Source organism: Salmo trutta, chromosome 25 (genome assembly GCF_901001165.1).
Source record: "Salmo trutta chromosome 25, fSalTru1.1, whole genome shotgun sequence".
Taxonomy (NCBI): domain Eukaryota; kingdom Metazoa; phylum Chordata; class Actinopteri; order Salmoniformes; family Salmonidae; genus Salmo; species Salmo trutta.
Window position 1 is genome coordinate 33,267,152 of NC_042981.1, and position 60,948 is coordinate 33,328,099.

Consider the following 60,948-nt stretch of genomic DNA (forward strand, 5'->3'; position numbering starts at 1 on the left):
GGAGGGGAGAGAAAGGGGACCTTGGTTCGAGCCCTTGCTAGGTAACTGAGGGTCGGTTGTTTGGAATGCGTCTCCCACCATGTCTCTGATATCCCACCCTGCAAGTCCCCTGCCTGGAGGTCACAGCATCTTGGTTCTATGTATTTCCTTTCCTCTGAAAAAAAAAACTCATGCCCTTGCTAGAAAACAACATCCTGACATTTTGAGTGTGCCTGTCAAATTGCTATCTAATTGTAGCAGGTCTGCAGGGGGAGCTGATATCTGCTGTTCTCCCGCTGCCTGCCACTGGATCTGCCATTCACAAAGCCAGGGGATGCCACACACATTCTGTTTGTTCTACATGAGCAAACAGATTGTAAACTGGCTGATCATTTTTGTACTGACAATGTCATTTACGTCTGTCAGCCTTTTGTCTTCTCTGTTTGCTTTATTCAAATATGAACCGAGTGGACCTCCCCTCCACCGCTCACTTCTGCATTAAAATCACATCAATTCACTTCCATTTCGTCTTATCTGAAATTCATTGGAGGCAATCACTTGGTTGAATGCTCCGGCGTTGCCATGGAGACCAAAGGTCCCATGTGGACTTCAGAAGGATTAGGAACTTGTAAACAGTTTCTTTGTTATATTTCCCTTTGATTTGGAGGGGAAGAATTTGCCTTTTTTAACTTTGGTTAGGCAAAATAAATCAGTATCTGCATTTACGTTCTTCAGCGAGATCGGTAAATATTCATTCGTCCCCATGCATTGATCTAGCTATACATTTACTAATCTATTTAACAGACGCTCCTATAGTTATCTGTCTGACCCTGATCTGCATTCATATGGCACGGTGATCCCAGTTCACTGCTCTAAAATATATGTTTTATTCCAGCACGGCTCTGCTTCATTTGTCAAGCAGCAATCTTTGTGCTGAAACTATGACAGTCCAAGTGGCATGCAGTGCCTGGTGCCCTGGTGGCACCTCTTCGCCTGGGCTGGGGACAATAAATCCAGCTTCCCGAAACGAGTAGGGCCCTCCTCGGTCTCTCGCCTTGCCTCCCGGATTGTCCCGCTCCGCTCCTGAGGCATCTCTCCTTTGTTCGTTGAGGTCAGGGCACGCAGTGCTGAGTTATTCACATCAAACTGTCTGGCTGGAAGCGACTGCAGATGTTACTGTTTTTGTGTTTGGTTTTGTCTCCTCGCTCCCTCTTTTCTCTTCCCCCGCTTATTGTCGGCGCTGGCTGCCAGGGCGTTTGGCGTGTGAGTTTTTAAAAAACGTGGCAAGTGAAAGGGAAGCTGAGGCCTTGGCTTCTGCTCATGAATTGAAGGTTTTTCTTTCCTTTACAGCCAAAAGTACAAAGTAAACAATTTGAAGTAAATGGATTCATTTTTAGTGGTGCCAGGCAGTTTGTGTGCAACGGAGAGCTGTTTCTTTTTGTCCTCTTTACCATCAATGCTAACATCTATTACCCTTCATTGTCAGCCATGACAGACATTTTTCAGAACTTAATGCATTCCAAATATAAGAACAAAATAAATCTCTTGAATAGTTTGGACATTTTAACGAACAAAAGGATTGTCCACATCAAACCCCTGAATAAAGTTCCTCAAATATCTTGTAAATATATTGACTAATTTGCATGTAATCAACACGCTTTGTACTGTGTTCTGCTATATAGGAGAGCCATCTAATTGAATTCCATCTGTTAAATGTGACAACCAACAAAACACAAATCAAGGGATATATTTAAAACTGTCTTCCCCCTCAATTCTACAAGTTATATCCAGCTGTAGGCAGAGATCAGTTAGAGAGGTGATATTGGTCACTTATCTATATCGTTTTACAGTAATAATTGTAAAGAATATACAGTATATGATGTATTTTGAAAAACAATCACCATTAAGTTTCAGCTTTTTATTATTTTAATGTTAATTAAATGCTCATCTTCAAAAAATGGCATCCTTTTTTATAGCCAAAACAGTTTTGTAATGCATCAATAGTATTTAATGCACCCACAACATTCTCTGAAATTTGAGGTGTAAACAGAAGTTCCTTCCACTGACAAGCTGTCACCTGGAGTATCTAAACAATCAATGGCTATTTGCAACTTGCTATTTACCCCTCTGTTGACACCCATGCCAGCTCGGCAAATTAAGGTCATATTGGCACATATTATGCATGACATTATACATGGCATTTTTGGAAGGACAACTAGAAACTTTCAATATACAGTAAAGGAAACTATTCACAGATTGGGCAGCTGGTAGCCAAGCGGTTAGAGCGTTGGGCCAGTAACCGAAAGGTCGCTGGTTTGAATACCCGAGACAAAAAGGTGAGCAAGCTAATTTGCTCCAGGGGCGCCATACTACTATGGCTGACCCTGTAAAACAACACATTTCCCTGCACCTATCCAGTGTGTGTGACAATAAAGCATCTTATCAGGATTTAATTTTAAAAATCTGAAAATCAGAGCAGATCATTACATAGTGGATTAGTCCAAAATATCAGGCTAAATTCGTATCGTTAAAGTTTAACAAAAATATTTTTGGTGATTGATTAATCATTGATGCTACTATAGTTTTATTGTAAGGATAATTGAGTTAGGCTTTGGAAGTAAGCTTCCAATTTGGATAAAATACATAAAAGAGATCCTACAACGGAGGTCCCATTCTCCATCTTGTCTGTTTCCCAGAACTCTGAACGCATATAGTGGATTTGCATGTGCTAAAACAACTAGCTTGAGTCGCCAAATCTCATATTGGCCATGAAGAAGAAATTATTCAACCTTGAACATGACATGTTCAGGATCGTCTCTGGGAAGGTTTTGACAGAGTCCTGTCGCTGCCTGTTGAGACAATATTCTATCTATGGAAGAGGATTATTTCCAAATACCAGTCCCAGGTCTGACAAAGGAACCTGATGATAGCAAATTAGGTCTGGGCTTTTCTCTTAAAAGGAGCCAGAGCAACTTCTGAAGACTAGCAAACTTGGTGGTCTCAGGTTTTTAATAATGATATATTCACCTGTGGTTACCATACATTAGATAACAATGTAACATCAAAGTGATAAAGAAGGAAATTATCATTTTACTCAATACTGTACGTATATGGCTATAGAGGTATATAACCTTCTGGTTACGACAACATACTACTAGGCCTTTTGTGATATCTGTGAGCAGTGGTGTAAAGTTCTTAAGTAAAACTACTTTAAAGTACTACTTAAGTCATTTTTTGGGGTATCTGTACTTCACTATTTATATTTTTGACAACTTTTACTTTTACTTCACTGCATTCCTACAGAAAATACTGTACTTTTTACTCCATACATTTTCCCTGACACCCAATAGTACTCGTTACATTTTTAATGCTTAGCAGGACTGGAAAATGGACCAATGCACGCACTTATCAAGAGAACATCCCTGGTCATCCCTACTGCCTCTGATCTGGTGGACTCACTAAGCGCAAATGCTTCATTTGTAAATGATGTCTGAGTGCTGGAGTGTGCTCCTGGCTATCCATAAATTTAAATAAAATAAAAAACAAGAAAATGGTGCCGGTTTGCTTAATATAAGAAATTTGAAATTATTTATACTATTACTTTTGATACTTAAGTAATATTTTACTGGGTGACTTTCACTTTTACTTGAGTCATTTTCTATTAAAGTACCTTTACTTTTACTCAACTACGACAATTGGGTACTTTTCCCACCACTGTCTGTGAGTGACAGTGTTATTTCATATTGACCAAAATAGAATAGAGGGTGGAAAAAAAGTGTGGGTTATTCTGTGGTCAAGGACTCAGTTTTGAGTTGACAGTCTCCACCGAGCCAAGAATGAATAGGAAATCAATAGAGCTGACCTGTCCAGCACCGTGTACCTAGAAGACTGAGGTCACAGCCAGGAGAGGTCGGGATCAGCAGAGTACACAGGAAACTGAGACATTCTTACAAATCCTATAACATGATACTGTACATCAATATCCAATATTAAGAAAATGAAATATACTCAACTGATTATGGACAATTAACCAATGAATTTGCTGTACGTAAATATTAGCAGTTTTTGAGTGAAGATAGGGGTTGGAAAAGACTATTACAAGGTATACCGAGTTACTAATGTACTGTATATTCAGTATGGACATTTATGGAACCAGAGAAAAATAAATAGCCTATGTTTTGTTTTTGCACCATTTTAATATATACTGTATATTGTATATATATTGTTATATATATATTTAACTTTTTATATCTATTTTTGTATATATATTACTATAGATTCATTATAGAGATCTCACAACATGGTGAGTCTCACCAGCTCTATCTCAGTCCCGTCTGCATTGCCCTGCGTGTCCCTGTGTGTCAGTGTCTCCTACACAATCAACCCCGCTATTGATCTCATTGATGCTGAAGCCACTCCATGTACTCTGAAAGACTTGCTCACAAAGCGGTGACATTGATACGGCCACACTGATGTGGGTCTTTTTTTTGGCTGCCTGTGTGTGAGACTGGGGGTGGGGGTCATGCACTGAGCTGACCTTAACAGAACCATCACAAACTACAAGGAAGTTAGGGAGGGGGGTGCACTAGCTAGTGCTTAGGGGTCATACTGCTATTTTGGAGGTAAAAAGTGCATCTCCTATTGGACCCAAAATGTCTGTAGTCTGTCTGACGCCTGTGATGGCTCCTTTGCCTGTTTAACCCCAGGTTTGTCTTGTAATGCCAGCTGCCAGATGTAAAGCTGGGCTGATAAAATGTCTTGGGTCTGCTCTTCTACATACTGAGATGACCTAATAACATTGAACGAGAAAGAAGCGTTAATGTTGCGACGTTTTCTCGTGGGGTGATAACGAATAGAGTGATGTGCTTGTACATGCTGTCAAAACTAAAGGGTTAACGCATCTTTGTGTGCCCTGTCTGAAAGGGAAAGTCTTCTATCAGAGCGGCGTCTGTCGAGTCTTTCGTCGTGGACATGTTGCCACACGACGATCCGCCTGCGCATCTGGCCTTTATTTTGGTAGCTAAGGAGTATCTAAACATTGGTGAATCTAAAAAACGCGTTGTTGTTTTAGGCCCAGGTGGAAGGATGTCTGGTTCCACGCTTAGCATTTCCATCACACACTGATTCCTGCCTTCCCTACATTCCACGCGTAACATATCACTGTCATTAGCCAGCACTTGCTTTTATTGTTTTTGTAAAGGAGTCAATTTTGATAGGATTAGCTGTAGCTGGAAGCCTTGTTATAGTAGACTTAGTATACTAAATGCAGGGCTGTATTGTGCAGCCGGAGAGAGAGTTTGAAAGAGCTGCGGCCACCCAGGTTCTGGAGATCTAGAGGGATAACTCTACAGGCACGACGTGACCCCCCCCCCTCCCAAAGGCAAGTGGGTAATTGATCTGGTGCTTTCTTAATGAGAGGTAGCAATATCTCAATGAATTATCTCTTTTCTCATTTCAAATGTGTTGGAGATTTGTTTTTGTATTTCTAAGGTAGTTGGTGATAGAGAGCCAGTCAGAGACAGCAAAGAACATGAGGTGGGATGCTATTCTACCATGTTTGACCTGGGGCTTGTTCATCAGGCATCCCTTAACCAACAATGCAGTTCAAGAAATGGAGTTACTAAAGTTAAAAAATTGAATCAATCAAGCCATAAGTAACACACAGAACGTACATAACAATAACGAGGCTATATACTGGGGGTACCGGTACCGAGTCAATGTGCGGGGGTAAAGGTTAGTTGAGATCATTTGTAAAGTGACTAAGCATAGATAATAAACAGCAAGTAGCAGCAGTGTAAAAAAAAAGTCAATGACTTGGGTGACTGGACATCGACGATTTTTTTGGTCCTTCCTCTGACACCTCCTAGTCCTAGGTGTCAGGAAGCTTGGCCCCAGTGATGTACTGGGCACGAATAGAGCATACAGAAGCTCAACCTCAGAACAGGTCCATGAAGTTAAGCCAGGTTCTTCAACAGCACAAACTCTCCAGAGAGGTTGATCAGGAAGTTAAAACGTGGATCAGGAGGTTGAAACATGCAGACGTGTTTATTCTGGACTGTAGAAACCACAGACCATTATATCAGCTTCAAAATGCTGAAGCAGCCTTATTGCTAATTCACAGTCATCCATTGTTTACTGTAGAATTAATGCTTTTTTACTCCATTGACAATGCTTTGGTATTTCACTAGAATAGGACATAGGCTGTCTCTAATTAGACCATAATGCTGATCTGTTGTCCTGATTAGCATTGAATAGACTTTGATCACCATGTATTGTCAGATTACTGTGATACCTTTGGATTAAGACAAGGTCCCTGCTCATTGTGTTTTCATGCTGTGAGGAAAGGGGGCAGTGGGTTGGGCCGGGAGTTAAGCCTGATGGCTCCTTTGTATGCTGAAAATACCACTTTATCAGGCCAGGCTGTGAGGAGCCGTGAGATCCAGCACTGAGCAAGGGGAGAAGGCCCCTCTTTCAGGGGAAGCAGCCTGCCGTGCTTGGGTCTCTTCTCCAAGTCCCGGCCTCTTTGTGTAGCCAGCAGTGGGGCGCGCCAGGGATGACACCTCAGTCCAGCGTGTTTGCGCAAGGAAATAATCGGTAATTTCTGAATAATAATGCCAGCCCCTGACCAAAACTAATTGAATGGCGGCATGCCACGGAGGCGATGGGGAAGCTTTGCAGAGCGTCGGCCCATCAATGGCGTGTTTGGCCAGGCAGCTCTGGGCGATTGATCCACAGGCAGGGCCTGGCCTACACACATGATGGGCCTCTGGACCAAGGGGAGCTGGAAGGAGCAGCCTGATATAAAAACATAATTAGTCGTGAATATGCAGCGATGATTCAATAAGGCTTTTCAATTGAGGAATGTTGGATTATCCTGCCCATGCAATTTTGACAAGATGTCTGAAATGTTGCATACACTCGTATGGTCCAACAATATATGTGACCCCCTATCGTGGTCTAAAGAATTCCACATATCAGATGGAGAGATGGGCTATTCAAAACTCATCTGTGCATTTATTTTATGATGACGTGATGCTTCAATATTACTGCCAGCTTTGCAAAGAAATTACCTTCCCTTGCCAGTAAAAGGGTCAGAAATCTTTTAAAAATTTCACAGCATGATATTAGTTGTCACACTCAAAAGACGTTGAATACGTGAAACTATCTAGACCCCTCTATAAGAGGACTTAAGGACTGGAATCTCTGTCCTGGCAAAAGACAAGCCATAATTCCATATCCACATTATTCCATCTCTCTTCACCAAGGTATTTCACAACTAAGTGAATTTAGTCCGACTCTGAAAGGGGATCGGAGCTTTGAATGAAGTCATGGAAAAATTCTATCCATTTTTCCTCTCTGAATGACATCTTGCATTTAAGCACAGCTTAACCTGACAAAGGAAGTTGATGCATGTGTTTCGCCGTTGTGTTATATAATGGAAAGAAACATCTGGCTATAGAATGGGATTACGGAAGGAAGAGCAAAAGTTCAGTTAGAGAAATTAAAACTGTTCTTGTGTTCTTGGAAAATAATGATTTTGTAGCCTGCATAAGTGCATCAATGTGTGCCTTGTAAGCATTTTTAAAAGGTGCGTTCATTTTGCAGTAGCTTCAATCATTTTTTCATTCCTACAAACATATAGGCCCTAATAATAATAATGAAATATACCAACAAAAAAAATGTATATATTGAATTCAATACTGAAAGGAAATTCCACACCGCTCAGCACTGCATTGCTAGATTTGAGATCATTCAGACATCTTCACTTACCATTTCTATTTTGGAAGAAAAACATCTTGCTAAATGAGTTTCCAAACACAAATGTCAATAAAATAAAGATGCAGTCCGGGATCTTAAGCACTTACAAATTCGTAACATAGTGTACGAATTGCAAAAAAAAGCAGTTTTAACTCGTGAGCACTACTTTCATATGTACTGGCTGAAATTATACAAAACCTTTGGAGCATCACTAACAACACAACATAACACGATGTAATAACACTACAACACATGCAGACAACAAGACCACACAGACATAGAAAAACTGAATGGCTGATATCAAGGCTCCCATCTGCTGTTGGATCAATATTTTGTGCAAGCCTCACAGGCCTGTCTGTTTACCCTAGGCATCTGTGCCTGGCATACCAACCCTGCACAATGTTTGAGCATGTGACTGTGTAATAATGGCAGATAGAGGAACTAATAGCCACTGCAATATCTGTAGCTTGACCCAATGTGCCTCTCCCTAAATGATCTATAGATTAACATCAGACACATCAGTCAGAGGTTAACCTTTTCTGTTAGCACCACAGACTTTGCTGTGGATTATCAGGCAATTTCAAGGGTGATGGGAGCGTATGCCGGAAAGAGCTATCAGCTATCTTGGTTAAGATTTTAATGCAATTTGTGGTAGCCTGAGAGAAGAAAACATTACATTGGTGGCCACATAGAGGCATTTTATTTGTCTGTATCATTCCTTTATCATACACATATTATTATATATTCTCTGTCAGTGGTAAAATGTGAAAACAGGGGAAACGCCTGGGCTATCCCCGCTGTTTCCAGTGCTTGCCAACCAGCCCAGCTCCAGCCACTGCCCTCCACTGATCTCTCCCCTCCATGGTTGTATCTCACATGGTCTGTCAGTCTCTCCCCAGCCTGGACCCACCCAGGTCCAGCCACTGCAGCCAGGTCCCCTGACTCCCTGGTCTGGCCTATATGTACACTTGGTCGGGCTATGTAAACTTTGACATGTGGATGTCAATCTCTCCCATATTTACCATGGGCTTTATCAGGCCATGATTAGTTTTCAGAGCAAATTTGGAGCAAAAAGACCACACAGCCTGCAGTATGTAAGCCAACAGAGTGTGCCACTGTTGGGCCCTGGATATTTACATGGATCCTGGTTGTTTTATTAAGGCTCTCTCTCTTTGTAGGTGATGTCAGAGGAGGGCTGCTTGGCTGGTGTCAGCCAGGGGTTTATCAACAACCAACCAGGGAGCAGTGTGCCGCTCACACACAGTATCTGGACCCAGCCAATATTTGTTAGCTAGTTGTACCGCTCCTATAATTGTACTGTAGATACTTAAAGCGTGGTGGATGTCAACATTGTAACTTTACTGTTTGTGAAACCCTGCCATGATATCATCAGTAAGTTTGTCCAGACCCACTCACACAAAGTCAAGGGGAGAGACTTGAGTTACTTCATACGAATGTCAGAAAAATATCTGCTTATTTTCATTCACTGCATAGAGGACACAGTGAATCATCTGAAATGCTCCCAGTGAACTTGATGGGATTATATCTGTGGATATTGGTCAATGACAAACCAAACCAGCGCCCTAAGTGTTTGCCTTAAACACATGGCCCCAGTAAACGTGTACTCAAGCCAGAGTAAATTTGATTGTGGTGAATGGAGGGGGTACTCAGTTGCTCCTGTCAACACTGGGTAAAGAAGAGAAACATTTGCTATGACACGGAGAAACCAAAGACGGAGATGGCATGCAAATGCTGCCAGACGCAACTGAGCGGTTGTCCTTTACAGAGCCATTCTGGACACTAGGGACCTGCAGTGTCTCAGGTATGACGGCTACATTGACCTCCGATAAAGGTGAGAACATTATTATCATATTATTATAAATGCATTTAGTTGTCAAGGGGTGTACTAGAGGCGAAGTCAGGTGCAGGAGAGCAGAGTAATGATAACTGGCAGACTTTTATTTTCGTTCCAAAACGAAAGCACTTCATAAATCAAATGCGCTCAAAAAACGGAACATAACAAAAGTAAGGCGCATAACAAAACACCACAATAACATGAAACAATTACACACAAATACATGATGGGAAACAGAGGGTTAAATACAAGTAGATTGATTGGGGAAATTAAAACCAGGTGTGTATGAAACAAGACAAGACCAATGGACATATGAAAAATGGAGCGGCGATGGCTAGAAAGCCGGTGACGTCGATCGCCGAACGAACAAGGAGAGGAGCCGACTTCGGTGGAAGTCGTGACATTAGTACTGTTTGGTGATACAGCGGTATAAGGCTCTGACTCACTGCAAGTTCATTCTGAAGGATATATGTTGAATTACAGGGACGGAAATTGTTGTGTTTTTGTAAAAGGTGTTCTGCATCCTCTTAGTTACCTGAGAGAGGTTGATCTTCACTTCCTGTATTTCGTTTATATTACCGACCATCCCTATGGACAAAAAGAATCCACAGCAAACTGCCTAATCCATACACAACTTGTCTACAATGGTCAGAGATTTTATGAAAAGTTATTCATGTTGAATTTTTACTCCCTCACTCCCCATGTTATGATCCAGCCTGGTCCAATCCTTCTCTGTGCTGCCTGATGTCATGGTTACTGGGTAACGGAGAGAACACTGCAGGGGTCTCGGTTTAATAAACGTGGTCGGATCGGGGATCGTGGAGAGAATCCTGTATTGACCACTCAGGGAAAGATTAAATGCTGCTGACATTTCAGAGGAGGAATTTGCAATTTCCACAAATATGAGGCTGTCGGCAGCCCAGCATGACAGCACATAAAATCAATCCAAATAACCTGAATCCCTAATACCTTGATCCCTGTTAGTGGAGGGATGCATTACAACTAAGACACTGGGAGTGGGAGACACAACCCCCAGGCTGATCCCTGATTCTTATCGACTGTCTCCAGGCCAAACACAGACGCAATAACAATTAGGTGGGCCAGTGTGCCAATTCTCTCCTTCACACACACACACACACAAACACACACACTCTCTCACATACACCATCTTATATTCTTCCGGCGGAGACTGATGTGAGACACCAATATCATGTTGCTGGGTTTTAGGTGTTACAGAATGCTCATTTCTTTACTTCAACATGTAAGAGACCTTGATAGATGAATGTATACGTTATCTGATTGAAAACATTGTAAGTCTGGCGTACATTTGACACATCTCAGCAAACTCACAGTCATCAACTGCAACGGAAAAATACTTTGCAAGTTCTCACACATATGCATTTCTATACTGCCCTACAAGCTATAAGACTTGCAAATACACATATTATTATTCATGAATCATCTCAAACTGGAGTGGATATTATTGCGGACACGTGGAGCACACCTGTTGTGAGTGACTCATCAGGCTTACTCCAGCCTTAGCCGAAAGGAGACGCTGAAAATAAAATTATACTTGTCTGTTACAAAAGCCCAATTTGAATTTACACATTGGCTAGTAAGAAGGGAGTTCGTGACGTTCAACTTTAGGGTGTTTTTATCCTCCATAACCAACCCACAGCAGTAGAGCAGGTGAAGCAGGACAGGTGGGTCCTTTTACTACTTAGAGAGCAATTGGCTCCTCTTCAAAGCAGCAGCCTGTAAATGTCACAATGCTTTGAGTCTATATAGAGCATGCTCCGAAACAAGGGGATACTTCTTCTATAAGGGAGAGCATCTGGAAAGGTAGTTTCCAAAACATATTCAACTGAAACCCTGTCCTACTCATGACATCACGCGCAAACAAAGTACAGCATACTGTATTGTACCTTTCCCTTTATCAAAACGTTTATAAATTAATATATTGTTTGCATATTTTTTCCATATGCACCTTGTCTCTCAGCAGACGTTTTGGAGGTCTAGTCCAATAGGTAATTTAACAAAGTAATTTATGCTTGGGGCTACAGTAGTAGTACTGGTATTACAAATATATGTATATATTATATAATTCATGGATTATGTTTTAAATGCTCATAAAAGTGTGGTAGCTGTGTACATTTTCTGGTTTGAAAAATATATTGTTCAAAACAAGCTGTTCAGTTCTTTACTGGACCCCAGGAAGAGTAGGTGATTAATGGAGATCCATAATAAATACAAATACTACTCTGTCCCTCCGCAGCGCATAGGCCATGCGAACATTGCTTGAAATAGCTGGCAAAATAATTTGTTTTGCTAGCTATTTGCTACGAGGGGGAACTGCCGCAATGAAATCCCAGGACTCCACAGCATAGATTATAACAGCACAAAGTAACTGCACTGTCCTGGGGTGCTCAAATGTGCACTAAATCAGAACTTTTGGGTCTGCTCTAGTCTCCCTCCCAATGAGTCTCTCGCGCCAGACGGCTTACTTCCGCATGTGAGACTAAATCTGCTCTATCAGGTACAGATGGCACTAAAGCAAAACACAAATGATAATTATCTTGTAAATAAATATTCATACAGTACATGTCTTTGGAGCCTGAGACCTGATAAACCGACATCTACATCCAACAACAGTCGAAGGACAGGGATACATTAGCTACAACCTTCTCATCGGAGATCTGGTAGGGGAAAAAAGCATGACGGTGGTCAATTGTATTGTTTCCCCCTCCGCGGTGTACATCTGGTTCTACTGTAGGTGACAGGGCGACATGTTGTGTGGATTTAAACAGCATACAACTGGGTGTATTACAAAGCACAGTCAGATTAATTAGCCCGCTACAGTTATTTTGAGAAACATTGGGAAATAGTTTGGTCGATTTTTGGGTAAAATTAACCAGTTAACCAATTAACCTTTGATAAGCAGCTAGCTAGCTATAACTAGCTGGTAGATTGCTAGCTAGTTAGCTAGCTCCCATGCCAATTTCAAGTCTTTCTAAACTGAAGATCACTGATGTCATGATTCGACCTTGTTTTCTTCCAGTTTCCAGTTAGTTGTCTTGAAAGCACCCTAAATCCAGAGAATGCCAGCCTTTAATGACAGAGTTTCATGACAAAATTTGCCCACAATACGGATCGCCGTGCCACCTTCCTATTCAAGTGGACTCCCGAGTGGCGCAGCGGTCTAAGGCACTGTATCTCAGTGCTAAAGGCATCACTACAGACCCTGGTTCATTTCCAGGCTGTATCACAACTGGCCGCGATTGGGGGTCCCATAGGGCGGCGCACAATTGGCCCAGTGTTGTTAGGGTTTGGCTGTCATTGAATTTGTTCTTAACTGACTTGCCTAGTAAAATAAAGGTTAAATAAAATAAAAAAGTGAGCACAGCATAACAGTGAGTCCAAAAATGTATTGTATGCTGCTGCATATATTATTTAATATGCCAGGGAGATATGTATACCGTAGATAAGAAAGTAATACTAAGTGTATGTTGTGTAGTTATCTGTTAGTAGCCCATGTACCTCACCCTAGTAATTTGGTGCCTTTCCCCCTCATAACTTAGCCTACTGTTCTGACTTGGTGGTGCAAATATAGCCTATAGCATGTTTTAGAGAAATGTCATCATCAAGTATTGTCAGAGTTTTCATTGTCTGCTTACAGTGCTATCAGAAAGTATACAGACCCCTTCACTTTTTCCACATTTTGTTACGTTAGAGCCTTATTCTAAATTATATTTTTTCCTCATCAGTCTACACACAAAATACCCCATAATGAAAAAGCAAAAACAGATTTTTAGAAATGTTTGCAAATTTTTACAGTATATAAAAAACACAGAAATACCTTATTTACATAAACATTCAGACCCTTTGCTATTTAACATGAAATTGAGCTCAGGTGCATTCTGTTTCCATTGATCATCCTTGAGATGTTTCTACAACTTGACTGGAGTTCCCCTGTGGTAAATTCAATTGATTGAACATGATTTGGAAATGCACACACATGGCTATATAAGGTCCCACAGGTAACAGTGCATGTCAAAGCAAAAACAAAGCTATGAGGTCGAAGAAATTGTCCGTAGAGATCCTAGACAGGATTATGTTGATGCCCAGATCTGGGGAAGGGTACCAAAACATTTCTACAACATTGTAGGTACCCAAGAACACAGTGGCCTCCATCATTCTTAAATGGAACAAGTTTGAAACCATCAAGACTCTTTCTAGAGCTGGCCACCCGACCAAACTGAGCAATCGGTGGAGAAGGGCCTTGATCAGGGAGGTGTTCAAGAACCCAGTGGTCAAACTGACAGAGCTCCAGAGCTCCTCTGTGGAGATGGGAGAAACTTCCAGAAAGACAACCATCTCTGCAGCAATCCACCAATCAGGCCTTTATAGTAGACTGGCCAGACGGAAGTAAAAAGGCACATGACAGCCTGCTTAGAGTTTGCCAAAAGGCACCTAAAGTACTCCCAGACCATGAGAAACAAGATTCTCTGGTCTGATGAAACCAAGATTGAACTCTTTGGACTGAATGCCAAGCGTCACGTCTGGAGGAAAGCAGACACCGCTCATCACCTGGCAAACACCAGTGAATACGGTGAAGCATGGTGGTGGCAGCATCATGCTGTGGGGATGTTTTTCAGTGGCAGGGATTGGAAGACTAGTCAGGATCAGCGGAAAGAGGAACGGAACAAAGTACAGAGAGATCCTTGATGAAAACTTTCTCCAGAGTGCTCAGGACCTCAGACTGGGGTGAAGGTTCACCTTCCAACAAGACAACGACCCTAAGCACACAGCCAAGACAACGCAGGAGTGCCTTCGGGACAAGTCTCCGAATGTCCTTGAGTGGCCCAGCCCAGACTTGAACCCAATTGAACATCTCTGGAGAGACCTGAAAATAGCTGTGCACCGACGCTCCCCATCCAACCTGACAGAGCTTGATAGAATCTGCAGAGAAGAATCGGAGAAACCCCCCAGATATAGGTGTGCCAAGCTTGTAGCGTGATACCCAAGAAGACTCGAGGCTGTAATCGCTGCCTCGAGTAAAGGGTTGGAGTAAAGGGTCGGAATACTTATGTAAATGTGATATTCATATTATTTTTGGGTACATTTGCAAACGTTTCTAAAAACCTGTTTTTGCTTTCTCATTATGGGGCGTTGTGTAGATCAGTGGTTCTTTTTATAGTCTTGTACCCCTTCAAACATTCAACCTCCAGCTCCAACCTGACAGTAAATCTCAGTAAGACAAAAATAATTGTGTTCCAAAAAAAGTCCAGTTGCCAGGACCACAAAGACAAATTCCATCTAGACACTGTTGCCCTAGAGCGGTAGTTCCCAAACTTTCAATAGTCCCGTACCCCTTCAAACATTCAACCTCCAGCTGCGTAACCCCTCTAGCACCAGGTTCAGAGCACTCTCAAATGTTGTTTTTTGCCTTCATTGTAAGCCTGCCACACACACACTATACGATATATTTATTAAACATAAGAATGAGTGTAAGTTTTTGTCACAACCTGGCTCGTGGGAAGTGACAAAGAGCTCTTATAGGACCAGGGCACAAATAATAATATAATCAATCATTTTGCTCTTTATTTAGCCATCTTAAATATAAAACCGTATTTGTTCATCAAAAAATTGTGAATAACTCACCACAGGTTAATGAGAAGCTGCCCACTGCACTGAGGCTAGGAAACATTGTCACCACCGATTAAATCCATGATAATCGAGAATTTCAATAAGCATTTCTCTACGGCTGGCCATGCTTTCCTCCTGGCTACCCCAACCCCGGCCAACAGCTCCGCACCCCCGCTCAGCTACTTGCCCAAGCCTCCCCAGCTTCTCCTTCACCCAAATCCAGATAGCTGATGTTCTGAAAGAGCTGCAAAACCTGGACCCGTACAAATCAGCTGGGCTAGACAATCTGGACACTCTCTTTCTAAAATTATCCGCCGCCATTGTTGCAACCCCTATTACTAGTCTGATCAACCTTGCTTTCGTATCGTCAGAGATTCCTAAAGATTGGAAAGCTGCCAGGTGCATCCCCCTCTTCAAAGGGGGTGACACTCTAGACCCAAACAGTTACAGACCTATATCCATCCTGCCCTGCCTTTCTAAAGTCTTCGAAAGCCAAGTTAACAAACAGATCACTGATCATTTCGAATCCCACCGTACCTTCGCCGCTGTGCAATCCGGTTTCCGAGCTGGTCACGGGTGCACCTCAGCCACGATAAAGGTACTAAACGATATCATAACCGCCATCGGTAAAAGACAGTACTGTGCAGCCGTCTTCATCGACCTGTCCAAGGCCTTCGACTCTGTCAATCACCGTATTCTTATCGGCAGACTCAACAGCCTTGGTTTCTCAAATGACTTCCTCGCCTGGTTCACCAACTACTTCTCAGACAGAGTTCAGTGTGTCAAATTGGAGGGCCTGTTGTCCAGACCTCTGGCAGTCTCTAAGGAGGTACCACAGGGTTCAATTCTTGGGCCGACTCTTTTCTCTGTATATATCAACGATGTCGCTTTTGCTGCTGGTGAGTCTCTGATCCACCTCTACGCAGACGACACCATTCTGTATACATCTGGCCCTTCTTTGGACACTGTGTTAACAAACCTCCAAACGAGCTTCAATGCCATATAACACGCCTTCCGTGGCCTCCAACTGCTCTTAAATGCTAGTAAGACTAAATGCATGCTCTTCAACCGATCGCTGCCCACACCCGCCCACCCGACTAGCATCACTACTCTGGACGGTTCTGATTTAGAATATGTGGACAACTACAAATACTTAGGTGTCTGGCTAGACTGTAAACTCTCCTTCCAGACTCTTCCAGCATCTCCAATCCAAAATTAAATCTAGAATCGGCTTCCTATTTCGCAACAAAGCCTCCTTCACTCACGCTACCAAACATACCCTCGTAAAACTGACTATCCTACTGATCCTCGACTTTGGCGATGTCATTTACAAAATAGCCTCCAACTCTCTACTCAGCAAACTGGATGCAGTCTATCATAGTGCCATCCGTTTTGTCACCAAAGCCCCATATACCACCCACCACTGCGACCTGTATGCTCTCATCGGCTGGCCCTCGCAACATATTCGTCACCAAACCCACTGGCTCCAGGTCATCTATAAGTCTTTGCTAGGTAAAGCTCCACCTTATCTCAGCTCACTGGTCACCATAGCAACATAGCATGCGCTCCAGCAGGTATATTTCACTGGTCATCCCCAAAGCCACCACCTCCTTTGGTCGCCTTTCCTTCCAGTTCTCTGCTGCCAATGACTGGAACGAATTACAAAAATCGCTAAAGTTGGAGACTTATTTCTCCCTCACTAACTTTAAGCATCAGCTATCTGAGCAGCTTACCGATCAGTGCAGCTGTACACAGCCCATCTGTAAATAGCCCATTCAACTACCTACCTCATCACCATGTTGTTTTTATTAACTTTTTTGGCTCTTTTGCACACCAGTATTTTGACTTGCACATCGTCATCTGCACATCTATCACTCCAGTGTTAATTTGCTAAATTGTAATTACTTCGCTACTATGGCCTTTTTATTGCCTTACCTCCTTACTCCATTTGCACACACTGTATCTAGATTTTTATTGTGTTATTGACTGTACTTTTGTTAATCCCACGTGTAACTCTGTGTTGTTTATTGTCGCACTGCAATGCTTTATCTTGGCCAGGCCGCAGTTGTAAATGAGAACTTGTTCTCAACTGGCCTACCTGGTAAAATAAAGGTGAAATAAAATAAATAAAAATAAATGGTCTGATGAAATAAAAATATAACTGTTTGGCCATACGTTTGGAGGAAAAAGGGGGAGGCTTGCAAGCCCAAGAACACCACCCCAACCGTGCAGGGGGGTGGCAGCATCATGTTGTGGGGGTGCTTTGCTGCAGGAGGGACTGGTGCACTTCACAAAATAGATGTCATCATGAGGGAGGAAAATTATGCGGATATATTGAAGCAACATCACAAGACTTCGGTCAGGAAGATAAAGCTTGGTCACAAATGGGTCGTCCAAATGAACAATGACCCCCAGCATACTTCCAAAGTTGCGGCAAAATGGCTTCACGACAACAAAGTCAAGGTATTGGAGTGGCCATCACAAAGCCCTGACCTCAATCCTATAAAAAATTTGTGGGCAGAACTGAAAAAGCGTGTACGAGCAAGGAGGCCTACAAACCTGACTCAGTTACACCAGCTCTGTCAGGAGGAATGGGCCAAAATTCACTCAACTTATTGTGGGGAGCTTGTGGAAGGCTACCCGAAACATTTGACCAAGTTAAACAATTTAAAGGCAATGCTACCAAATACTAATTGAGTGTATGTAAAATTCTGGCCCACTGGGAATGTGATGAAAGAAATAAAAGCTAAAATAAATTATTGTCTCTAATATTATTCTGACATTTCACATTCTTCAAATAAAGTGGTGATCCTAACTGACCTAAGACAGGGAATTGAGTTTAAATGTATTTGGCTAAGATTTATGTAAACTTCTGACTTAAACTGTATATATATGTATGTATATGTATGTGAATCACATTTGTATTTGGCGTACCCCCAACGGCATTGCGCCTACCCCTGTTTGGGACTACCTGGTGTAGATTGATGAGAGGGAAAAACGATTTAATCCATTTCAGAATAATGCTGTAACGTAACAAAATGTGGAAAAAGTCAAGGGGTCTGAATACTTTCCGAATGCACTGTATATGCCCCTTTTATTTATCCTACTGTTCTGACTTGGTGTGCAGGGAATACTGTAAGAACGGCCCATGTTATGAATTCTGTCGCTGTACATTTCAAAAGTGTTGAACAAATAATTAAATTTACTCGCTCATTAATGTCTTAATCAAAATTACAAATTGCCTCTTATCCACTCATCTTTCCCTTATGCCATAGTTTGTACATCTCAATTGTCAGTAGAAACCACATTTGTTTAAGCAAGTCAGCCATATCAGCTTTGTTTTTTTAAAAGGCAGTAAATGAGGCTGAATTAACTGTTTCGCTGATAGCCAGGTGTAGAGGTGTTATGGATTCCCTCCATGGTGCTGAAAAGAAAGCTCTGCTGTTGGTACAGCTTTATGTAGGCCCTAACAGTTTGTAGGCACCGTTTGTCACCGTTATAGTGTAATTCATGTATTGTTGAGTTTTGTGTTGTGTAGTGGCTTTGCTGTCATGCATCTAAAAAAAATATGTGAATTTGCCCTACATAGATTTACATGCTAAAATCGCCACTGCCCTGTTAGGTAATGTGTTTTCACTTATTGCATCTGTATGCTTGTCGCGTTCTCCCAGGTGCAGTCGTTCGTTCATGAGCTGGCTGCTCATTCTAAATAGTATAATCTAATCTGTTCAAAACAGTGGCAGCATATGCAACAGATCGCTTTATGCAGTATATCTTCTCAAAGAAACAACCGGTAGTTCGAAAACTTAGCATCATATTTCTGTCATGCTGCTTTGTTGACAACTCCAACCACCCCGCGCCACAGGTATTCAGCCAATCAGCGGCCGGGTTGTGTTTCCTCTGAGATGATAACACAGCACCTGCTGCCTCTGCTTCCTGTCTACGTCCCTGGCTATGGCCCCTTCCTCCTTGTCAGCCCAGCAGCAGGTGGTTAGACACTGACCCTGTTTAGCGTGACCGCTGGGTGAGGCAAAACTTTGAGGCGAAACTTTGACGTACACGCACACGCACGTGGAAACACACCATGCTCACACATTTACGCAAATACGCACACACATTTACGCAAACACTCTCACACACACTGACACACATGCATTCACTTTACTCTCTGTCCTTTACGAGCCCAGGCAGAAGACATCTATATGGGTCCGTTAATACAGGACTAGTAAAGGCCCAGTGTACTACTTTTGTGAAAATGTTTTAACTTAATGTATTGCTGTTTCGGTGTTTACCAGCATTTATAACTTGTCTGATAGTTATCTGTAAAAAAAACAGTTTATCTGATAATACTTGTGGAATATAAAAATGCTTGATAAATGTTTTCCAGTTTCTTGAAATACTTTGCAAATGCAACTTATTTCTATATGAAAACTGAAATGGTCTATTCATTCCTTTTACATTTTAGTAGATATTCTTATCCAGTGCATACATTTCCATAAATCGAACCCACAACTGAGCCACATCATCAAACCATCACAAACCACTTGATGTCTCAATGTACTCAATTACTGTATTGGTCATTGTTTTTCTTCATGGTGATGGAAAGTCTACAGGTACAAACCCCAGCCTATGTACAATACAGTAATGCACATTTACATTAAGTGGTTTTTAAGGATGGTAAATGAATACTTCACAAAAAGTGGTTGCTTTCATTGTTATTTGATCAAGAAAAATATTTAGTTTGATGGGGATGTTTTGTGTCTTTGCCCATAACTTTGCACCTTTTGATGTAAATGTTTGAGGACAGGGTTTTGTTCTTTCTGGATCCCATTAGAATGGTGATCGCAGAGAAAGGGACAGGGCAACGACTCTTACAATTCCAACTATTGAACCCAGCAAGATAATGTTCTTTATTTGCCAAAGCTGAGATGCTGAAAACGATTGTTTGCTCCTACTACAGACATCTATATGGGTCTGCTAATACAGGACTAGTAAAGGCCCAGTGCACTACTTTTGTGATTATTTTTGAGGGGGTGCTTCACACCCTCAGCACCCTACTCTATCACTTGGTCCTTGTCCCTTGGTCCTTGGACCTTGCTCTAAGTGTGGTGGGTCCACATATTTCTGTGAGTTGTTTCTTTTGCCCCATTCCCTAAGAAGAGAGCTTACTGATGGATGTGAGAATCTGATGCCTGGTGGTAAAGCTCTTCTGTCAGGAGGTATTATAGGACCATGTTGTGACAGAGGACAGTTGGAATGCCACAGCGTTGATATCTTAATCTGCTTCTTTCAGGAGGTGACTCCTGTTGAAGTGGTCAGGCGGGGACACGGGTGACCCATGACGCTGGCTGGCAGGTACGTCTGGAGGAGAGGACAGGCCCGGACACCTCTCGCCTGCCCCACCCTGACCTCTTACCCCTGCAGGAGGAGTGTGTTTGCGGTGTGTACAGGTTTTAAAAGCCGACGTTAAAGCAGCCATCATTACACTGAGAGGTTGAGCTGTGGCGAGGTAATGTGTGTGCTGAGTTACTCTGTCTGTTTGTAAGGCCCTCACCAGGAGTGCGACTGCTGTTGACATTCCCTATTTAATATTTTTCATCAAGATCCCAAGCCCTGTTACAAGAGCCCTTTTGTTTCCTGATTTGTTTGTACACTCTTTGTGTGTATGTGTGTATATGTGTGTGTGTGTGTGTGTGTGTGTGTGTGTTAGACAGAGAGAGACGGCGAGAAGTAGGGTATACAAGTGTGTAAGTTTACACACGTCTGTTTGTTTACTTTTTTCTCAAACTTTTCAAGTAGAAGGTCGTTTTTCTGCTCTCCCAACCATTGTCCATCCTGGGGTCTGTGGGGGTCTGGGGGGGTATGGGGGTGTGAGGACTGGAGTGGTCATCATCCAGCTGCAACTCCCCCCTCACTGGCATCTTTTGTGCAGGGGACCCTGACGCAGCCTTGAATGCAGGTCACCGCAGGTTACTGACAAAGCTCTGTGAAAAGGGAGTTTTGTGTGCGTGTCTGAAAGGAGCGATGCGCACCGTTAAAAATAGCCTGCCAGCCTGTCAATGCAGCGCCATTAAAAACAGCTGGGCCGGGCTTCTGCCTCCATTCAGCCACGTGAAAGTTGATTCTCTCATTGTGCCTCTATCTTGTCCCAACTCCTCCTTTACTGCCTGCTTTGTTACCCGCTTTGTTGTAGCGCCGTCGCACCAGCAAAGTCAGCCTCATAAAAGGAGTTCATTTTGGATTCACTGCCCTCCGATGAACACTGGGAACTTTCTTGTTTTGTGTCTTGATCCATACATCTATGATCACTCATTGGCCTGCCAGTCTGTCTTTAAAGATTCTTTATGTAGACTTTCCTCCTACACCTTTCTTTGTACACATTTTGCTAGTTGACCCATGTAGGTTATCAGCCTAATCACTCACTACTATGTTTGAGTCTTTGGTTACCTATTACACCTTTCCAAATGCCAGGTAAACCTTCTCTTAATTAATAGTAGAAATGGTAAAAGACATTCATATTTTGTCCATTAAAAGACAATGTGCTCTCAATTCACTTAAGAGGAGTGGTGTCAAAATGCAACAAATGAATCAACTCTTATTTGGTGGTGGGATGATTTTGAAAAGCAGAGTGTTTGTTTTGATGGTGCTGTCAGCAGTGACACATCAGATCCTTCAAGGGATTGACTCAGAACCTCTGAGCGTACAGGTATAGGTAAACACATGGATCCCACCCATGGAGCAGCTATCCTTCAGTGTGTTCGATGAATCAGCGCTAGGCAGCCAGTCCATAGGGGCTAATGGATGGGGAGGGCAGCCTCGTCTCCATGGCATAGCCCGCTCTGTCAGATGAGGCGCTTTCAGGAAGCAATCGTTTACCCTGCTTGTCATTTTCCGCTGCCTCCCATTGTTCTCTCTCTCTCCACTTCTTTCACGCTCTCTCTTTGTCTCTCTCTCTTTCTCTCTCTCTTGCTCTCTCTCCAGGGCCCTCTTACTTTATCTGGTTGCCTTGGTCGATGAGAGAGACCATCTGAAAGTCTCCAAAGTGCTTTACTTATCTTATCTCTATTGTCATCTCTTTATCGTTTAAATCCTGACCCTCCAATCTAGATCGGGTCTCTTGTTCAATCGCTCAGTGCTGCTGAGACTCCTGGGTCCTCCATCTCATGAAAACTGCTACTGCATTTTCCTCTACACTTTTGGACATTTTGACCAGATTCATTAAGAGTTAAGACTTCTTCTTCTTAAGACTTCTCTCCCATTATTTATAAGGTGAAAAACACAAAATAATTGGCTATACAATTGGTTTCTTTATAATCAGTTTTTCTTTTTAATCAGTTTTCACATTTTTCATTGTTGTCGGGATGAGATGATGTACTGTGACTGTTTTTAAATTCAACCTTTAGCCAGGTAAGTAATTGGGAACACTTTCCCCCCAAAAAAGGTGATGATATGCCAGATTATAAAGCATGACTGAAAAATGCCTGATTCAATGTTGTTCCTAAAACATATCTACTGTGAACCTTTCTCCTCTCTGAGCCTTTTTCTTCCCCTGCTCCTGAATCCTTCTCTGCCCCTCCCATGCAGTCCTTTTGTTTATGTCTCTGGGTGCTTTAGTCCAGTCTTCTCCTGCCTCTCTGCTGCTGATGGAAGGGATTGGCCATGTTCATTTATACGACAGGTGAGCCAGCCCAGCTGCTACCTGTATCAGCCTACCTTACAACAGCTGTCGTACAGACACACATACACAGACGCACATGCATACACACACAAATGTAAAAAATATAAACATTCTCTACTCCTCACCGAATCATAAAGAAGCACATTGCATCTAGATATTATAAAACAAACAACTGAATGCCTTGTAGGCCAGTGAATTTCTGCTGATGAAACTTCCTGTTCATTATTATGACTCTTATATCTCTTTTTAATGACTTGGCTAGACTGGTTGATGCATCTCTGTCATTTTCCATGCCCCATTGTGACAGTCATAACATTCAGCCCTGAGATTCACCTTATGATGTGACTCAATTGCAGGAGACCAATAGATCAGTATTTACTCAAGTTATTGAACGACGGCGAAGCATCTAGCTGTACACCTGTCATTTGCTTTGAGTTCAGACGTGACGATCGCTACAGAGAGGTCTCCTGCCTGCCCTCTCTCGCCCCGACCTCTCGCCCCGACCTCTCGCCCCGACCTCTCTCCATTACCCTAGCAGACAGCCTTTGTCTAAGCACCATGTGGAAAATGAATACTCACTAATGGGTTGAGCAGCATGACACTGTGAAGGAAGAAACGGGGCAGCTGACAGACAAGGCGATGGGGGGGGGGGGGGGGGGGGGGGGGGGGGGGGGGGTCAGTAGACTGCATCTATTGCTCCTACCTGTCCACACCTACCTGGCCGGAGGTACACCTGTCACTGAGAATAAATCAGATACACAGTACACCGAATGTTACCTTCTGTTCCATGTTCGTTAAGATGTTATACGGCAGTGGCATCTGCCCTAACCAAGAAGGTTATAACTCTGAGTAGCACAGTCAATGAAGGGAAGTTGATGTCCAAGACTGAGCATGTATCCTTTAAGACAGATTTTCTGAAGTCTGTGTGGGTCAAAGGGCATTCGTCCTTTTTACCTTATGACCTAATCGCTTTTTACCTTACGACCTAATCATTTATTTGATTGCTCTTCTTGTTTCGGAAGAATCTACAGATGCCTGATGTGCAGAGATAGTGCCGGGCCACTTACTTGACGGTGGCTGTGCTCGGAGTCGGCCCTGCAGTGACCCATGACAAGTGTGGCTGATGTGTGCGTTGCCACCTCCAATGTGCCGCTATTAAGATTTTACCACTGCTCATAAATGTGCTCACTTTGATGTAGCGCATGTCTTTTCAGTCAGCCGATCTAAAGAGACTAAATAAAACACCTGATACTGGGTTTTATATCTATACATTTTACAGAGTTCTTTGATATCTTCAGCAAGATTAATTCAATCCCTTCAATTACGAACTTCTTACGGTAACTGTCCAGTGTTTCCAGAGTTCTATGAACTATGACCTATAATTAATTACAATATTAGTGAAATAGTTTTCCTTCCAAAAAATGGTAATCAGGCATGTTAATAAGCAGCTTTTCTGTGTTGGAATGGTGTGGGCGTACCCCAACAACAGAATGGTGTGAGTGTATACCGGTCATAAAAACATATTAATGTGAGTAGAATGCTGATTGGCCAGCTCATCTTTCTCTAGATCACTGATGGCCAGCTCATCCTCCACAGAAGCATAGCATCATACTCTATGAGGAAATAGCAAGCATTTTCGAAATGGTCTGTTTGAGATACAAGTTTGATGTGGGGTTTTTGATGTGCTTTTTCTCCAATTGATAATTTGGCTACGAATACACAAGTATAGGATGGTTCAACAACATTATTTGTGTATGAGTTAACAGAATATGAACTTTTAAAATAAGATTTTCACTGAACAGTTTTTAAAGTGGAACTGACAGCGTTTTAGCAATATGAAATCTTATTCAAATCTGTTCATACACTCTTAGAATAAAAGGTGCTATCTAGAACCTAAAACGTTCTTCGGCTGTCCCTATAGGAGAACCCTTTGAAGAACCCATTTTTGGTTCCAGGTAGAACCCTTTTGGGTTCCATGTAGAACTCTTTCCACAGAGAGTTCTACATGGAAACCAAAATGATTCTACCTAGAGCCAAAAGGGTTCTACCTGGAAACAAAAAGGGTTCTCCTGTGTATACACCCCAGGAAGAATATGACACATTCGATATAGTCATTTTCACATTTTCATTTAATTCATAGAATGTTTGGGAATTACATATACTTAGGCATTTGTGAAAGTTCTATAGCAATATAGAGTGGAAAACGGATGTGAGTTTGGACAATTAATAGACACTGCAGTAAATAAAACCTAATAAAAACATCTGTCTTGTCCAGGACGTTGTCTCCGCAGACCGGTGTACCATAGCCAGTCAGAGCTACAGTAGGCCTATATGGAATTAAGCCATTTGCCACACAGACCTGCCATCATTCACTTTGAACTGGACTGTGTGTTTACGTATATGCAGTAGCAACAGCGCAACTTTAAATCATTTGATCGCATTCGCCAAAAGCCACATAAATCACCTGAATGGATTTCTGCAAATATGTAAATACCATGGGAGTCATCTTACATTTGGGAACTTCACAGCCCTATTGATCAAACAACCATGAACAGGTACAGTACTCTCTCTCTCCCTCGGGTTGCCTATGCATATCAACAACAACAAGATCAACAACTAATGCTAGCCGGAGAGAGATGAGCTAAAATCTAACGAAGGAACACTAGATAAACCCTCTCAAACTTTCTCAGCTTTTAGTTGGCCATAAATTCTTTACTGATAAACGATGGGGAAGAGTAGCTTGCTCGTCCTTCTGCAGCTTGCCTGCCAATGCATTCTTGTCCCAACACATCTTTTGAGAACTGAATGGGAACTTGCCTGCCTGCCAAATACATTTGCTTGACAACTAAGATATATGCTAACTGTGGATAGCAGTCGTTCAAGTTCAGCATAGCTAGCTAGCAAAGCGATTCACATTCTTGCTAGCTAACCAAATGACACCTGCATCTCTAGCTGTAGCCACTGAAAAATGATATGAAGGGAAAAAGTCGGTCACTACCCCACTCCTCCAATGACATCCTCCCAGCAGCTAGCTAGCTAGTTAGCTAACATTAGGCTCCTTGTTTTTAGCTTGCTAAATAAATAGGTAGCTACATAAATAGATATGCTAGCCCAGGGGTATCAAACTCAATCAGCGCACGGGCCGTATTGAACATTTGGTGCACTCAAAATGTCTTGTGGTTGAGTAGCCAGACTAGGCTACTGCTCAAATGTTGCTGTAATAGGCCTACATGTTTTACCTTTGCATGGTGTTTTGCTGCAGGTTTAGTTTTTTGGTTATTCATTGTCAAGCTTTAAAAAGCAAAGCCAGACTGCAACATTTTAGTAGCCTAGCTAGGACTGTGGCATGTGTCTGTGCACTTTCCCTCCACTGCACGCTACAAACGGGAAAAACTAAAGCAGTGCAATTGAAGTTGAATTCCCCAAAGCAAGCCCATCAGGCTGTATTTTCATGAAGTAGATAACTCTACTTTTTACTTATTTATATTCGCTTGTTTGTCCTATTCAGTCCAAGGGCCTTGTGTTTGATATGTTCACTAGCCTATTAGCCACATTATGACTGACTTGTGATCATTGCCCTTGCTAGTTGGATTCAGTGGAGGCTGCTGAGGGGAGGACGTATCATAATAATGGCTGGAATGGAATAAATGGATTGGCATCAAACACATGAAAACCATGTGTTTGAAGTATTTGATACCATTCCACTAATTCTGCTCCAGCCACTACCATGAACCTGTCCTCCCCAATTAAGGTAACACCAACCTCCTGTGGTTTGATTGTATTGACATTCCTAGCCTTAGTTACAGTCGTCTGTTTTTGTTCAAAATATTGAGTCATTGAAACTGAAACTGAATGGGTGGAGATAACAAACAATGTTCCAGGCCAGCTGGGATTTATAACCTGATTGAAATATTTTTTGGGCTTCCAACAAATGTAATGGTGAATTATATTAATCATGCATTGAACTGCATCCATCTATTCTCTGAAAAATCCCATGGAATTTTGAGTCAAATATAACATATTTTTAAAACCTTTTATGAAGTTGGTTTTGTAGCATAAACTGGGAATGTGATATTTTTGACTGATATTATGATTGTCTGTTGGTTTAATGTCTGCAAAGTAGTTTAAATGGTGTCAGTTCCACTTTACATATTGCATTACTGTGTATTTCCATGCATTTGCGGGAAAGTGATTTATTTCAGTGTATAGCAAACAAAAAGCATATTTCCTTGTAACTACAACAACATTTTAAATACAAGTGAACACTATCCATCCCTTGATCACCTTTTCTAGATAAGAGTCAAGTACATTGACGGTGTCAAGTACATTGGCGGTAAGCTTTCCTTTCAAAGAGCAACTCACCATTAATGAATGACGTTTTCCATAGAATGGAATATTCCTTTGTTGTATGTGTAGGCCTGACAAAAGACTAGGGGTTAATGCAGTGCATTGCAGCTTAGGACACACTTTGCTCTTTTCAAATTTTAGCATTGGGCCTGTGACATCAAAAGGGCCTTTGAGCGTGTCGCTATGTTCAGTGAGCTTTCATCTTTTACCTCATTACAACTTTCACAGTGGCACAATGACTTGGCAACAAAGCTGTTGTCTGAAATCCTCTCGAGATGTTAGGCCCCCACGCCCTAACTCAGCCCTCAATGCTGTGACTCAACTCCTGCATTTGAATTACAGTAAGATCCCTGAAAGTGAGGATTCGTAACTCCTCAGATCAGACTTCACGATCACATCACAGTAAATCCCCACAGGGATCTTCTGCATAACATGAGTTGAGCTGATCAATGGGTCTACTTCGTTAGTTTCTATTGAGGCTTAGACACCATGTCCACAAAGAAAGCTTACAAGAAGTGAAACATACTGTTATTCTTTAAACAGTCTTCTTACCCCAAAAAATTGAAATGTTTGCAAATTGAATGTACCAGGTAGCTAGAATAAACAATTGCAAAGAATTTCAGACACGAAAAGGTAGACAATATTATATTTCTTCAAAATAGTACTTAAATTATATATAGTGTTTTTTATATAGTGTTTTTATTCTTAGAATATAAAATGACATTTGGGCTTTTTTTTCATTTCCAATATTCTATATCAAGACCCCAATATTTCTTCAATCAGATTCAGAAGGAAAACAAACACAGCTTTGAGTGAGCCCCTAGAGTGTGTGTACACACACACACACACACACTGAGAATTGGGCTCAAAAAGTCAGCTGGACAGTAGAGTTCCAGAGGTACTGCTGACCTAGTTTTGATCTCTGTCTGTCTGTCTCTCATTATCCCTCTTGTTCTCTCTCTGCTTCTCTCTCTGTCCTGCTTTCTCTCCCCCCCCCCCTCTCTATTGTTCTCTCAACTCATCTCTCTCAATTACATTTCAATTTAAGGGCTTTATTGGCATGGAAACATATGTTAACATTGCCAAAGCAAGTGAAGTAGATAATAAACAAGTGAAGAAAAACAGTAAACATTACACTCACAAAAGTTCCAAAATAATAAAGACATTTCAAATGTCATATTATGTGCAAATAGTTAAAGTACAAAAGGGAAGATAAATAAACATAAATATGGGTTGTATTTACAATGGTGTTTGTTCTTCACTGGTTGCCCTTTTCTTGTGGCAACAGGTCACAAATTGTGCTGCTGTGATGGCACACTGTGGTATTTCACCCAGTAGACATGGGGGTTTATCGAAATTGGGTTTGTTTTCAAATTCTTTGTGGGTCTGTGTAATCTGAGGGAAATATCTGTCTCTAATATGGTCATACATTTGTCAGGAGGTTAGGAAGTGTAGCTCAGTTTCCACCTCATTTTCTGGGGAGTGTGCACATAGCCTGTCTTCTCTTGAGAGCCAGGTCTGCCTATGGCGGCCTTTCTCAATAGCAAGGCTATGCTCACTGAGTCTGTACCTAGTCAAAGCTTTCCTTAAGTTTGGGTCAGTCACATTGGTCAGGTATTCTGCCACTGTGTACTCTGTTCAGGGCCAAATAACATTCTAGTTTGCTCAGTTTTTATCTTGATTCTTTCCAATGTGTCAAGTAATTATCTTTTTGTTTTCTCATGATTTGGTTGGGTCTAATTGTTTTGCTGACCAGCTTGCTTAGGGGACTCTTCTACAGGTTCATCTCTCTGTAGGTGATGACTTTGTTATGGAAGGTTTGGGAATCGCTTCCTTTTAGGTGGTTGTAGAATTTAACATCTCTTTTCTGTATTTTGATAATTAGTAGGTATCGGCCTAATTATACTCTGCATGCATTATTTGGTGTTTTATGTTGTGCACCGAGGATATTTTTGCAGAATTCTGCATGCAGAGTCTCAATTTGGTGTTTGTCCCATTTGGTGAGCGGTTCCCAGACCTCACAGCCATAAAGGGCAATGGGTTCAATAACTGATTAAAGTATTTTTAGCCAGATCCTAATTGGTATGTCGAATTTTATGTTCCTTTTGATGACATAGAAGGGCCTTCTTGCCTTGTCTATCAGATCGTTCACAGCTTTGTGGAAGTTACCTGTGGCGTGTAAGGATCGACGCAGGAGATGAGAAGCAGGTACAGGGAGTGAAGGTTTAATAGCTGACGGACATGAAACGGAACAGGAACAGCGTCTGGACAGGAACACATAACAACAATTAATGGGGACACAGGGAACACCACAGAGGAACAGACAGATATACAGGGGGTAATCAACAACGTGAAGGAGTCCAGGTGAGTCCAATGAGCGCTGCTGCGCGTAATGATAGTGACAGGTGCGTGTAAAGAAGGGTAGCCTGGTGCCCTCGAGCGCCAGGGAGGGTATGTTTAGGCCGAGATATGTATAGTTTTTTTGTGTGCTCTACGCAGGTATTCCCCAGGGGTACGCGCAATGCCATCAGGGGTACGCCAAATAAAAATGTGATTCACTTTTTACATTTTTTTATATATTTATTTCTTAACATTTTGAAACAGTCCATTTATATTTTCCAACGGGGCTATACATTTGGGTGAGTTTTTTTTCTTGCCTGAGTAGCCTCGTTTCACTGCCAAAAATACAATTCAACCATCTAGTGTTCAGCGAAATAACAACACAATGTCAAATACAGGTAGCCTAGTCAAATAATTAACATCCAATCACATTAACCGTTACTCTCTTGCGGGAATTCCACTAACGGTCCGTATGTAGCCAAACGTAGCTGCTGCTCATGTTGGTATCTGTACTGATGGCGCAAAAGCCATGACAGGGAGACATAGTGGAGTGGTAACGCGCGTGCAAGCAGTTGCTCCCGATGCCACTTGGGTACACTGCAGCATCCACTGAGAGGCTCTTGCTGCCAAGGGAATGCCTGACAGCTTGAAATACATTTTGGACACTACAGTGAAAATGGTTAACTTTGTTAAAGCAAGGCCCCTGAACTCTCGTATATTTTCTGCACTTTGCAATGATTTGGGCAGCGGCCATGTAAAGCTTTTACAACATACAGAAGTGCGCTGGTTATCAAGAGGCAAAGTATTGACACGTTTTTTTAAATTGAGAGACGAGCTTAAAGTTTTCTTTACTGACCATCATTTCCACTTGTCTGACTGTTTGCATGATGACGAGTTTCTCACACGACTGGCCTATCTGGGTGATGTTTTTTCTCACCTGAATGATCTGAATCTAGGATTTCAGGGACTCTCTGCAACTATATTCAATGTGCGGGACAAAATTGAGGCTATGATTAAAAAGTTGGAGCTCTTCTCTGTCTGCATTAACAAGGACAACACACAGGTCTTTCCATTATTGTATTATTTTTTTGTGAGCAAATGAACTCAAGCTTACGGTCAATGTCAAATGTGATATAGCAAAGCACCTTAGTGAGTTGGATTCGCAATTCCGCAGGTACTTTCCCAAAACGGATGACGCAAACAACTGGATTCGTTATCCCTTTCATGCCCTGCCTCCAGTCCACTTACCGATATCTGAACAAGAGAGCTTCATCGAAATTGCAACAAGCGGTTCAGTGAAAATTTAATCAGAAGCCATTGCCAGATTTCTGGAATGGGCTGCGCTCAGAGTATCCTGTCTTGACAAATCATGCTGTTAAGACACTGATGCCTTTTGCAACCACGTACATATGTGAGAGTGGATTCCCAGCCATCGCTAGCATGAAAACTAAATACAGGCACAGACTGTGTGTGGAAAATTATTTAAGACTGAGACTCTCCAATACAACCCAACATTGCAGAGTTATGTGCATCCTTTCAGGCACACCCTTCTCATTAACCTGTGGTGAGTTATTCACCATTTTTGATGAACAAATAAGGTTTTATATGTAAGATGGTTAAATAAAGAGCATCATTATTGATTATTATTATATTATTATTTGTGCCCTGGTCCTATAAGAGCTCTTTGTCACTTCCCACGAGCCAGGTTGTGACAATAACTCACAGTCATTCTTATGTTTAATAAATGTATCGTATAGTGTGTGTGTGGCAGGCTTACAATGATGTCAAAAACAACATTTGAGAGTACGCTGAACCTGGTGCAAGAGAGGGTATGCAGCTGGAGGTTGAATGTTTGAAGGGGTACGGGACTATAAAAAGTTTGGGAACCACCGCTCTAGGGCAACAGTGTCTAGATGGAATTTGTCTTTGTGGTCCAGGCAACTGGATTTTTTTTGGAACAACATTATTTTTGTCTTACTGAGATTTACTATCAGGGCCCAGGTCTGACAGAATCTGTGCAGAAGATCTAGGTGCTGTTGTAGGCCCTCTTTGGTTGGGGACAGAATCACCAGATTATCAGAAAACAGTAGACATTTGACTTCAGATTCTAGTAGGGTGAGGCTGGTGCTGCACACTGTTCTAGTGCCCTCGCCAATTCGTTGATATATATGTTGAAGAGGGTGGGGCTTAAGCTGCATCCCTGTCTCACCCCACGGCTCTGTGGAAAGAAATGTGTTTTTTTACTGCACACTTGTTGTTTGTGTACATGGATTTTATATTGTCGTATGTTTTTCACCCAACACCACTTTTCATCAATTTGCATAGCAGACCCTCATGCCAAATGGAGTCGAAAGCCTTTTTGAAATCAACAAAGCATGAGAAGACTTTGCCTTAGTTTTGGTTTGTTTGTTTGTCAATTAGGGTGTGCAGTGTGAATATGTGTTTTTTATCATACGGTAATTTGGTGAAAAGCCAATTTGGCATTTGCTCAGTACATTGTTTTCACTGAGGAAATATACGAGTCTGATGTTAAGGATAATGCTTAGGATTTTCCCAAGGTTGCTGTTGATGCATATCCCATGATAGTTATTGGGGTCAAATTTGTCTCCACTTTTGTGGTTCCAAATATTGGGGAAGATGCCAGAGCTAATGATGATGTTAAAAAGTTTAAGTATAGCCAATTGGAATTTGTGGTATGCATATTTTATCATTTCATTGAGGATACAATCAACACCACAGGCCTTTTGGGGTTGGAGGGTTTGTATTTTGTCCTGTAGTTCATTCAATGTAGTTGGAGAATCCAGTGGGTTCTGGTAGTCTTTAATAGTTGATTCTAAGATTTGTATTTGATCATGTATATGTTTTTGCTGTTTGTTCTTTGTTATAGAGCCAAAAAGACTGGAGAAGTGGTTTACCCATACATCTCCATTTTGATTAGATAACTCTTCATGTTGTTGTTTGTTTAGTGTTTTCCAATTTTCCCAGAAGTGGTTAGAGTCTATGGATTACATTGAGCTGATTCCTGACGTGCTGTTCCTTCTTTTATCCGTAGTGTATTTCTGTATTATTTTAGTGATTCACCATAGTGAAGGCATAGGCTTAGGTTTTCTGGGTCTTTGTTTTTGGTTTGATAGGTTTCTTGATTTCTTTCTTAGGTTTTTGCATTCTTCATCAAACCATTTGTCATTGTTGTTAATTTTCTTCGTGTTTTCTGTTTGACATTTTTAGATTTGATAGGGAAGCTAAGAGGTAAAATATACTGTTTAGGTTTTCTACTGCCAAGTTTACACCTTCACTATTACAATGAAACGTTTTGTCCAGGAAGTTGTCTAAAAGGGATTGAATTTGTTGTTGTCTAATAGTTTTTTGGTAGGTTTCCACACTACTTTCCTTCCATCTATAGCATTTCTTAATATTATTCAGTTCCTTTGGCTGATTCCTCATGATAGAGTAGTGCTCTGTTCAAGTAGACTGTGATTTTGCTGTGATCTGATAGGGGTGTCAGTGGGCTGACTGTGAACGCTCTGAGTGACTCTGGGTTGATGTCAGTGATAAAGTAGTCTACAGTACTACTGCCAAGAGATGAGCTATAGGTGTTCCTACCTTAGGAGTCCCCTCGAAGCCTACCATTGACTATGTACATTCCCAGCGTGCGACAGTGCCGCAGGAGTTGTGACCCGTTTTTGTTGGTTATGTTGTCGTAGTTGTGCCTAGGGGGGCATATGGGGGAGGGAATGCTGTCTCATCCAGGTAGGTGTTTGTCCCCCTGTGTGCTGAGGGTGTCAGGTTCTTGTCCAGTTCTGGCATTTAGGTCGCCACAGACTAGTACATGTCCCTGGGCCTGGAAATGATTGATTTCCCCCTCCAGGTTGGAGAAGCTGTCTTCATTAAAGTATGGGGATTCTAGTGGGGGATATAGGTAGCACACTGGAGGACATTTTTCTCTGTTGAGATAATTTCCTTTTGAATTTCTAGCCTAATGTAAAATGTTCCTGTTTTGATTAATTTAATAGAGTGAGTTAGGTCTGCTCTATACCAAATTAGCATACCCCCTGAGTCCCTTCCCTGTTTCTACCCCCCCTCCTCTTGTTCTCTCTCTGCTTCTCTCTCTCTGTCTCTCTCTCCCGCTCGTTCTCTCTCAGCTTCTCTCTCTATGTCTTTTTCTCCCTCTTGTTCTGTCTCAGCTTCTCTCTCTCTGTCTCGCTCTGCCTTTACAACTTAATTTCCTCTCCTGTTGATTTGGAGTGTTTGTTTTAAAACACTTTTATCATCTCTGCTTTACAGGCTCACTGTAATTGCTGGGTATGAAACGAAAGACCTGTAAAACACACAAATAAATTTTGACTGATACAAAAGGTGTCCGTCTGACCCAGGTCATGTAGAAAATAACAAATCTAATGAATTGCCCTTATTGTGTAGACTTTCCGTGCTGCCTGTTTTCCAATCATAGACCTACCAATCAGAGCTAGGCTTTTGTTAACGTTATCGTGCTGTTCATTTATCTCGCTGCCGGAAAGCCGTGTTCAGTTAACGCCATCATATCATCTGATTGTGTTATCAAAGTTGTGCTACAGAACGCTCTCAGTCGTTTTACAAAGGGACAGACGTTATTGAGGAGAAAATGGTTAAGTGCCTGGACCTAGACCGTGTTTCTAAAACCTTGAAAACAACTCCAGAAAAATCGAAATAAAATCAGGACAACAAAATAGTCTACTTTGTTGACAGAAAATCGGCTTTTGTGTCTTTATGATCTATTCGTCATCCACCTGTCATGAAACATTAATGAAACAATCAAATCAACCACTTCATTTCCTGAGAATCAGTTTGTCATCCTGCATATTTCGGAATATCTGTCATCGCCTCCACTAAGCTTCTCAAGAACAAGTGTTCAACCCACATTTGGTTTGTTTTAGAAAGTGAGAACTGGAACCCAATTCATTTGTTTGCTTTCCCCTATGCTTGAGACCACAGCGACTCCAACCCTCGCGTTTTATTTGTTTGTTTGTGTGAAAGGTTGTGGAACACTGGGGGGACATTGGACTTGGTCTCTGGTGAGGATCTCCAGCCACTGCAGTCAGTGACTAAGCTAAGCTAGCCAGGGAGTAAGTAAAGTGGGTGGGCTCTCATTTAGCTAGGCAGTGCTGCTCTTGTTTGTGGTTGTCCCTGACAGCGTCGGCGACTCCAGTCCAAAGCACCTGTGTTTGCTCACTAGCTTCCCCCAATCTGCTCAAAAAATGCTGCGAGCATGTCACATGGCTGCCTGATAGGCTTTTAGAACAGTTAATCATTAATGGTGCCTCTCTCTCCCTATTCACGCTGCCTGACACAAGCTTTGATATTTCATAGATCCAGACAGGTCAGACGCAGACGTAGCCAGGTAGACAAGCACTCAGAGAGGAAAGTGCCTTTGTGGTTCTGTGGCTGTGGATCTGAGGTGATGCAGGGAGAAGATTGTAGGCAGCACCGCATTGATCCCATTGGTCCCATTCCACCTCCATCTGTGGAGGATAAAGACAAAATAACACAAGTTAATCCCCAACAAAACACCTTTGCCATAGGATACATCTCTCAGAAAAACTGGTGCGACACTCTTTCCCTCAAATATACAACAGCACAAGACTTCAACTATCAAAGCATTATCATTGAGCTTTCAATATGTCATATAGTGTCAGAAACGTACTGAAACGGTGTGGTGATAAGAATGAGAGCTTGACATTTCCAAAGAAAATGTTATTATGATCGAATCTAATCAGGACCACCTCCATTTTTGTCCAACATGGTGCCTGATAAAAAAAATATGACCATGAACAAAACAAGTCATTCAAGGTTTGCTCCTGTTTTACCATCACATAGTTAATTAAAGGACCCTATTCTTGGTTTGTTCTCTAGTTCATGATGTGAATGAGAAATCCAGGGCTCATTTCATGCCTGTCTAAGTGGGCTTTATGGCAGAAAGGGGAAACATGAACTAGCTTTCAGAAAAGCCGGGACACATTTATCTTAGAAGAGAATTAAGTCTACACAGCCTCATTCTTATAACCCACTAAAAGGGCCAGTGACAGCTCTTATCTCCCATTTGCCTCAACTTGCCGATGGTTTTCTAAAGAGAGTTTGTCTCGGTCCACCCACCCCAACCCCCAAAGCCAATAATACCGTATGAGAGTTGGAGAGGGTTGTGGAAGCTCGAGTGTAAGGCTAAAAATATAGTGAAACGTAAGTGAACAAAGTGGACACCCTATGTAGGGTACTTTGCAAGCTATGAGTCAATCATTAATGTGGCACATTCAGATATCTGCTCTCTCCTAGTGAATAGAAGTGAGAGATAAATGGAGGTTTGCATTTTAGGGAACAGGGTGAAGCTGGAACTGAAACGATTTTGCACACAGCAGTTGAAGAGTTTTGTGATAGGTTTTCATGCCAGAATCTCACTTAGGAAATGTGTCACGTTATTTGTTCCATCAACAATTAGATCAAGGTGATTCATTCCGGTATGAGTCAGTGCTTGTATTGATAATGGTTTTATTAAACACTGCTATGAACCACTGATGTTGTTGCCTTGACTTAAAAGCTTTTACAACATCCCCTCTCATCTCAGATGGAGTTTCCCAGTTTCTCCTTTGCCTCAACTCACTTAATCTCCATCTAGAATTTTTTTTAGATAAAAAGTAGAATATAAGTGGATTGAAATTCCTCTTACACGAAAACGACAACATGTAAAGGCGTTTGGCAAACAGAAATAATAATCTATTTATTAACTCCAGTGACGTGGAAATAATTGGTTCCTTTCAGATCCTCTTATCCATATTTGTTGTCTTATATTGGTAGCCATTTTCTTTTCTTTTTCATACACTTGTACCATGTTCTTTGTTTATACCACGCATGTATGAACGTCACAGAGCCTTAATCCTCCCAGTGTATGTGTGTTGTCGTCCATGGACAGTTTATTTGCTAACCCTGGCCAGGCATGATAAGGACCATTGGTGTCCCCCCTCTATAACTCAGCACCTCGCCTGACCACAATCAGACAATCTTTTCTGAATCATCTAAATACATTAACATTGGGGGGGTTTTCAGAAAAAAAGTTAAACAAAGGTCAAAACTAAGATGACCCTAATCCCATGCTGCTGCACCCACCAGGAAATATATTGGGTTGATCCGAGTCAACGAGTAGCTTAACGACTGTATGGTTCAAACAAAGGTTCCTGTTTCAGAAGGGCAGGTAGGAGATGGATGGCTTGGTAAACATAGCTGACATACCTGGCCGCTGCCATGGGGCGGTCACAGCACAGCCCACGACAGAAGGGACATTGTGTGTGGCGGCAGATCCATCTGCTTCTCCTGTCCTAACCTCTCCTCTTCTAGTTATGGCCTCCTCTCCTTCCTATCCCTCTTCTCTCTGAAGGAACCTCTCTGACGGCACAGCCATGGAGCCCTCCCCAGCAGAGCCCTGTTAGACAGAGAGAGAGAGGCTCAAGAAACCCCTTTCCCTTCATTATTTGATGTGGTTATAGTTCTTCTGCGATCCGTCCTCTGAGACCCAGCACCTCAAATCAACTCAAACAAGCTGAATGTGCCGATAAGCATGGGATGGCAGCAATCATTCCCAAAGCCTCAGAGCAAAACATTTTATTCAGTCACATTTAAGAACCTGTATGGGGAGAAAACTTAAAACCTATATACATTTGAGACTTACTTTAATAAAGTTGTATACCATGTTGTAATTTTTTTCTACATAATAGGACATCACCCATATATATACCTGTACATATAAAAAATGTATTGTCAAAAGCCTGGTTATGTGAGTTGCTCGTTTTCCTGTGAGAGAGTGGACTTTGCGGTGTCGGTCACAGAGACGAAGCTAAAACAGCTCAGTGTGAGTAGTGGTAAGCAGGTATAGATAGGAGAATGGGGAACACCCAGGAATGTTTAGCTAACTCGCCTGCAACATTCAAGCGCGTGTGTCAGAGGTGTTTGCGGGGTGTCGACACGTCCACATAGAGAGGTAGTAAGGTGAATGACATCACCAGTGGGCTGCTTGTGATGAGTACTCCGTGTGTTTCTGGTTTCACGGACCCAACGCAAAAAGGCACAATACTCAGAAATATCCCAAAACTAGTACCATACATTAAGCATAGAACAAATGAGAATATTGAGCATGATCTAATATAAAACAGCAGTCATAAAATATAACATTTCCCATGTATATAACATATGGTAATTGGTCTGTATAAATGAATTGACAATAAGATCTTTGTAACCGATGAACGCTAACAGCTGTCATCCTTTTGATAAATTGAGGGATGAATGTATATTGTAGCCACATGTTATATAAGAGAACACTGTCAACTAGGTAAAAATGTGCATTTGCATAGGTTCTTTGAATTATGCTCTTCTGTCAATTAATCAACCAACACCACCACGGTCCGGTACCATTTTATCTTGATATCTTGAAGTGATATTATGACCCTCCATGCTGAATAAGAGAAAGTGCTTAAATCATTTTCTCTGTTTTTACATACCTCAAAGGCATATTACATGTTTTTTTTACACAGCAATTTTGTACTCTACTCTCTTTTTGTTCATTTCCTATTTATATAATTCAAGAAAAACAACACAACGATACAATTATAGTCAAATTTCATGTCATTCAAATAGTTATTTTACTTTAAACCTAGCTACAGACAAATTGTTGACAAATGGGTCATTATATTAAGTGTACTTATTCTCAATCTCCTATGAAAACAATGTAACTATCGCACAAAAACGGTAGAAATAAATCATTGCATTTGTAGAATACTACAAAATGCTTTCCTTCTTGTTTCTTGTTCTTAAATTTCTAGAGCTCTGGCAAAAATAAAAACTATCTAGTCCAACAGATGTGTAATATTATCCACATAGTGAGGGCATTTAATTATGAAGGCATTTAATTATGTATCTATCTGCCTCTACATGAAATAATACACGAGGTCAACGTGTACTTCTCCTAAAAGTGTTCATTTCGATACATAATTGTACATTTTCATTCTAAGTTTGCAAAATGCTTCATAAAAACAAGCAAACCTTGCCTTATATTGCACACAGTCTTTCAGTTGATCAAAGTCAACATATTGCTATGTGTTCTATAGTTAAGTTATCAATGTATTATTCTGCAATTTCATTCAACATTATGTTCTAATGGTTATCAAATTGTGAGTGACATTGCCATTTTATGCCGTTTCAAATCATGCAATTGTTGATTAAATCAGCTGTTAAATCAATCCACCACGAGCCACCATTTAAGATAAAAATGAAAATAATGCGCTTGAAAATATGTACTTACTTAAAGAAAAAAAACGATCTTACATTATATATGATTTCATTGAAATGTCTACCCGCTAAGATCCCTGCATACATTTCCAATACAATAAAACATGCATTATAAAATACAGTTAATGCAAAGTGCATCGAGTCATGTTCTCTGCTCTGGGTTGTCAAAGGAGCAGCCAATGACACTTCATTCTGTGTCTGACCACCCACTAGGAGCTGCTGGGCCTGATATTTGATGGCTGTGACTGCAGCCTCTTGGCTTCAGACAACCATACAGGTAACTAAAGACCGTCATGAACACAGTACATTTCAGATGACCTTAAGCATCATAACATCAACACTGAGTGAGTCATCCGAGTGCTCTCTGACACAAGACAATAGCCCGGTGAGCCCGAGGTCGTCGGCGCCTGCGGTAATTGGAGGAGTGTTGTAAATGTCTTGTATGACTCATTGTGCATTGTACGGAGCCCATAACTCATGTTCTCAGAACTCATAAATTACACGGCCACGGACAACCTTAAGCAGTGTTGAAATGCCTTGAACAGAGCTTTATTTCAGGGTCAGTGGAGCGTGGAGCTGAGAGGGCTGCCAGGGCCGGCACCACCCACCACACAGGTGGCTGCCTCTCCGCTCACACAGCCCATTTGCACACCTATTTATCCTCCCATACCTGAGCTCTGACATGCTCCCTAAACGTTCAGAGGCTCACCAAACTGCGAAGCTGCTCACTCTCAACCAAAACAAGCACTTATTGTTTCTTAATGATTATGCTCTCTTTGCTAACACCCAAGCTACATTTAATCTGTATTTTATATTTGATGTACAATAACAACTTATTTAAACATTTGAAATGTGATTGACATAAAATTGCTCTGTCTTTGGACATTCAACTCCAACGCCATGCTGTCCCTCTGAATGAATCCACGAGCAAAGTGCTTAACAGAAAATGACAAGCCAATGAGAAGAATGACCTACAAAATGGCAACAACCTGAGAAAGTTAACTGTGACAATGATTCAACTGCAACGTGTCCCATTAGATACACTGTTCTACAGGGCATCAGAGTCCCCACCATCTACTCAGCCTCTGGCCCTGACCACCCAGGGGGCCTCTGGCATTAGTGGGGGATGGGTGGGTGTTTGAGTGTGTGCGTGGTGTGTGTATGCCATCAGACGTTTTTTTCAAGAAACTGTTATCATTGTTAGCTACATTTCTTCAGCGGTCTACAAGGGGGAACTGTAGTAATTCCTGTTCCTGTCAAATAGACATTACAAACGTTGAGTCGGAATACACGTTCCACGAGAAACGAAACAATGTAAATGCGAACACAAACTAACAAACTGAAACAAAAGACCACAACATGGCTCCTGCTCTCAGTCAGAGGAACTACTAGCTTTGTTTACTCTCTCGGGTTGGTATTAGGTCATTTAATGGCCGCATCTCATCTCTTTCTCAAGGGCTGTCTTGCAGTACTCAGCAGTGGGCTCCAAAATGCTGAAATACAATGTTGAAATGTCTATTTCACTTTCGCGGCTCCTCCCATTGTGTAAGTTGTGCGTTTGAGCTGAATCTCCTTCATGGTGAGCCCTGCTCCATATGAACTATCCACATGCAGAATAATGTAGACCTACAGTTGAAGTCGGAAGTTTACATACACTGAGGTTGGAGTCATTAAAACTCGTTTTTCAACCACTCTACAAATTTCTTGTTAACAAACTATAGTTTTGGCAAGTCTGTTAGGGCATCTACTTTGTGCATGACACAAGTAATTTTTCCAACAATTGTTTACAGACAGATTATTTCACTTATAATTCAATGTATCACAATCCCAGTGGGTCAGAAGTTTACATACACTAAGTTGACTGTGCCTTTAAATAGCTTGGAAAATTCCAGAAAATGATATCATGGCTTTAGAAGCTTCTGATAGGCTAATTTACATAATTGGAGTCAATTGGAGGTGTAACTGTGGATGTATTTCAAGGCCTACCTTCAAACTCAGTGCCTCTTTGATTGACATCATGGGAAAATCAAAAGAAATCAGCCAAGACCTCAGAAAAAAATTGTAGACCTCCACAAGTCTGGTTCATCCTTGGGAGCAATTTCCAAACGCCTGAAGGTACCACGTTCATCTGTACAAACAATAGTACGCAAATATAAACACCATGGGACCACGCAGCCATCATACCTCTCAGAAAGGAGAAGCATTCTGTCTCCTAGAGATGAATGTACTTTGGTGCGAAAAGTGCAAATCAATCCCAGAACAACAGCAAAGGACCTTGTGAAGATCCTGGAGGGAACTGGTACAAAAGTATCTATATCCACAGTAAAACGAGTCCTATATCGACATAACCTTAAAGGCCGCTCATCAAGGAAGAAGCCACTGCTCCAAAACCGCCATAAAAAAGCCAGACTAAGGTTTACAACTGCACATGGGGACAAAGATCGTACTTTTTGGAGAAATGTCCTCTAGTCTGATGAAACAAAAATATAACTATTTGGCCATAATGACCATCATTATGTTTGGAGGAAAAAGGGGGACGCTTGCAAGCCGAAAAACACCATCCCAACCGTGCAGGGGGGTGGCAGCATCATGTTGTGGGGGTGCTTTGCTGCAGGAGGGACTGGTGCACACAAAATAGATGACATCATGAGGGAGGAAAATGATGTGGATATATTGAAGCAACATCTCAAGACATCAGTCAGGAAGTTAAAGCTTGGTCGCAAATGGGTCTTCCAAATGGACAATGACCCCAAGCATACTTACAAAGGTGTGGCAAAATGGCTCAAGGACAACAAAGTCAAGGTATTGGAGTGGCCATCACAAAGCCCTGACCTCAATCCTATAGAAAATGTATGGGCAGAACTGAAAAAGTGTGTGCGAGCAAGGAGGCCTACAAACCTGACTCAGTACACCAGCTCTGTCAGGAGGAATGGGTCAAAATTCACCCAACTTATTGTGGGAAGCTTGTGGAAGGCTTCCCGAAACGTTTGACCCAAGTTAAACAATTTAAAGGCAATGCTGCCAAATACTAATTGAGTGTATGTAAACTTCTGACCCACTGGGAATGTGACGAAATAAATTAAAGCTGAAATAAATCATTCTCTGTAATATTATTCTGACATTTCACATTCTTAAAATAAAGTGGTGATCCTAACTGACCTAAAACAGGGAATTTTTACTAGGATTAAATGTCAGGACTTGTAAAAACTGAGTTTAAATGTATTTGGCTAAGGTGTATGTAAACTTCCGACTTCAACTGTATGTAAATGGGTATCTTTATCGTATCCTGTGCTTGACTTGTGCTGCCTCCTTTTCTGTAGAGAAGAGGGATCAGGCGTTATCCCCCCACCCTAACCACCGCCCGCTGTTTATCGAAGAGAGAGGGATTCAAGACTTAAACGACAGCACATGCTAAGGTGAACCTTAGCCACCGAGACACACAGGCAATAACCCATTCAATCAAACAACAACATCATGGCAGGCAGTATGTAGGCAGATAAATGACGATACAGTACGGTGTTCAATGGGAATTAAAAGTATAGGGCAGCTGGGCTCTTATCTGGCCAGAGCGATGAAACCCGGCAACAAAGGGAGGCCTAAGACTAAGAGGCTTGATGCATGGGAAAGCCATCGGCCAGCCATTGTGGCTGCCCTTCTGCTGAGCAAATAGTCCAAACTGTTCATTCCCCATCTCCCATTCTCTCTGAGGTACATTGTTTGTGTCCTTGCATTTCATTCTGACTGGGGAAGATTGCTCTCAGGGCCAGTGAGCAAACAGTCCAGAAAAGAGCCGGCTATCTCCTGACGTTCCCAGGAGAACTAGCATTTTTATTTCAGCTCCAAGCTGTCAAAGGATTGGAGAGTTTGTGTCAGGATCCTGAATTAATTGCTTTAAGCTGTGTGCGTGGGGGGGGGACTGCATTTTATCACCAAATGTTCAGTAAAATGTTTCCTAGCAATTATGCACCCCTGCCCTGCAACGTAGGCTTTCAGTCACCAAACATTTGGTGTTGGATACATACAGGATGGATTTCTGAAACTCAAATGATGCATTTAGCTGTAATGGCAGCACAATGGTATGAATAGTGACAGGCCAGCGTCTGTCAAGGATTTGTTGGTATGGGAGTGAATTGAAAAGTTTGTTCTTTTTTTCTATAATAATGATAGGTACACGAGCCAGGCTTGGCAGAGAATTGACCAAGCTTCCTCCATAAAGTATATCTGGTCAGACATTTGGTGGAACGGGATATAGAGTCTGGAACCTCTGTCAGAACAGCTAACGTGAACTTAGAACCATCTGTCACTCACAAAATCATCCCAAATCACCGCTTACTTAGCAGCTATATATTAGACATTTTGGATATGTGACACTGCCATATCTGTTAGCTAACTACGCTCAGCTTCTAACGCCAGAGACACCAAACCAGACAACTGTTCCTATTTTGCCCTACCAATTCGTCTATCATTAGATATATCTTGAATTATGGTACAAATGTCATACAACGCCACACTGATTATGGCAACAAAATTGTACGATTGTTGATTTTATAGTTCAAGTCTAATCATGAAAACTAAAACATACTCTTATTCAAACCTGGTATGCATTTGCATCTTAAACGCATTAGCAATATTTGACTGTACCACATGATACTATAGCATTTGTATGGATTAGTTGTTTAGAAACTATTATCAATCAGCTCACTGCCTCAAAGAGTTCATCATTTAAGTAATGCTTTGCTTTGCATGTTAACCCCACCTGAAATTTGCATCAATATAGTAACGCAACAGTCTCTGGAAAAATGACCTCAAACAAGTCCAAACACACAGCTGCAGTAACTGTAACCAATATTTTCCAGAACAATATCAAAGGTGTGTTGCACCAACACACTGAAGAAACCAGAAATAACATTGCATCCATACATTTTTTTTCTCTCTCTTTTTGTATAATCTGTTCAATGCCACTATTGCACATGGGAAAATAAAGGTATCTGATCATGACACATACATCTGGGTGGATTACTTCTTCATCTGACAGGATATTAAATCCCACTCCAAACTATGTCACTGTCGACAGACAATGGGTTAAATAGTATGTATCAGGGGAATACTCTGTAAGAGGGAAAGTACAGCTCGTCTTTTAATGGTAATCTGCTCAACTGCTCTATAGACACCAACCAGCTTTCCAGGACCCTTCAGCCGAGCATCAGCCTGTACGTGATAAACGACACAGCCATTTATATGGGATTAAATTGGGGATTAATTTAATTCAAGTCAGGGTATGTGAATTCATTAAAAGGCTGACAGTGGCGTATACATGGAGGGAATTTAATTTGAATCCTCAGAGGACACCTCTATTGGGGCGTGGGGGGGGGTCATGTTAAAGTGGAGGTTTTAAAGACACAAATACGCTTAGGTTTCCGAATGACACTCATCTTTACACACGTTGACATGTTATTGCTGTTGATTCGTTGTTATTAAATTGAGTCGAAATGTTATTAGATGAGGGCTTCCCTGGGAAATAGAGCGAGGAGTGGGTTATTGAAAAGTGGCGAAATAGCCTATGCGTGTTAAACTATGCACAGATCAGGAACAGTCCTCTGTACTGGTATACCCATGAAGAAGAACAAACACAGGACCTAACACACATTTAGCTTCCACTTCTATGGTATTCAAATGAGTACATTATTTGAATGTCAGTGATTCTCATGAATGTTCAAATCGCATATCTTTTAGCCTCCCTGACAAGCTGAGGCGGTGTAGAGATATTACATTCAACTTGGAAGCAGATTACAGAATTCATCCCTGCAGAACACTCTTTCCTCGCATTCAATAAATTAGACAAGTCCTATTGTAAGATAGCCTATCACACCAAACGTGTCTGCATAGGGAAAATATACAGAATAAAATATTACGTAGTTTGTTATTCAGAGTAGAGTGTTGGGGCCACACGCATGGCCGTAACTACATATGGCAACATGAGGACATCAAGGTCTGGACCTCGGTAATTATTTATAATTTGAAGAAGAAAGAAAAAAAAAAAAATATATATATATATATATATATATATTAATTTTTTTTATATATATATATATATATATATATATATATGGTCCTACATCTAAATATGGCTCCAAGCGTTGATCAAAGCTCAGAACGCGTATATTATTGATCTGACTGCGTTATATTAGCGCCAGCCTCTTTGCAAACGAGCGGAATCATTAACAGTGGTTTGTTCGTTATATTCGCGTGCGTCCCCCGATTTCCCTCCCGGATTTTCCTCTTTTGCAGCACATTCACCACTTTCTCGAACGGCTAACTACGCCAAAGGCCTGAGACGTAAAACGAACTACCCCAGCTTGGAGTCCACTCAAGTAGGCAACTAGAGACACTGCAGTCAGTGTGTTTGCGAGATACCGGGAAAAAAACGATTTTAAAACTCCTGCCGTGTCTACAGACAAAACAAACAAAAACCGACTCTCGGAGAATGAGTGCACATCTGGAAATAGTCGCTTATAGATATATGTCAGTCAGTCAGTCAAGTGGCTAGCTGCCGTCAGAGACTTCTATTGCAGTAAAGTTGAAGGGCTCTGGCTCGTTTACTTAGCCAGCTAGGATGAAGTAAGAAGCTAACATTAAACGGAGCCTACATCAGCAGGAGCAAAAAATAAGCTTCTAGGTTCTCATAATGACTTTGCTTTACAGATCGGCTACTGAGACAGACAGTGATTTGGCGCTCAGTGGTGAGGCTGATGGAGGAGGCAATGCATGCAGGAGGAAGCAGGGGAGACAGAGAGATAGGAAGCAAGCAGAGAGAGGTTAGTACAGTGGTTCCCAAACTTGGGGTTGGGGCCCCCTTAGAAAACCTGTACTAGTCTTATCAAATAAGTTAGGAACTTTAAAAAAAATAAGCTGTTTCAATATCAACATCTCCGAATGGCCTATCTTGCCTATAGGACTAGGCCTACATTAAAAGACAAACAATACAGTTCTAAAAATGCCATACATTTTCGTTTTGGCACTGATATTAAGTTAGAATAATTTCCCCCTTTCAGGGGTATAACATTACAATTGTATAGCTAATAGGCTATGTGTTTGTAGATCGACTGAGGTGAGTGAACCTACAGCAGCCAAGGTGATAAAGGCTGGGGTCATTTTTGCTTGTTTTTTTCTGTTCTCCATAGCATTTTGAAGTTTTTTTGAATTATATAGAAATGCAGCAAATGAGCTTCAACTTCTAGAAAATGTATCTTCCGGACCGCACTGAAACTCAAACCCTGGTTAGGGCCCTGGCCACACGGGCTTGTTTGCCTTTGCTGGAAGCTGAGATTGGTTTGGGGTTTAAATGAATCGCTGGCGCACTGCGTTTTTAGGTTTCATTAACTTTTAATGAGTTGTGTGTCCTTGGCTGTGACTGACCTGTAGGCCTCAGTTCCCTGGGGGAGAGAAGTCGGGTGAGGAGAGAGGTTGGCAGACATGCCAGGGACATGTCTGTGTGTGAATGTCTGCACTGGGTGGAAACAGAGGAAGAAGGCAATAAAAGATAGTCTGAGTCCATGGCAGAGAAACATTCAGAGATATCCATCAGTACTGCCAGAGTCTGAATGTAAAACCCCATGTTGTTCAGGCCTCGGGGGGAATAAAGCAACCATGTCGGATCAATCACAGCTGAGCAGGAATCTCTTTAACACAGCTGAATGACATATTGTTCTATGCTGGCTTTGCCAACAGGGTTCACTCTCAAACACTCGCATCAAACCCATTGGGAAATGTGACTGCAGAATACTCTACGTTACCGAAAATGGCGATAGAATCACTTAAATAACACAACACACATTTCTCCATTTTGATCCCGGTAATACTTAGATTCATATTTTGGACTTCTCTAATCTTGATTTAATACAGTGTCTTGCTGCATGGTTGAACACACATGTATTATCTTGCCATGGGTTTCCTGAGCTTCATATATCTCCTTGAGAAGCTTATCTTCCTTCCTAGCATGCCTGAGCCTCTCTTCACTGTTCTCTTCTCTAGAGACAAAAGCCTTGCCTGTTATCCCCATTAAATGTTCTTCTGCTTTTAGTACTGAGCATTAACTGAAATGTCGGTTATTTTTCAGTTTTTTAACAACTATTTGACAGACGTTTGAATTCCATTTTGTTATTTTTTTGTGAGCTCAACGCGCACATTGCACAGTTTCTCTCGATTTAAATCAGATCCAGCCTGAACTATGCTATGTAGTAGGGAGTTGTAGTTTCCAGCAGGCTAATATTATACATTGTTTAGCACATAATATGTGGTAATTAACTACAATGACCATAATCCATTGCGTATCGACTTGTCGGGCATGTCTTTCTTTTAAGCCTGCTACGGAAGAGACAGAAGAATGCGCGATCGTGAGGGGATATAGAGCAGCTGTTGCTTCGCCAGGTATCTCTACCTGAAAATACACGATCTAAGTGATTGGTAGTTGATATTCAGCAGTCATAAAAGTATGCCATATTAACTTTGAAGAACTAAAAAAAATCGTGATTTTGTCAGACAGCAGAGGAAGCAGCTCTATAGAGATGAGATGACTTGGAATGAAATAATAAAGTCATCAAATAAAACAAAAAAGTTATATACACAACAACTGAAATATTGTTTTAAAGTAAAGTAACATGAATAAATGATGGTTAATAAGTGATAAGCAATAATGGGCAGTCACTACCATCAATGGACTTTTATTAATTATTTGATTTTGTGTTGTTCTTGCATTAAACCCAAATAATCGAAACCACAATCAAAAACGGTGATTGTATTTTTAGAATGAACCAAAGCCGAACCAACCTAAAAAAAGCCCTAATCGCTCTGCAATATCTGCTTTATTCGAGCAGAATCAACACCACTTGTACGTTTGTGTTCTTATTTATCCTTTCATCCTATTTATCCACAAGGATGTCCATTGTTTTTGCTGATTACTTTGTATCCATATCACTGCATATATTTTCAGATGACTCTTCGATGCAGATGTAGGATCTTAATTTGAGTCAGTTTGTTCACAGCAGGAAAATAGTGCTGCAGCAACAGGAAATGTGAGTTATTGTTTGGATTATAATTAATGGACAATTTTGTAGAGGTTGATACATTTAAAGTTAGGGCAAATCATGTCGGAAATGTTTAAGTGGAATTTACAAACTTTAGAAGCCATTTTATACCTTCAATACACTACGAGTTTGCATTTCCTGCTATATGTATTGGCTATACAGGAAATGTCCTACAACAACAGGGTGGTCAAATTAAGATACTATAAATCTAGGATTATAAATCTAGGATTATTTCTACAGTGCATACTGTAGATGGACAAGCACCAACAATCCTTCCACTCTAAGTGATACAAAAGCAGTGGGGTACTGAGAGGCACCCCGTCCTGACCAGAATAGGTTGTCTTTAGGTCAGTGCTTGTCCCACCAGCTGCTGCCTCGGTACTGTCAATGGGCGTTGTTGACTGGTTTCTCTGTGACGCCAGTGCGGCCCTGTGGTGTGGATGTGTGGACCACACGGCCATGCGGCCTGGCTCAGGCTGAGAGGAATCACTGGTCTGTAATGTCACACTGCCGTGTTAGAGAGGTACGGACACATCACAGTCACCGGCTGCATTCTCACCATGTCCCCCTCTCCCATCTCACACTCCTCCTTTTCTCATACTGACCCTCTGACCTTTGATTTCTACCTGCTCTGGTGGGTCAAACCTGAAATGACGGCTGGAATTTATCATCTGAGAAAAGCATGCCAGATGTTATGAATGGTGTTACCTGTACATCAAATTGGAGTTGTTTCCTCCAAAATGTACTTCAACTAGGAGTTGTTTCCTCCGAACTGTACTTCAAATAGGAGTTGATTCCTCAAAGTTGTACTTCAAATGGGAGTTGTTTCCTCCAAACTGTCTCTGTATATTTCTTCTGATATGTCTGTTCATAACTCAGACATTCTCAAATGAATGGGAAAGAGATGTCAAGTCAAGAGGTGTGTACAGCAGAATTCTGTATCTATAGGAGTGACAGCTGGGTTCAGAAGAACAGCGTGTACAATAAGCGAGGTATCGGAGAGAAGTGTAGGTATGGCCAGGGCGCAACTTTCACCCCGCCCCCACACACACGTTCTGAAATTGCATTTTTGTCCCCCCACCCAGTTGTATCATTGGAATGTGATACACAACGAGGAGCCGGTGTGCTTTTGGAACATGCGAACGCCTCCGAGAGGTCAGGTAGGCTGTTTGGAGTGTTTATCCGACCGATAACAAAAAAATATATATATTATTTCCCCCCCACTTCTAAAACAAAGGTTGCGCACCTGTGTATGGTAGAGAGGTGTGTGGCACATGACATGACTCTGCTAATTCCTGATGGTTATCAGTGAGGATGGGATACTTCCTAGTGTCGTCTCCATTGAAACAGTATCAGCGGCTAAATACAGACTCCTCTCCGGAGCAACACACAGGGAGTAGAGTGGGCATCTGTTCTCTTTTCATCCCGTTACATTACGCCCTTCTGTGCTACATTGGGATGTGTACAATTGCCTACTCTCAATGCTTCTGAGAGCCCTCTTCATATCCCTCTCCATAGCGTTTTGTTTCCAATAGAACAGCCAATGGTTCATTCAAGGTGGAGCTTTGGAGGAACTAACGTTTAGGACCCACTCAGTTAGGGTACAAACAGACAATGAGGAGGTTTACTGTAAAGTGAACAGAAAAGGCTTCTGCCACAGAGTCAGGCAGACACAGTTTCCCATATTGGGTTGACCACAGGGTGTTTCACACACCATTCAGGCAACCATATTTATTATCACCATTTGACTCAAATCAGTCTAATTTCTCATACTACTTCCGATATGAATTGCTCAATACATTGAAAATATTGGTCAGAATCATGTCCAAATACTAACTGCAATTCATCAAACATCAAAGTGTATAGAAGCCCATGAACCTGTAAGGGAAACCTGGCAATACATTCATGTTTTTAAAAGGTGTATAAGGTATCCTTTCCAATTTTCTACTTCGGATAATTATCATACCAAATTAGAAATATTGTAAGAAAAAGTGCAAATTGTATTTGCAATGGAATGAATGACTGGGGTTACCTATGAACTGATTACTCTCAGCTTTTTCACTTTTTCTTCTTCATCTTCTTTGGTGTTTTATAGCAGGGTGCATACCAATATTTGGTGCATTACCGCTTTTTAACTTTTGATATTTTCACATATATGAAAACGAAAATGTATATATATATTTTTTTTTACATCTAGTTTTCCCCCCATCTATTGAAAGTGTCAAATTATTATAGTCAAAATGCTTATCGTTGAAAATCAGTAAATCAATTGGTGTTGTTATCTGTAGTTCTCAAAGGATCCATTATCAACCTTTATCAATATTGAATTTTTATTTTTCGTTTTGCACCTCTTGGTCTCAACGTCTGTTAGTTAGTCTATGGTCATTCGATCATCAATTTAAAAGCAGTACCCTAATTATTAATATTCTACATGAATAATAATAATAATAATTATTATTATTATTATTATAAATCGTAATAATAATTGTGATAAAACATTATGACAATAATAATAATGATAATAATAATGTATTCCCAGAGGGAAAATGGGTTTGCCACCAGCAACAGACATAATCTATGTTGCTGATTTTTTTCTAGAAATCTATTTAGCTAAAATAATTATATCCCTTGCCTAAATAAATGTATATATGTACTGGATCATAAATGTTTGCACTTATTTGAATAGCATAACCTCGCGCTCCCGCATTGAGAATTATTAATGCAAAGTGTCAGCTAATTAAATGGCCACTAAAACTAGTGTTAATTGAAGCAAGATGGATGGACGCGATGGGCGTAAATCATGACGAGGACCTGACTGCTGAGAAACCATGGGTGGCTTTGAGTTTTCACTTTGTTGTCTTTAATATACTGTAGGATAGCAGTTTCCCTTACAAAAATATGGGATTAGGAGTATTTCGCGTGAAAGAGGAGTTAAATTGGGGCAGTGTGGACGGTCCCACCCCTGCAATAGGCTAAAACCGAATTACAGCTTGTTAGACCGGTGTCCCGCTATCACCCGGGAGACCGTTCTACTTGGGTGTTCCAGGCCCTGGTGGTGGCTGCATGTGAGCTTAGGCTACTAGTGCTTTCAACCGGAATATAGGGCCAGAGTTGGTAACCCGTCACACATGATATTATTATGGGCCTATATGTCTATGGGACCATGTGCATTTACTGCTATGAATTAACTTGGTTAATTCAAATGATGCAATCCATGGTCCCATCATGAAGAGCAATACCCCGGGCCAACGATATCTGTTATCAAAATGAAAACCTATTTCAAACCACTTTTCAACATTTTGCTTTGATGCTTATAGACCTTATATCGATGTGTCCCAGTGTTTTGAGAATTTTGTTCCAAAGCTCATGCAATAGAAATGCAAACAGATGGACAGATAAGGCATCCGCGAGTTCAGCCTCAGAGTCTAGAAGGGGGCATGAATGAACAAAACCTGGCGTCCTCACAGCAAGAGGAATTGCATCCAAATTTGACCACAACTTGTTCCAATAAATCCAAACTAGGTTTCAGTCTTGAGAAATGCCATTGGTTCCTTGTGTGACTCAAACTAATCTAGAAATATGCAAATAGGGCGACCGGTAAGAAATGTAATTAAAATGGGTTAGCAAAGTAAAGGGATCAACAAGTTGGACCATCGCTCATCTTGTTGCTATAACAACAGTGAAGGGGTTGCCTATGATGGTGTGCCCAGACCCTTTGCAGAGGCATCTCTGTGCTGAAATGTGAAACCCCTTTGTGTGTGTGTGTGTGTGTGTGTGTGTGTGTGTGTGTGCGTGCGCGCGCGCGCGTGCGTGCGTGTGTGCGTGTGTTGATACGCGCGTGCATCTGCCTGACCAGCCAGCGAGGACTCATGCATATATTTCTATTGCCGATTTCTTTTAACTTGAGCGAAAACAAAAAAACGTTTCGGATCCGGGCCTTTATAAATGGTTATCCACAATAATGAAGGTCCTGGTCCGTCATGTCATGTAGCCTACCTATCTCAGGTAACTAATACATTGGATGATGTAGGCCAAAGAGGCTGATGTCAGTGGCGTAAACTCTCGTGCACTTTTGGTAAGAAGGTTCTCCAGTGCCGATTAAGGCCGGTTACCTTTGAACTAGGGTTCCTAAAGGCCATTCCCATTTCACTCCATCCTGGAGGAGGCTTGACTGAGGTTACCACCTCCATCAAAGGACCGGAATAGAAGAGCGGCGGCATATGCTATTTTAATAATGGGTAATGGGTATTTTCGAGGGCTCTTGCTCCTTGTGAGAGCGAGATTGGAGGGGAATTAATTATTGAAAACGATCCCCAGTGTTTTGGACGTATCATACGGTTTCATCTCAACATTACAACTTTTACTAGGCTACTACTATTTTCTGAGCACAATGGTGTATTTTTTATACAGTAGCCTAAGCCTATTACGCAGGCTTCTTCTTATTCTTCTTCTTATTGTTATTATTATCATATTATTATTATTGTTATTATTATTATTATTTTATTAGCCATATGTTATCATTAGAAGTCCGCAACCAATTGTAAATAGGTATCATGAATGAGATGTGGAAGATAATGAGGATAATTGATGATAGCTCATTCATTCAAAATACATGTTCTTGACATTTGGAATTCCAATATTGATTAGTGTTTGAATTATTTTCAATCAGTGTGTGTAAAATTATCTTTAAATCATCCCCAAAAGAAAGCCAATAGAAAATACTTTGATGTAAACTCAAATGGGTTATCTGAAAACCTGACGCACACAGCAAAACACTCAAAAACGGATAGCAATGAAACATTAAAAAAATGACAGGCTATAAACCACTCGGACGCTAACATGTGAATGTTGGGGCCGCAGGGCTTCATAGTAGGCTATAAAACAGAGTTCCATGCGCAATGGAGCAAGTGCTCCTCTCGTGACATCAACGATATATATCAGCTGCAATAGCTCTCTGACACGCAATTGAAAGACACGGAATGAAGAGGCAACAACCTCTATCGCAGAACTTGCAAATCACATCAGCCTTTTATGAAGCTTTGAACCAACCCATTGTCATGAAACCCAATAGGGCCTGCTCGAGGACCTTTCTAACCAGGATTTGAGCCAGTGCTCAGTTCTCATCTAGCATAACCCCCGGCCCCAAGCGAATAACTACCATCACACAACGATTGAATTGAAACAAAGTTAGGAAATATACAATCAAATGTCCATACCTGTGAAATACGGTGGATGCTTACTGGCAAGCTAGGAGCCCAATGTGGAGCCTCGCCTTCAGCCTTCTGCAAAGGGCTGGAGACATCACGGCATTTATTTGAGCTCAAACTCTGTCACTGTTGACTTTAGCACAAAGCAAAGATTTCACTGCCCCGCTAGTTAAAAAAAAAGAAGATTATTTTACCGAGATATCGATCAGTGTGCTAAAAAAATAATCAGTTACGCATTATGTCTAAAATGAAGAGAACGAAATTGAATGTCTGTGTACATTTACTGAGCGGTGACGTCCTCTTCAAAGTTTACACTCCTGCAATTTGGTTGTGCATGTACTTCCTATATTGTGGGCATAGCCTCCACTCCATTGTTTACTGCCTTTGTTTATTCGCAGATCACGGGTGTTTAAAGTACGATTTGTGAGAGGGACTGCAGAATAAACGCATGCACCCTTTACGTGTTCAGAAGGTGAAGCAGTGTCCTATCTGGCAAAGGGACAAACTCCTTGCCCTTGGAGCTTGGAGCTTGGGGCTTGGTATCCCCCGGTCCGTGGAGGAAAATAACGGGTGTCTTGCCGTTTTGGGAATGTAAGGATTTTGATTCATTTCGGCTATAACTATATCTTATCTTTAGGCTCATTGAGAAGGCATCTCTCAGTAGTTTAAAAGTACCCCTAGACAATGGCTTAGTGATACAGAACAAAGCAGGCGGAACATCACATTCAGTACACTGTTCTCAATCAGCCCCCTTCCCCACAACTATTCTCTGACCCCACGGGACACTTTTATGTGATAATGAAACACATTTCATCCAAAGATCTCAACTTGAGTGTGTCTTCCATCAGGGGGGACTTACTGTGTGTGTGTGTGTGTGTGTTTGTGTGTGCGTGCGTGCGTGTGCGCGTGCGCGTGCGATTTACTGATGAATACGTTTCATAATCCATTTTAAGGTTGTAACATGACTAAAGACATGACTAAAGCAAAAGCCGTGTGCCGAGGTCATTTCTTGTATAGGCCTAGTGATTATTAATGTAATAACTATATAGAGCCCTTATCGCATGAACAACATTTGAACATTGCTGTGGTTGTTTCTGCCATCTGACATTGAGCCGCCCCTAACTGTTGTTGATATCACGTTTGAATAGATCGTTAGCATAATATTATGATAGAAAACACATGCCTGTGTTAAGCTGGAGATTGTTGTTTGGTGCATGACCTCACTTCTTTGTCATAACTTGACTGCTTGTGACCATTTCCAACGCCTATCCTTGTCTCTGCACTCCATCCACCTCTATTTCACCACTGTCACTTGGAATCAAAGTTTGTAACATATCCTACAGCTAGTTAATATACGTTTCCTAATATATATTATATATATATTATGTTGTTTGCTAAATATCTAGGAGCCATGTGGGTAAATAGGCCCATTTTTCTGTTTTCTTTCGCGTTAACAATTGTCAGATAACAATTGTGTGAATATATCATAATTTGCGTAATGATCATGTGGGGGGAATGTGGATGGGATCATTCATTCTGTTTGACCTGACGAAGATCGTTGTCAGTGATTGGGAGCATATTCAGTGTGCGGGCCTTCCTGTTATTTTTCAAGTAGGCTATAACACCATAATTATTATTTATATGAATATCATTAACATTTTAAATATGACAAAATGATAGATGGAATTAAATGAAACATCTTTGGCCAACGTGAGAATAGCCCACTTGTCACCCGTGGGAGGCACAAAGAAACATTTATAAGATAGTTGTAAGACTTTTTTATCTCAGGGAAAATGAAGGTGCAGTTTAATAACTGCAATCCAAAATTGGAAAGAAATCGTAAATGTTCGATATTGTGCATAAACCTAGTGCTTGCCTCTCTTTTTATACTCTTATATTGACATTTTGGCCCTGTTTTTTGTCATTGTCAACATTTTGCCAATTATCAATAGGCCTATAGTTTGCTCTTTATGTTTTCGAAAATGGTTTGGTCATTGAGAGGATGAAAACTTTATTTTCCCTCCATCCTCACTACACAACTAGATTATCAGTATCGTTATGAGCACACAGGTCACCAAATAAAATGCGCCTTTTCCCTGGTGTTTAAAGATGTAACTCCTCCTAAATATTCTTTTTTTTGGACACAACGGAACACTTTTATAAGAGTGAAGACCTGATGTTGATATTTTCAATAGGAAAAAATATTGTCATCTTAAAATATTAGGCATATCTGAAGCTGCTACTGCTGCATATTACTAGGTCTACTACTACTACTACTACTACTTCTACTACTACTACTACTACAACTACTACTACAACTACTACTACTACTAATACCAATGCTACTAATACTACTAATACTACTAATGCTAATAATAATAATACTAATACTACTACTAGTACGACTACAACAACTACTACTACAACTACTACTACTACTAATACCAATGCTACTAATACTACTAATACTACTAATGCTAATAATAATAATACTAATACTACTACTAGTACGACTACAACAACTACTACTACTACTACTACTACTACTAATACCAATGCTACTAATACTACTAATAATACTACTACTACTACTAAAAATAATAATAATAATAATAATAACAGGCCTATTATTTTATTGATGCGTAATAGGCCTAAACCAACTGTGTAAATAACAAAATTGCGTTCAGAAAAAAATCCAAATAACACTTTAATATAGATTCTGTTCTTGTCGTCAACTACAAGAACACACATTTACAAGCCATAAATAAGAATTACACAAATGATTGAAGAACTTCAGTCTCCCACGATGCATTTACATTCATTTAAGAATCCCGGTAGGTAGGGCCTATACAGATGCATTTTACACTAGGCTTATTGTCGTTTGGTCCATTCTTAACGCCGCATTTTGAACAGATTTAGTCACATTATTATGAACATCCCTTTACAAAATAATTACTAAACCAAGTTGACAACTAAATCAGTGGGAAACGTCAAAAATATCTTGAATAGTCCTACATGCACAAACTATCATTTTACAAATGTACAAATTGCTGGAAAGGGTCCGTTTTCTGTTTGGGGTCAGAGTTTATGAGGAGTTCATAATAGACCTGGAGTAGACGCCTTGATAGTAAGATGAGTCAGCGGGTATTGACGAGGAATCTAAGCCCACTTTTCCCATTGAACCCATTGATAGCGCCCCGGCCATGGGGGAACCGTAGCCGGAATAGTGCATCACCTGCTCGTAAGTCTTTAGGTCCATTTTGTGATGCTGTTGTTCGGAGGACATGAGGTTATTGATGGAGAAGGGGTGGTTGAACGAGTAGTGATGCTCGGGTTTCAGGTGCGCTTCGTGTGCGAGGACCGAGTGGTGCTGGGACATGAGGTGCCCATGCACCTGGGAGTGGGACACCGGTGAGGCGGCGTGCTCCGGACTCAGAGCCTGGATCGACTTCATGTCTGACAGAGACCTTTTGTGATCGTTGGGGGAGGAGTTGGAATGGGGGGACTCGTTGCCGTTACAACTCTCCGAGCTGCTGTTCGAGCCGCCCTCCGATGTCTTCCTGCCTGTCTCCTTGCACATCTTCTTTTGGCCGTCGCACTTAAACCGCTTCTGCCTCCTCAGATAGCAGCCGTTCTCGAACATGTTCCCCGAATCCGGGTGGAGGGTCCAAAACGAGCCCTTACCGGGCTTATCCGGAGATCTAGGCACTTTGAGGAAACAATCATTGAACGATAGAGAATGGCGAATTGAGTTCTGCCAGCGTTGCTGGTTCTGTCGGTAAAACGGGAAAAGATCCATGATCCACTGATAGACCTCGGCCAGCGTCAGCATTTTGCTGGGGGACTGTTGGATAGCCATAGTGATGAGGGAAATGTAAGAGTACGGGGGCTTGGCGTGAGTGTAGCTCCTCCGGTATGTCTTGGGGTCCCTAGATCTGTTGATGCTGGACTGTCCATACATGGGGCTCATGGCGTTCATGTTGGCGTAGGACGTAAGGGAGTTCATGGACGGAGGCTGCGCGGTCATGGGGCTCATGCTGGGACTGAGCGTGGCGCTCATGGCTGTCATGCCAGCGCCCATGCCGTTCATGGCTCCGGTGCCCGGTGACATTCCGGTCATGGAGGGGCTCATGGCCGTGTTGACATAGGACATGTTCATGGGGTTGGCTGTCATGTTGGCCGTGGTGCTCATGCCCGACATGCTCATGTAGGTGTTCATTGAGTTCATGCCCAGGCCTGTGTTCATGTTGCCAACCGAGGTGTAACACTGGAAAGCAAGACAGAAAACAAGGATTGTTAGACTGTTTGAGATTTTCGGGAAGTGTTGATAGTGTTCATGTGTAGTGGACCTAATAAAGCTATGACAAAATATCAATAATATCAGCAAAAATAACAACAACCAACAACACTATGATAATCAGTATTATTAAAATGGTAAACATAAATGATCGAAATTGATGTTAAAGCAAGCAATCCAGTTCCATCTTCTGAAATCCAATGCTAAATTTGGTAAAGCAAATTGCTTGACAGAAATATAACTTCACTCGATGATGTGGCCAATAGCTTAAATGTCTAGCCTACATCAAGCAAGTAAAAACGAAGCATTGTCACCATATCTTACGTCAGGCAATCCGCTTAAATACAAAGAGAAAATGGATTAAATTGTTCTAGTGTGTAATATGTGTGGACAATATTATAGAACCTGCAACACAAATATTTGAATTCATCGTTCACCAATCAAAACGGTTAAACAAATGTTTGCTCATTGGGTAAAATGACACAACTATGTATGATTTTGTAAAGATAAATGTAGACATATGGAATTACAATCTGAGTAAAAAGTTTTCCCTACATGTCAAGCACAACTTCGTTAGGATAGTGCCGTGCGTAGAGATGGGGCAGGATTTGGAGGCGCCTCAAGTCAATATTTGATCACAAAGTTAATATTATCTCTGGGCTAATATTGAGTTGTATAAAATGGGATCGGCTGTAGACGAAAAAAAATATTTAAGGTACCCACCTCGGGCTCTCCGTAGTAGGTGCTCCAGTCTGTGTGTTCGTGTCCTTCCATTTTAACTGCTCCAAGCATCATGGAAGTTCCGAATAGTTGTCAAACCGTTTCTCCGCAGAAGAAATGGCAAAACGCGCTCTAACAAACGGTGATTTGGGACCACGGGGTATTCGGGTCGTTGGTAGGATCCTTAGTCAAGGACTGGCGCATGTGTGTCTTTCAGCCAGCCGTGCCCACGGGCGCTGAAAAGCGTCTGATGATGACCGGAGTTGAAATGACGTTCCGAGCTGGCTGTAAACGCTATGATATAGCTCTGTGCGCCAGGCGAGCCTCCAATCCCTACTTCTTCACTTGCCCTATTTGAATAATCTCCTCACACCTAGGCGTGAGACTCCTCGACTTGCCCCCCTATTGTACACCTGCGCTGAATAAAAAGATCAGTCTTATAAAAATATTCATTATAATCTTATTGAATATCAGAAAAGAGGGGGGGGGGGGTAATTGCTGCTTTGGCGCTGCTTTTTTATCATGCGTTATTTCTCTTGTGATGTTCTTTTCAGACGTTGCTTGAAAAAGGAATTTAAATGCATCTTAATTGTTTTTCTTCCCCACCACCAAGGACCTATATTTAGTTGAGTATTTGACGAGGTAATGTACTATTTCATTAGTCTACTCGATCTTATCGAAGTCTAAGCCACCAAATTTCATATAGCTTTGGTAAAGTGATAGAGAAATGATTTAGTTTAAGTTTGATCCATTAGTCTGAATCATTCGTAGCCTAAGCAATTCAGGTTTCACAACCAGTTTTATGGTAAAAACTTATATTATTGTCCCCTTAAGAATAATATTGATATTTTCAACCTCAATTGCAAGCAATAACAACATATGGCCCTAATATGTAGCCTATATCAAAACGTATTGCCACGTTTTTGCATTTTACAATTTAAAGGTAATATTCACTTGGTAGCTTCTATTGCTGTTGAATGTGTGGACTAAAATAGGCCAGAGAAAGTGTCGTCTGTGAACGCGCGTGTGTGTCAAGGTGTGGACTATTGATTTCCCAGGACACAAGCGCTGCTGTTAGCTAGATACCTTAAAAAAAGTCAAGTTTATTCAATGTGTTTGAGCACTGACGATGTAACGGATTGCCTCGATGTCGGCTGATAGGCTTTAGGAAAAAAAGTAAGAATGATTTAGGCTAGAATAAAATCAATCCAGCCACTAACGAATTTACATTTTGGTGTAGCCTAGGGAATAGGGAATGAACCTATTTGAAATGATAAAATAAAAATAAAGTACAACAAATATGAAAAATAAACATTTAAAATCGTGGCAGATAAATGACAAATAGGCCTAATCATGTTTTTTTCACTACAGATTTCATAAAACATAATAAAAACGACCATGTCTTAAGGTTTCTTTATGATTTTGAATTATTTATATGTTTTTGTGATAATTTATTAGTGTTGTGCGCGAGAATAATTAGAGGAAGATTTACGTTTCAGCGCCCTCTCTTGGTTATATTTGTCCAACAATAATTGTTAGTGGTGCGTTAGACTACTTACAGAAAACAACACCCTCTAAAATCTCTATAGCCTCTCGTTACTTTAATGAATCAACTAGCCTATAGAATAACTTCCTATCTTATTTACCGGATCAAAGTGACGACACAGAATGGTGCCAGCCACGTGCCGTTGGTTGAACATCTATTTGACTGCATAACTATCGGTAAAACCCATTAGTAAAGGAGAGTAAACCATTCCGTGTTGACGAGGGGACAACAGACCGTCTGCTTAACTTGGAAATGAGATCATGACCACCCCTTGGTGTGTTTAAGGACCACATAGCCTACACATTCAACACAGTTACTTCCATTTATTGAGAGGCATAATATAAGCCGAAATCTTCATGGTATAGACATTGAAAAGTATTGTTCTGATAAAAAATGAAATTATTATTTTTTGCATTACAATGTTTTAAAAAGCTGAGCATGGCAATATTCAAACTGACGTTTTTGGATCACTTCATGTGCTATCTAGAACCTGGAAGGGTTCTTAGGTTGCAGGTCCTCATAGGAGAACCCTTTGAAAACCCCTTTTTGGGTCAAGGTAGAACCCTTTCCACAGAGGGTTCTACACAGAACCCAAAAGTCTATTTTTATTTTACCTTTATTTAACTAGGCAGGTCACTTAAGAACAAATTCTTATTTACAATGACGGCTTAGGAACAGTGGCTTAACTGCCTTGTTCAGGGGGAGAACGACAGATTTTTACCTTATCAGCTCGGGGATTTGATCTAGCAGTCTTTCTGTTACTGGCCAACACTCTAACCACCAGGCTACCTGCCTGGAACCCAAAAAGGTTTTACCTGGAACCAAAAAAGGTTTCGTATGGGGACAGCCAAAGAACCCTTTTGGAAACCTTTTTTATAAGAGTGTTGAGTTCTGAATACATTGTGTCCATGACAACTATAGGTCATTGACCTCTTTCCCAACTTTACATAAATATGGCAAAATGTGACTGGCCATACTGTCACAAAGTAATGTTCAAGGACAGTCATAAAAAAACATGCTATAGATGACAATATGACCAATGTTCTTGTAAAATATTTAGCTAATTCTGGAGTTAATTGTTAACCAGCGAATCCCCTCCACATGTCCTCTCATGTGGTCACACATTTGTTCATTACTATAAAAACAAAAACTATAATATAACATTATTATGTCCATATTGATTGAT

At 41.3% G+C, this 60,948-nt stretch overlaps 1 protein-coding gene and 2 long non-coding RNA genes across 3 annotated transcripts; all 3 read right to left on the bottom strand.

Moving 5' to 3' along the window:
- Positions 1-22,541: 22,541 nt before the first annotated feature.
- Positions 22,542-29,763, bottom strand: LOC115162453 (uncharacterized). Its single transcript, XR_003869553.1, has 2 exons — positions 29,433-29,763; positions 22,542-22,961 (listed from the first exon to the last, which is right to left on the bottom strand). It is a non-coding gene; the product is annotated as an uncharacterized LOC115162453 (long non-coding RNA).
- Positions 29,764-34,312: 4,549 nt separating this feature from the next.
- Positions 34,313-53,506, bottom strand: LOC115162455 (uncharacterized). The gene is made up of 4 exons (XR_003869554.1): positions 53,478-53,506; positions 53,209-53,364; positions 36,861-37,050; positions 34,313-35,101 (listed from the first exon to the last, which is right to left on the bottom strand). It is a non-coding gene; the product is annotated as an uncharacterized LOC115162455 (long non-coding RNA).
- A 2,387-nt stretch (positions 53,507-55,893) lies between these two features.
- foxa2 (forkhead box A2) lies at positions 55,894-58,594 on the bottom strand. Its single transcript, XM_029713765.1, has 2 exons — positions 58,220-58,594; positions 55,894-57,466 (listed from the first exon to the last, which is right to left on the bottom strand). The coding sequence occupies exons 1-2, from the start codon at positions 58,289-58,291 to the stop codon at positions 56,285-56,287; spliced, it is 1,254 nt and encodes a 417-aa protein (XP_029569625.1). The 5' UTR covers positions 58,292-58,594; the 3' UTR covers positions 55,894-56,284.
- Between the last annotated feature and the right edge of the window lie 2,354 nt (positions 58,595-60,948).

What these genes read in the sequence shown, in the direction of transcription:
- foxa2 (XM_029713765.1), bottom strand. Translation starts at nt 58,291, where the DNA reads ATGATGCTTGGAGCAGTTAAAATGGAAGGACACGAACACACAGACTGG. An exon ending in CCTACTACGGAGAGCCCGAG is followed by an intron (nt 57,467 to 58,219) that starts GTGGGTACCTTA and finishes CTTGCTTTCCAG; the next exon opens with TGTTACACCTCGGTTGGCAA.